General features: G+C 35.4%; 1 long non-coding RNA gene, 7 other non-coding genes and 19 pseudogenes across 8 annotated transcripts; all 27 read left to right on the top strand.

The window, feature by feature from the left end:
- The first annotated feature begins 20,724 nt into the window (after positions 1-20,724).
- LOC111823395 lies at positions 20,725-20,796 on the top strand. Its single transcript, XR_002826401.1, has one exon. It is a non-coding gene; the product is annotated as a small nucleolar RNA SNORD113/SNORD114 family (small nucleolar RNA).
- Positions 20,797-22,698: 1,902 nt separating this feature from the next.
- LOC111823391 lies at positions 22,699-22,777 on the top strand (annotated as a pseudogene).
- Positions 22,778-23,964: 1,187 nt separating this feature from the next.
- LOC111823399 lies at positions 23,965-24,034 on the top strand. Its single transcript, XR_002826405.1, has one exon. It is a non-coding gene; the product is annotated as a small nucleolar RNA SNORD113/SNORD114 family (small nucleolar RNA).
- A 3,649-nt stretch (positions 24,035-27,683) lies between these two features.
- Positions 27,684-32,768, top strand: LOC111823375. Its single transcript, XR_002826395.1, has 4 exons — positions 27,684-27,736; positions 28,865-28,919; positions 31,906-31,990; positions 32,694-32,768. It is a non-coding gene; the product is annotated as an uncharacterized LOC111823375 (long non-coding RNA).
- On the top strand, positions 28,562-28,635 carry LOC111823384 (annotated as a pseudogene).
- Positions 31,376-31,439, top strand: LOC111823388 (annotated as a pseudogene).
- Positions 32,326-32,399, top strand: LOC111823387 (annotated as a pseudogene).
- Positions 32,769-33,087: 319 nt separating the features above from the next.
- LOC111823376 lies at positions 33,088-33,156 on the top strand. The gene has a single exon (XR_002826397.1). It is a non-coding gene; the product is annotated as a small nucleolar RNA SNORD113/SNORD114 family (small nucleolar RNA).
- Positions 33,157-33,759: 603 nt separating this feature from the next.
- On the top strand, positions 33,760-33,834 carry LOC111823402 (annotated as a pseudogene).
- A 2,048-nt stretch (positions 33,835-35,882) lies between these two features.
- On the top strand, positions 35,883-35,957 carry LOC111823398 (annotated as a pseudogene).
- A 786-nt stretch (positions 35,958-36,743) lies between these two features.
- Positions 36,744-36,820, top strand: LOC111823377 (annotated as a pseudogene).
- Positions 36,821-43,700: 6,880 nt separating this feature from the next.
- LOC111823380 lies at positions 43,701-43,776 on the top strand (annotated as a pseudogene).
- An 848-nt stretch (positions 43,777-44,624) lies between these two features.
- On the top strand, positions 44,625-44,694 carry LOC111823396. The gene has a single exon (XR_002826402.1). It is a non-coding gene; the product is annotated as a small nucleolar RNA SNORD113/SNORD114 family (small nucleolar RNA).
- Positions 44,695-45,958: 1,264 nt separating this feature from the next.
- LOC111823397 lies at positions 45,959-46,030 on the top strand. Its single transcript, XR_002826404.1, has one exon. It is a non-coding gene; the product is annotated as a small nucleolar RNA SNORD113/SNORD114 family (small nucleolar RNA).
- A 1,160-nt stretch (positions 46,031-47,190) lies between these two features.
- On the top strand, positions 47,191-47,263 carry LOC111823394 (annotated as a pseudogene).
- A 1,203-nt stretch (positions 47,264-48,466) lies between these two features.
- On the top strand, positions 48,467-48,538 carry LOC111823392. The gene has a single exon (XR_002826400.1). It is a non-coding gene; the product is annotated as a small nucleolar RNA SNORD113/SNORD114 family (small nucleolar RNA).
- An 850-nt stretch (positions 48,539-49,388) lies between these two features.
- Positions 49,389-49,461, top strand: LOC111823378 (annotated as a pseudogene).
- A 1,870-nt stretch (positions 49,462-51,331) lies between these two features.
- Positions 51,332-51,404, top strand: LOC111823390 (annotated as a pseudogene).
- Positions 51,405-52,557: 1,153 nt separating this feature from the next.
- LOC111823385 lies at positions 52,558-52,634 on the top strand (annotated as a pseudogene).
- Positions 52,635-53,504: 870 nt separating this feature from the next.
- On the top strand, positions 53,505-53,577 carry LOC111823386 (annotated as a pseudogene).
- A 2,884-nt stretch (positions 53,578-56,461) lies between these two features.
- On the top strand, positions 56,462-56,547 carry LOC111823401 (annotated as a pseudogene).
- A 939-nt stretch (positions 56,548-57,486) lies between these two features.
- LOC111823383 lies at positions 57,487-57,557 on the top strand. The gene has a single exon (XR_002826398.1). It is a non-coding gene; the product is annotated as a small nucleolar RNA SNORD113/SNORD114 family (small nucleolar RNA).
- A 791-nt stretch (positions 57,558-58,348) lies between these two features.
- On the top strand, positions 58,349-58,423 carry LOC111823393 (annotated as a pseudogene).
- Positions 58,424-60,781: 2,358 nt separating this feature from the next.
- Positions 60,782-60,854, top strand: LOC111823382 (annotated as a pseudogene).
- A 1,214-nt stretch (positions 60,855-62,068) lies between these two features.
- On the top strand, positions 62,069-62,142 carry LOC111823381 (annotated as a pseudogene).
- A 1,572-nt stretch (positions 62,143-63,714) lies between these two features.
- Positions 63,715-63,788, top strand: LOC111823379 (annotated as a pseudogene).
- An 806-nt stretch (positions 63,789-64,594) lies between these two features.
- Positions 64,595-64,667, top strand: LOC111823389 (annotated as a pseudogene).
- The last annotated feature ends 7,422 nt before the right edge of the window (positions 64,668-72,089 follow it).

Here is a 72,089-nt window from a genome sequence, read left to right as displayed (position 1 = left end):
GGAAACCTTTACTACATGGACATATTTAGCAATGTCATCGTCACTAATAAAGGCGGACTTAGAAATGGACGCCATTTTGAAGTTTTGATAGCGCTCCCGGCACTTTTGGCAAAAGACAGGAGGAGCACCATCGCACTCCCCGGCACTCTAGGGGATAAACCTGTTATTATAAATATAAGTGTTACTTTTTCTTGGGTTGAGTGGTGGATTCATGTGTGTTTATTGATTTATTAAAAATAGATGCGTACATAAATCAGAGAGTTAGGCATGGACTAACGAAGGGAATGTATGATTACACAATTCTCCAAATTTGAGGGCCATTAAAACAAAAATATCTACTCTATTTCATTTATGTTAATATCATTATACCATTCATTTATACACTCTGGTTTCTATAAACACTTCCCTATTGATGCAGTTTAGGCTGTTAAATCAGTGAGAGAGGTACACATACAGACATAATGTATTGGTAGTTTTCTTTTTTACCTTTTTCAATTACACTTGACAGGTATTGGTAGTTTTCTCTTTGTTGGATAAAAATTATAGGTATTCTTTTATGATATTTTTAAAGGAATAAATAAAAAAGGGGCTAAGTGCAGACCAATGAGGACAGTGTTTCATAAACTAAGGAATTCAATTCTACACAAGTGAGAGAGATTAAAAGTGAGCCAGGGTGTTTTTTTCTTTCTATTTTTGTGTTAATCCTCCCTTGAGGATACTCCCCCTCCCCCCTCTTTTTTTAGAGAGAGTGTGGAATGGAGGGGGTGGGACAGAGAGAAAGAAACATTAATGTGAGAGGGACACATTGATTGGTTGCCTCCCATGTGTGCCCTGTGCCCTGACTGGGGCCAGGAATCGGGCCTGCAACTGAGGTACATGCCCTTGTCCGCATTGGAACCCGCGACCCTTCAGTCCACGGTCTGATGCTCTAACCAGTGTGAAAAGCAGGCCAGGGCCAGGTTGTTAATTTTTTAAGTAGTTGGTTTCTATTTCACAAAATGAACACGCAATAGTTTATTTAATCATGCAGTATTTATGAGAATTTTGACTCTTATTTGGGTGAATAAAGTATGTATAGAAAATGTAAGTAATAGTCAATGTTCTTAAATCTTCAGCTGGAAAGTTGTTCCAAGAGTTCATAAATAAGTAAATGCATGAATGAACAAATTTATGAATAAAACAAGAGAGGGCAAACATGGGTCAATGATGATAATATCTCATTATCCTAGCATTAAGATGATTCTAATTCTGTACATCCACGGTCTGTTTAAAAACTGTGCTGGTTAAGGAGTAATTAATTTTCTTGTTTTTGCATGGTGATATGCTAGATGTTGATTTTAATACTAAAAATAAATAATTACACAAGTAGTTATTTACAAGGAAGGCCAAAATACAAGAAAGGCCAAAACATAGACTGGTGATGCGAATGACCCAAGAATTAATAGATTAGAGTTAATTTAGTTCTATTGTTTTTTATTGTGCTCTTGACTTCCAAATAAACAATCTAGCCTGCTTCATCCCTTTTATGTGCCTAGTTTGTTCAGACATTTCTCCCTGGATAAAGATCTAGGCTATGAACTCCCTGAGCAAGGAGCACAATGGGAGATGAAAGGTAATGTTCTACTTGTGGGTGAGAAATTGGATTTTTGGTTGCTCATTAAAACTTCTTTAGAAATGATTAAATAAAATAGAAAAGAAGCATGGACCAATTATCAAACATGATGATTAATTCCATTTGGCTTCATTAGAAAAAGTGCTAGACTATTACCAAAGGGTAAAGCGTAACTATTAACACTGTCCAATAGAACTTTCTGCAAGGATGGACTAATGATGGGTGTATATAATAAAGCAAGGATTATTTTCACTATGTTTTTGAAGCACTGAAGTCTGTTAAAGTGTAGACATTAATGTATAAAAAGGGACGATATTTACATAAATAAGAAAATTGAAGTGGACCAAAGTTGAGTTTGTGTCAGATGATAAGAATTATTAATCCAGTTTATTCATTAAGTTCATTAAACAACAACAACAAAGATCCAGTTGGTATCTCTGTTAGCAATGAACAGGTTGAGAGGTGTTAGTTTTAGTCCAGAGTTTTTGACCAGTTTCTTTGGAATGAATAAGTTACAATCAATGCCTTAAAAGCAGATAGATCATGGACCCGTGATTTACATGACTTATAAAGCAGCTATGAGGATAAATTCAGAGTTCATTGCTGGTGTCCATAATGGTGTTTATAAATAATTACTCATGACTAATTATTTATAAAGGCTATAAAGTCTTGGCTCCAACCTTATTTGTTTAAGGTTTGCAGGCTAAGTTCATGTTAAGTTTGAGCTAATGATGGATTTACTCTTGCTAATTCCCTTCTAAAAACTATAGGATTTTAATTAATCCATATCTAATAAAATTAAATACTAAATAAGCAAATAGCTAAATACATATAAAGAGGGTCATGAATGGGCCCTGGTGAATTGTGTCCAAGTTAGATGAATTCAACTTTGAACAAGTGAGGTCCATTAAAACACGATGAAAGTGGTGCTTCATTCTTCTTACAGTTGCGCAATACTTCATTTTGTTGTTCACCACTATTAATTTGTACATCCCACCAGTGATAAACATTTAGGTTCCTAACCCATTGAGATAGAACACAAAAAAGATAGAAAATTGTTAATGACATAAAATGAGATATTCTTGGATTTTTGTTGTTGCATATTTAAAATGTTAACAAATGAAAGAAAACCAAAGAATGGGCCAAGCATGGCCATGAGAAGTGTGGGGAGTTTGTTCATGTGTTTTAAAGGAAGTATCTTAAGTAATTGGAGAGGTATATATCTACATAGATACATATTTACAGGGTGGGGCAAAAGTAGGTTTATAGTTGTTAGCATGGAAAATAATACAGTAATTAATAAATACTAATACACAAATAAACTCTGTGTTTCATAGACTCACAACTGTAAATCTACTTTTGCCTCACCCTGTATATATCTCAAACCTTGGTTCATATCATAGTCTCATTCATGGCCAAGGATGTTTTTATAAAAACACATAAAATAACAAAACACCAACCATTGACCAAGGATGGGACTATAGTATGAACCAAGGCTCCATGATTAATCATTTTGGGGGCCACAAAAATGTATTGAGGCATCCCTCGTGGCAAAGATGGAGGTTGTTGACTTGTTGAGGGTGGAGAACACAGGAAGATGGAGAAAGTTACATGGTTTCATTTGTGAGGGAAGCGGGTGACTCCTGCTTGTTCATGCTGCCATCCGCACAATGTAGACACATTAAAGAGACAGCAGAAACCTGTTGTCACTATGACACTGAAATGAAGCAGAGCTGTTGGTCCATCCACATAGGCAGCCTAGAAGGGCACTGAAAAAAGGCACTCAGCTGTGTGGGACAAGTGGGAATAGACTTGTCTTTACCATCGTCATTCATCTTGTTCTTGGCAGTTGTGATTCCTGGATATTGGCTGTATTTCAAAGTATGCATGTGAACATGATCCAGAAAGGAAGACATGAAAGAAGAAATCAACAGTGCCAAGTCTGAATCAATGACGAGTGTCCTGAGGTGTTTGAATTAAGGATTTTGATTAAACTCTATAGGTCCGAGGTCATTACAAGATAATATCTAGTTATTTCTTTCGTGGTACAAAAAGGGAGGATTCAGGACCCTTTTCTTGGGTTATTTTTTGTTATACATGAAATAATAAGTAAGGAAAGAAATGAAAGAATGAATGAAGACCAGGAAAGTCGCACATTGTTTAATTATGAGAATATGTTTTGAAACATTTCTGAAGCACTGAGATCTAGGCAAAGAAATGGATCAATGTTTTACCCCTTTCGGAGGAGCAAATAGACAGGTTTGTTGTTATGGTTGCTGGTGTTTATTTTATTAAGAAAAGGACAGACATGTTTGCATAAACAATTATCTATTTTAAAAAAATAGAACAATCACAGACCAATGATGAGAATATGTCCTATGATAAGAATAATGATTAATTTAAGATAGTTTACTGTGAGCATACGATCACATGCTAATATTATTCAGAGTTTTTGTATAATGAGTTATAATTATATTACCTAATTATATATTGTTATAAGTGAATGAATACATTCATATTTCACTTAAGAGATGAAAAGCACATAGCAGTGAGGAGTCTTATGATGAAATAAGGATAATGATTACCCTGTTTTATACAACTGACATCCATATTTTTTAAATACCCAGGGTTTTTTATTTTGCATAATGTGTATGTAGACAGCTGCACATAATAGCACGTATTGTAGTTCTGGTTTGCTGCCTATTTTGCCATTTTGCCTTTTCTTTATGTAGTGAACAGTTGGTGAAATTATTCTGTGAGTAATTAGATGTATGAATGAATTAATGAATTAATGAATACAGTAAGTAGAGTTAGGCATAGGCCATTGTTAAGAGTATGCTATGAAAGAAGGATTTACATTCATGCAGTCAAGAAAGATCCATTAAAAAGGACAATTTAGCCTTTACCTGTGTAAAGAATTTGGACATATTTATAATAGTCATAGTTCTGACTTGTGGGTTAGATGGTGAATTTAGTGATATTCAGTATATTGTTTAAGATTACAATTAAATTATTTAGTAAATAAAAATAGCGATATTCTTGGGCTAATGACATGAACTTTTATGTCTAATTTATGTCTGAGTTTTATGTCTAATTTATAACTCTACAAAAATATTCTTAAAAATACTTAAATTTATGTTTTTTTCACTATTTAAAAGCCTGCTTAAACACAAAGGTTATTAGCCAAAATCTTCATTATTTGTTATGATTAAATTAGCTCTGGAATGTTCTGCATTCCCTTATAACAACATAGCACTATCAATGGTGTGCTAACCTTTATCCATTCATAGGTTCACTTCCCCAGGCCCTGGATGAGAGTCCTGAATACCCTGTCCACATGCCCATGGCCCAGCCACATAAGAAGGATAAATAGTGCCCAGCCAGTGTAACTCAGTGGTTGACTGTCGACCTATAAACCAGTTAGTCAGGGTTCGATTCCTGGTCATGTCTCATGCCCAGGTTGGGGGCTTGATCCCCAGTGGTGGGCGTGTGGGTGGTAACTGATCAATAATTCTCTCTCATCATTGATGTTTCTACCATACTTTCCCTCTCCCTTTCTCTCTGAAATCAATAAAAATATATTTAAGCCCTAGCCAGTTTGGCTCAGTGGATAGAGTGCGGCCTGCGGACTGAAGGGTCCCAAGTTCTATTTCAGTCAAGGGCACATGCCCAGGTTATGGGCTCGATCCTCAGTGGGGTATGTGCAGGAGGCAGTGGGTCAATCATTTTCTCTCATCATTGATGTTTCTATCTCTCTCTCCCTCTTCCTTCCTCCCTGAAATCAATACAAATATATTTCTATATATATACACACACACACACACACACACACACACACACACACATATATATATATATATATATATATATATATATATATTTGTTATTTTTTTAAAAGGAAGGATAAATACTGTGGAGAGTAACATTTAAAGTTTATATACTTGTTTAGGGGGAACTTGTTCATGGGTGTCCACTGAAATATTTCAAAGAATGCTGTACATCTTTAATAAACTGAGGGTGGCCATATAATGATGGAGATAGATTAAGAACCATAGATATAAAGATTAATTCTATTCTGCACATGTGATGATTCCTTTAAAAAGATGAAAGATGTTTCATACATTTCTAGGGATCTTTGCTGTTCTCGTTCCTATTTACATACAGTTGATTTCATCATTTTAACTTGAAAAAGATCTCAGTGAGAGGGAGCACTTAGGTGCTACACTAAGACCATTGCGAAAAGGGACCTAATGTCCAAGCTCTATGGACATGAGCCTATGGATAGATCTTAGAAATGTCCAAGACTCTTGTTTTTGACGCTTTGTGATTTATATGCAATGATTATGTTTTTACTGGATCAGTGAGTGAATCAGTAAACAAAGGGCTGAAGCGCCGAAGAGAAGGGATGCAAAGCTTGGCCCAGTGATGCCTCCTGGAGTGGGGGTTGAGTCTGAATCCAAAATTCTGAAATCTGTGGACTGTTGCAAAAAGAGATCAGGTGAACTCTTTGGGAAGTGAACTCATGAATGATCAAGAAATATGTAAAGGAATAAAAATAGGGAGGGCCACCCAGGGACTAATAATATGAAATTATGTAATTTTTATTATTGCATATTTGAAACACTGGGCTTCTTAGATAAATAGATCAAAACCCCAAACCCTCCATAACGACAATATGGATAGATATACCTAAGAATTTGTGTTGCTGTTTTGGGTGTTTGAAGTGTTGTTTTAATTAGAAAAGGACAGAAAGTTTACATAAATTAACAATTGCTTAAATAATTGTCTTATTGAGAGAGGGCTAAACATAAACCAATATTGTGAAGGTGTTATATGACCAGAGTTATGATTAATCTAACTCTATTCGCCCTGAGTTTTTTAAAAATTTGTTTCAAAAATTAAAGAGGATATGGTCAGTTATGTGGCTGGGCCATGGGCATGTGGACAGGGTATTCAGGGCTCTCATCCAGGGCCTGGGGAAGTGAACTCATGAATGGATAAAGGTTAGCACACCATTGATATTGATATGTTATTATAAAGGAATGAAGTAGTGCATTTATTTATAGATGACTTATTATAAGGAAGGCTGAGTAAGGGCCAATGAGGAACATGTATTATGAACCAAAGATGATGAATACCCAAATGTTTTCCAGATAAAGAAATAGAACTCAAGGTTCCCCCCCTCCCCCCGCTTTGGCTAAAGTACGCATAGAAAGTTGCATGGAGAAATTCTTTAAAAAATGGGCAGATCATTAATTTACTTCATGCATAATTATATCCATGAATAAATAATCACTAGACATATAAATCAGAAAAATGTGTGCATCATCGGTGAGACTATGCTGAAAAAAATTTGCATTTATCCAATTTTGCACAGGTGGGGTCCACTCAAAGCAGTCACTGAGCTGTGAAATTATGAATTCGTAGTATGTAGGCAGATTCTTGTGAAATATAAAGGTTCTTATCCTCAGGTTCATTGAATTATTAAAAAATAAAAATTAGATAAGTCAATAAAATAAGGTGTATAATTCTTGCGCAATGATGAGTGTAGGAAATGCACCAAGTTTATAATTAATCTAATACTGCAAGACTAACTTCCATTAAAAAGTATCTAACTATAGGCTATTTCTTTCTTTTGAAAGTTTGCATTGTTCCCATTTGAACACACCATCGATGATCTCATCATTCTCTAAGGCTCAGGTTCCTGGCTTTTAGGAACTGGGTGAGGAGAGAAGAAACTGATGTAAGTACCAACAGCTTACGTTCTTGGCTTGGGAATTTGGTTTCTGGATGTCACTTGAATTTCTCAATGTAATAAATGAATGTATTAATAAATAAAACCAAAAACACCAGCATAGACCCGAATTGGGATTTCTGGTCCGTCTGATTCAGTACTGCTAAAATTCAGTAAGAAAGACGAAAGTTGTTTCATTCATCTTCAGGGCTGCCTCGCATTGTGTTTTATTTTTGCATTGCGATTCATTTAAGTGCTTCTCCATTGATAAAGATTTAGGCTCATTCCCTGTGGAAGAACACACAGGAAGATGGAGAAAATTGTTAGTGTTCTAGTTTGAAGTACGTTTATGATGCAAAATGGTTATTCATTGCATCGCCTTGATATGAAAAAGAGCCTAGCATGGGTCAGTGGAACTGATATGAAGCAAAGATGTTGATTAGTTTATATGTGCAGAAAGCATACACACACACACACACACACACACACACACACACACACACACACGGCAAAGAATTCCCTCACCTACTAACGCTGTGGGATATGGGCATTTGGCAGTTGTTAGTGATCCTTAAGGATGTTGTTTTTGGGCTTTTTGATTCATGAGTTTTGATTGCATTATTGTTAGTGAATCGATGAATAAAGGAATATATCATGTCAAAATAAAGGAAGAAAAAGATGGCCAGTATACACCAATGATGAGTATTCTGAGATGTATGAATCCAGGCTTTTGATTAGGCTCCATAACTTTGGGATCTGTTAGAAAAGAGAAATGTAGTTATTTTCTCTGAGGGAAAGGGATCACTGCAAAAGTTAGGAGTAGAAGACCTGGCTCGTGAGCTTTAGTTCTCAGTGTCTGTGAGATGTATCATAACTGAAGCAATGCAAGAATAAAAAGGTGTCAATGCAAATGGCCAAGAAAGAACGATTATCATCATTACTTTATTGTTTCTTGAAGCACCAAGTTTCATAATCTAAATAGACCAAGTCTCTCTTAGTGATTCCCATAAAGGGCATATCCTATTCCATGAGAGTCCATGTTAGTTTGGATTGGTGGTGGGTTGCTGGTTGTTGGTTTTATTTTAAAAGGAACAAGTCACTTACATGAAAAATAATTGTTCAAATAAGTGCCTGATCGAAAGAAGACCAACATGGACTACTGTCAAGAGTATGATAGTAGGTATGATCAGTTCAATTCTGTTTACTGGCTATACTTAAAAAAAAACAACAAAAAAGGATCTAGCAGATTGTATATATCTGGACAGTGAGCATACAGGCAGATATTAGAATTAGTCAAAGTTATTGTCTCGTATCTTGGCCTGCATTTGTTTTGAGTGTATTGTTAAAAGTGAATGAATGAATCAGTTCATATTTTGGTCAATTATTGAAAGCAATCAATTATCCAGTAGATGATTGGATAAAGAAGTAGTACATATATACGATGGAATACTACTCAGCCATAAAAAAGATGAAATACTTCCAATTGTCACAACATGATGGATCTTGAGAATAACATGCTAAGCAAAATAAGTCAGAAAAAATTAAGGACCATATTGCTTTCACTCATATGTGGGATATGAAACTGAAAGCAACAGATGAACAAATAAGAAAAACACGCAAAAACTCATTGACACAGATAACAGTATGGTGGTTACCAGAGAATGGGGTGAGGGCATTATAAGGTAAAGGGAGTCAAGTATATGGCGACCGAAGAAGATTTCACTTTGGGTCTTGAGCACATAATGCAACATACAGATGATGTATTACAGAATTGTACCTTTGAAGCCTATATAATCTTATTAACCAATATTACTTCAATAAATTTAAAAAAAAAGAAAAAAGGAAAGGAGGCGGAGTATGGGTCAGTGAGGAGTAGGTGTCATGAAATAAAGATAATTATTAAATCATTTTAGATGAAGAAAAATAGATTAGAATTCCCTCCCTTTGGACAAAGTGCTTCAGCTCTTGTATGAAATGGTATTTCAGTTCTGGATTACTGGTAGGTTTTACTCCTTTTTGTTAAAAAAAAAAAGGAATAAACTCATGAATAAAATAGATCCAGAAATATAGAAGCATAGAACAAATTGAGGAATTTAAGAGGGAAGCAGGGTGGGGAGGGTGGGTGGGTGAGAAGAGATCAACCAAAGAACTTGTACGCATATATTGACCAACAATAGGGTGGTGAAGGCTTGGGGCAGGGGGCAGTGGAGGCCTAGAAGGGGTCCATGGGGAAAAACGAGGTGGGGGAAGAATAAATGATCAAATTATTCTTTGAGTAATTATATGAGAGAAAAACAAGTGAGTAAATGTATTGATTAGGGTAAATCTTGCACTAATTTCTTCATTGCATACTCTAAGCAACTTGTGAATATAGTCCTTAAAAAGATTAATAAGGCTGTGAACTATGTGGTCTGGGAATAAGTATATAGATAGATAGTAGCGCTAGTTATGTTTATTACTCTTGTGTTGGGCAGTACATTTAACAGTGTTTATGACAGAAATTAAAAATTAAATAGTAAATTTATACATACATAAAAAGTAGAGTCATTTTTCAAAACATTAAAATTAATTTTATTGTTGACAGTATTACATCATATGGTATTAGTCTTTCTGTGACCGACTTACTTCACTTAGCATAATACCCTCTAGGTCCATCCATGTTGTCACAAATGGTAAGATTCTTTTTTTCTGGCCAAGTAATATTCCACTGTATGTATATACCACCTCTTCTTTATTCACTCATCTATTAATGGGCACTTGGGCTGCTGCTATATCTTGGCTCTTGTAAATAATGCCACATTGAGTAAAGGGGTGCATATATCTTATCCAAGTAGTGTTTTGTATTTTTTTCAGCCATATGCCCAGAAGTAGAAAGGCTGGTCATAAGGTAGTTCTATTTTTAACTTTTTTAGGAACCTCCACATTGTTTTTCATAGTGGATTTGCATTCCCACCAACAGTGCATGAGGGTTCCTTCTTCTCCATATCCTCACCAACACTTATTATTTGTTGATTTATTGTTGATAGCTATTCTGACAGGTGTGAGGTGACCTCATGGTGGTTTTAATTTCCATTTCTCTAATTATTCGTGACGTTGAGTACCTTTTCGTATGTTTGTTGGCCATCTGTATGTCCTCTTTGAAGAAGTGTCTATTGAAGTTCTCTGGCCATTTTTCATTGGATTATTTGTTAGTTTTTTGGTATTGAGTTGTATGAGTTCTTTATAAATTTTGGATATTAACCACTTATTAGATATATCATTACTGAATATTTTCTCCCATGTAGGTTGTCATTTCATTTTTATTGCTGGTTTCCTTTGCTGGGCAAAACCTTTTTAGTTTGAGATAGTCCCATGTTTATTTTTTATTTTTTCTGTTTCCTTCTGTGAGGAGATATATCAGACAAAAATATTACTAAGAGAAATGTCAGACAGTTTAATGCCTATGTTTTCTTCTAGTAGTTTTAATGGTTTTTGAGTTTTACTTTTAGGCCTTTAATTAATTTTGAGTTTATTATTATTTTTGTATATGTTGTAAGAAGGTGGTCTAGTTTCATTTTTTTCATCCAATTTACCAACACCATTTATTGAATAGGCTATCTTTGCCCCATGGTATGTTCTTGCCCCCTTTGACATATATTGAATTGACCATATAGGCATGGGTTTATTTCTCTGCTTTCTGTTCTGTTCCATTGATCTATGTGTCTATTTTTATGCCAGTACCATGCTGTTTTGATTACTATAGCCTTGTAGTATATCTTGAAATCGGGTAGATTGATACCTCCAACTTTGTTTTCCTTTCTCAAGGTTGCCTTGGCTTGCAGTTAGGATTGTTGATGGGTTGATCATGTGCTTTCTCTGGAAAAGTAAATTGATGTTAAAATTATTCATGAGCATAACAATAAGAGAATAAATAAAACAATGAATGAATACAAAAAATGGGATCTAATATGGACTATTGGCACAATTATCCTATGAAAAAAAGTATTTAAATGTATCCAGTCCTGCACAAATGACGTCCATTATTAGGAAAATGTTCTATATTCTTACTATGTGGTTAGAGACGCCAGAGAAGGATGCTGGTAGTAGTCATGTTATGTTCTTGTGTTGGGCATTAGATAAAGTCTATAAATTAGATGTCAGGCCATTCTGGGGCCATTGATTAAAATGTAGCCTGAGTTAAGGTTTATGACTAATCTCGTACAGGCTTACTAATATACTTTGGGAAATTTAAGTGTAGACTTTTATATTCTTTTTAAAATCTGCTTTCATGCCACACATTAGATACATCATACCTGACTTAATTATTCTTCATTGGTAAAAGTCTTGGCTATCATTTCTGTGGATAAAAAGCCTTGAAACCGATTTACGTAACAAAGTTCAGACTTCATGTTCTTGATTTGGGGTGGGGGTGTAGTTTATGGGTTTTCATATTTCAGAAAAAGAAATGAGTATCTATTTAAAGAAAATAAAAGCACCAGTTATTAACCGAGTGTAGTTATGTATTATGAACAAAAAAAAAGTTAGATTATTTCAATTCAACAGAAGTGAGCCTGTCAAGGAAAATAAGATCCAGGTTCATTTCTATCACTTTCAGAGTTGGTTACTATTAGTGACCTGGCTATTGAGTTTTTCCGGCAGGGGGAACCTTTTTTTCTGCCAAGGACCATTTGGATATTTATAACATCATTCGCGGTCCATACAATACTATCAAACTTAAACATTAGCCTGCTATATTTGGTCAAACATTTAATGAACTCATCCCTAGTGCATTGGCAGGACCAGACCAAATGATTTCTCGGGCCTTATATGGTTCCCCACCCCTGCTTTAAGGGGAGAGTGTAAGAAGATGGTTGATAGTGTCAGGGGTCTTGTTCTGGGGTAAGATGCTGGGTTCATGGTCAGTGTTGTACCATATTTAAAATATGGACAAATTAAACAGAAAGGATTAAATATGGATCAGCAATGAGTTCAGGATTTCTAAGCAGCAAGGGATTTAATTATGCATCGTGTGACAAAGAGATTCATCGGTCGATGTTAGCAATTTCGAAGTACTTACTGTGATTTGGGGGATTTTATGTGCCAATTTTGTTATTGTTAGTGAATCAATGAATGAATCAATAAGTAAACGTGGAAATGAATGAAGGAAAAGAGTGCCAAGCCTAACTAAACCAATGATGAGTGCCCTGGGGTGTCTGGATTAAGGATGTTGATTAAGCCCGATAGCTGTGAGATCCATTAGAAAAAGAAAATTACCCTATTATCTCGGTGGGAAATGAGCTTACAGCAGAAGTTAGCAAGTGTCAGATCCTATTTTTGCTCTATTAAAGTTCTGGAGCATAGATTATACTTTAATAAGTAAATTAATACGTGAATGAAAGCATAAAATATGTGCATTATGGAGGGCCTTGATTGGAACAATTATGAGAGTATGTAATGAAATAAGTAACAGGACTAATACAATTTGGAAGTGTTGCGTTCCAGCAAAGTACATAGATCAAGGCTCTGACACGTTGGGGTAAGGAACATTAGAAGACAGCTGTATCGAGAGTCCATGTTGCTGTTGATGGGTAGCAGCCGACCTTTTGGATGCTGCCTCCTTTTAAAAAAGACTTTACTTTTTAGGACAGTTTTATGTTCACGATCAAATTGAGTAGAACGTTCAGAGAATTGCCATAATCCCTCTGACTCCATACATGGACAGCCTCCCCCATTATCAGCATCCTCCACCAGAACGGGACACTTTGTGACAATTGATGAACCTACTTGGACACGTCATTATCATAGTTTACATTAGGGTTCACTCTTGTTTGTAAATCCAATGGACCGAGACAAATGTATAATGACATGTGTCCATCACTACAGTATCATACAGAATATTTCACTGCCCTAAACATCCCCTGGGCTCTGCCTGTGCATTCCCCCCTTCCCTCTAACCCTGGCAGCCTCGAATCCTTTCAGTGCCACCAGTTTTGCTTTTCCAGAATGTCATCTGGTTGGAATCCTAAGGATGTAGCCCTTTCAGACTGGTGTCTCTCCCTGGGTAATAGGCATTTCGGTTTCCTCCATGGAAGGAGGCAGTTCTTTCCATGGCTTGATTGCCCACTTCTTTTAGCGGCTGAATAACCTTCCATGGGCTGGAAGGAACACAGTTTATACCCATCCACCTACTGAAGGATATCTTGGTTGCTTTCAGGTTTTGGTAACTATGAATAAAGCTGCTATAAACATTGATGTGCAAGGTTTTGTGTGGACATAAGTTTTCACCTTCTTTTGGGTAAATACCAAGGAGTACAATTGTTAGATTGTCTGGTAAGAATATGTCTAGTTTTGTAAGAAACTGCCACACACCTAATTGTTGTACCTCATTGTTGTTTTAACTTGATGACATCAGAAGTGGAGCATCTTTTCATATGCTCACCTGCCATTTGTGTATCTTCATTGGCACTGTGTCTGTTAAGGTCTTTGGCTCACTTTTTAATTGGGTTGTTTGTTTTTTATTGTTGATTTTATATGATACGAATAACAATCCTTTAATGGATGTATCTTTTGCAAATATTTTTCCCAGTCTGTAGCTTGTATTTTTGTTCTCTTGATAGTTTTTTTTTCTTTTGCACATAAGAAACTCTTAATTTTAATTAAGTCCAGTTTATCCATGATTTCTTTCTTGTATTGTGTCTTTGGTGTTGTGTTTAAAAAGTCATCACGAGACTCAAGGCCATCTAGATTTTCTTCTGTTATCTTACAGGACTTATTTTTTTATATTTTACACTTTGGTCTATGATCTATTTTATAAAAAAATTTTATGAATTGATATTTTTATTGAATTTATTAAGGTGACATTGGTTAATAAAATTATATAGGTTTCCAGTGTACAGTTCTATAACACATCATCTGTATATTGTATTGTGTGTTCACCACCCAATGTCAAGTCTGCTTCTGTCACCATTTATCCCCCATTTACCCTCTTCTACCTCCCCGCCTTCCCTCTGGTAGTCACCATACTGTGTCTGTGAGTTTTTTGTTGTTGTTTTTTGTTTGTTTTTTTACATTGCTTAATCACTTCACCTTTTTTAGCCCCCCCAAACAAGTTGATTTTAATAGTCCTTAAACAAGCCTTTGAAGTTACAGTTTCTTTAAATATATTAATCCAAATACTTATGATCTTTTGGAGAGAATGTTTGTGAAGAGTATAAGATCGGTGTTTGGATTCCTTTTTTTGCACTTCGATATCCAGCTGTTCTAGCACCATTTGTTGGAAAGGTTGTCTGTCCTGCTTCATTGTATCACCTTTGCTCTTTTGTCAAAGATCAGTTGGCTCTCTCTATTTAGTGGGCTCTCTATTCTGTTCCTTTGATCAGTTTGTCTGTTCTTTTGCCAATACCACACTGTCTTGGTTACTGTAGCTTATGTCTTGAAGTCAGGTACTGCCAGTCCTTTAACTTTGTTCTTCAATATTGTATTGGCTATTCTGGATCTATTGCCTATTTATATAAACTTTAAGATAAGATCAGTTTGTCTATATCCACAAGATAACTTGTGGGGATTTTGATTAGTATTGCATTGAATCTACAGATCAAGTTGGAAAGAATGACATCTTGACAATATTGAGTCTTCCTATCCACGAACATGGAATATTTTCCCACTTGTTTAGTTCTTTTTTGATTCTTTTCATCAGAGTTTTCTAGTTTTTTTCATATAAATCTAATATATTTTGTTAGATTTATACCTAAGTATTTCATTTTTCAGGTGATAATGTAAATAGTATTGTATTTTTTTAAAAAAATCCTCACCCGAGGTTATTTTTGCCATTGATTTTTTTTGAAGAGAGTGAGTGGACAGGAGTTGGGGGGAGAGACAGAGAAAGAATGAGAGAGAGAGAGAGAGAGAGAGAGAGAGAGAGAGAGAGAGAGAGAGAAACATTGATGTGAGAGAGACACATCAATTGGTTGCCTCCCATATGTGCCCTGATGGGGCCGGGTATCCAGCCTGTAAGCAGGGTATGTGCTCTTGACCAGGAATCAGACCTGAGACTCTTCTGTCCAAGTTCTGATGCTTTAAACACTGAGCCAAACTGGCCAGGGCAATAGTATTGTGTTTTAAATTTCAAGTTCTACTAAAGCAATTGACTATATATATTTTCTACATAAATGACCATGTCATCTGTTAACAGAGACAATTTTATTTATTTCTTCAATAATAATACACCACTTATCTTTTTCTTGCCTTATTGCATTAGCTATAACTTCCAGTACAGTGTTGAAAAGGAATGGTGAAATGGAATATACTTACATTGTTCCTGATCTTAGTGGAAAACCATCATCGTTAAATATGTTATTATCTATAGGTTGTTTCTTCATCAAGTTGGAGAAATTCCTCTCCATTCATAGTTATTGAGAGTTTTTAATCATGAATGGGTGTTCTATTTTTTCAAATGCTTTTGCTGCATCTGTTGATAGGTTCTTCCTTAGCCTGTTGATGTGATGGGTTACATTAATTGACTTTTGAATATGGAACCAACATTGTATACTTAAGATAAATTTCAGTTGGTCATTGAGGATTTTTGCATTTTGTTTTCATGAGAGATGTTGACCTTTAGTTTTCTTTTCTTGTAATGTTTTTGTCTGGTTTTGGTATTAGAGTAATGTTGGCCTCACAGAATGAGTTAGGAAGTATTCCGTCTGCTTCTATCTTCTGAAAGAGATTGTAGAGAACTGGTCTAACTTTTTCCATAAATATTTGGTGGAATTCACCAGTGAACCCACCTGGGCTTGATGTTTTCTGTTTTGGAAGGTTATTAAATATTGATTCAATTTCTTTAATAGATATAGGCCTATTCATATTGTCTACGCTTTCTTGTATGAATTTTGGCAAATTGTGTCTTTTGAAGAATAGGTTCCTTTCATCTAAGTTATCACAATTGGGGGTCATAGAATTGTTCATGGTATTCTTTGCCTATCCTATTAATGTGCATAGGAAAGGTAATAATTTATCTTCTTTCATTTGTGATATTAGTAATTTGTGTCTTCTTTTTTTTCTTAGTCTGACTAGCAGCTAAATGATTTTATTGATCTTTTCAAAGAACCAGATTTTGGTTCATTCATTTCCTCTTTTTATTTTTTGTTTTAAATTTGATTGATTTATGCTTTACTTTTTTTGAGATTTTGTTTTTATTAAAATGTTGTTTACATTTAGTGTTAATTTGTATTAATCTCAGGTATACAGCATAGTGGTTATATAATCATATACTTTACAAAGTGTTCCCCCTGATATTTCCAATACCCAATTTGCACTGTTACATAGGTATTACAATGTTATTGACTTTATTTCTATGCTGTACTTTACATCCCCATTACTATTTTGTAAATACTCACCTGTATTTCTTGGCCCTTTCACCTTTTGGCAACCATGAGTCTGTTCTTTGTATTTTCTCCAGTTTCTTTCTTCAGTGTTATATAAGTTTCCAAGCACAGGTCTTTTACCCCGTTGGTAAAATTTATTTTTATTTAATTTTTTATCCAATTATAAATGGGATTGTTTTCTTAGTTTCCCTTTCTGATAGTTCATTATCATTGTATAAAAATGCCACCAACTTCTGGGTATTTATTTTGTATCCTGATAATTTACTGAATTTGTCAGTTCTGGTAGTTTTTGGTAGACTCTTTAAGATTCTTTATATACAGTATCATGTCATCTGCCGATAATGACCGTTTTACTTCTTCTTTCCAATTTGGATGCTTTTTATCTTTTCTTCTTGTCTGATTGCTATAGCTAGGACTTATAGTACTATGCTGAATACTAATGGTGAAAGTGGACATGGCTGTCTTTTTTGTCTTCTTTTTAAAAAACTTTTTATTGATGAAAGTATTACATAAGTTCCCCTTAGGCCCCATTGACCCCTTCTAGCGGGCCCCTGCCTCCAGCCCCCCACCGCAGGCCTTCACCACACTATTGTATGTGCCCAGGGGTTATGCATATATGCATCCAAGTTCATTGGTTGATCTCTTCCACCCGCCTACCCACCCCAGCCTTCCCTTATTCCTAATCTTAAGGGAAATGCTTTTAGTTTTTCTCCATTGAGTATTGTTAGCTGTGGGTTTGTTATATATGGCCTTTAAGATGTTGAATATCTTCCCTTCATTCCCACATTGCTGAGAGTTCTTACCATAAATAGGTGGTTGATTTTCCCCAAAGCTTTTTCTGCATCTATTGATAGGATCATGCGATTTTTTTACCTCTCATTTTGTTAATGTGGTGTATTACATTAATAGATTTGTGCATATTGTACCACCCTTGCTTCTGAGGGATAAATCCCACTTGATCATGCTGGATGATCATTGTAGTGTATTGCTGGATTCCAATTGCTAATATTTTGTTGACATTTTTGCATTTATGTTTATCAGGGATACTGGCCTCTAGTTTCTTTTCTTTGTAGTATCTGATTTAGGAATTAGTATAATGCTGGCCTCGTAAAATGAGCTTGGGAGTCTTGCTTCCTGTTGAATTTCTTGGGATAGTTTGAGATGGATAGGTTTTAGTTGTTTTTTGGTAAAATTGACCTGTGAGGCCACCAGCCAGGAATGTTGTTTTTTGGGGGGTGTATTTTTTTAAATTTCTGCTACAATTTCGTCAGTTGTAATCAGTCCGTTCAGATTTTCTGTTTCTTCTTGATTCAGTTTTGGAGACTGTTTCTAGGAATTTATCTACTTCTTCCTGATGGTCTTGTCCAATTTGTTGGCATGTAGTTGTTCATAATTTTTCTCATAATCCTTTGTATATCTTTGGTGTCAATGTTACCTCTCCTGTTTCATTTCTGATTTATTTATTTGGGTCTTCTCTTTTATTGATGAGTCTGGTTAAAGGTTTATCAATCTTGTTTATCTTTTTAAATAAGCAACACTTGGTCTCCTTGATCTTTTGTATTGTTTTTTTAGACTCTATTTAGTTAATTTCTGCTCTGATCTCTATCATTTCCATTCTTGTACTCAATTTGGGCTTTGTTTTTTCTTTTTTCAAGTTCCTTTAAGTGTAAAGTTTGATTATTTATTTGAGATTTTCTTGATTCTTGAGGTAGTACTATAATGCTATGAATTTTCCTTTTAGGACTACTTTTGCTGGGTCCCACAGATTTTTGGTGGTTTTTTTCTCATTTTCATTTGTTTCAAGGGATTTTTTGATTTCTTCCTTGATTTCATTGTTATCCTATTCATTGTTTAGTAATATGTTAGTTAGCCTTCATGTGTTTGGGTTTTTCAGTTTTGTTTTGTTTTTCTTATATACCATTATGGTAAGAGAAGATTCTGCTTTAATTTGTATAACTTATTTTGGATAATTGGATTTAACTTGTTCTTTTATTAGTTTACTAAAGTATATTACTGACTTTTAATTTTTGTTTTTTTCTTTAAAAAAGTATATATATTCAATGTGTACAATATTGTGTTTTGATATACATACACATAGCGTATTACTGTAATCATGGTAATTAATGTATCTATCTCTCCATGTAGTTCCTTTTTTCATTTTTTCTTTTTGTTATAGCAATCTACTCTCTTAGCCAATTTCCAGTATACAATATGTTATTAACTATAATCATCTTGCTATACATTAGATCTCTAGAACCTATTCATTCTAAATAACAGCAACTTTGTACCCTGACAAGCATCTCCCTTTTTCCTCCATTTTCCACTTGTGATTGCTACTATTCTACTGTCTACTTTAATGTATTCAACTTTTTTAGATTCCCACATATAAGTGAGATCATGCAGCATTTTTCTTTCAGTATCTTGCTTATTTCACTTAGCAAAATATCCTCCAAGTTCATCAATGTTGTTACAAATGACAGTTTCATTTTTTAAGACTGAATAATATTCCACTGTGTATATACCACAATTTCTTTATCCATTCATCTGTCAAGTGACACTTAGTTCTTCTTTTCTAATATATGCATTCAATGCTATAAAATTTCCTCCAAGCACTGCTTGTGCTGCATCCATTTTTTTAAAGAAACAGGAAACATTTACATAAATGAATATTTGATTGAGTACATATCTAATAGAATGTCAGGCAGTTATGGAATGTGTCATTGATCAGATTGTGCTCACTAAATTTTATTAACAATCTCAAAATTGACTCAATTATTTCTGTGACTATCAAGTAGATAGACAGATATTAGTATCATTCAGGATTTATTTCCAGTGTCTTTGCATTTGCTGATATTGAAGTATTATTATAATGAATGAATGAATGAATAAAATCCTATCATAATTATTAAAAATATGAAAAAGCACAGATCAATGAATAGCATGATTTATGAAACAATGATAATGATTAACTTGGGTTTCCACTACTGATGTTTATTGAAAGAAAAATTCCCAGCCTGCTCTCAGTAGCTCATTGCATTCAACAGTATTTCTGTTCTTGATTATTGACTGGCATACCAATTTGACTTTTTTAAATATAATGCACGTATGGCTAAATCATCCCATAAGTGATTAAATAAATAAGTGAATGAATAAAAATATATACAATAGAATCAAGCATGAGTCATTGAAAATGTGAAATAGGGATTTAAATATACTCAATTCTGCGAAAGTAGCATCCATTAAAAGTAAAATACTGGACTAATTAAAGAGGACCAAAGTTTATTGCCATCCAGTTCCATGTGGTTAACATACATTAAAATATAGGTTAATTCCACTTTGTCCTCCACAGAATGACTGCCAGGTAGCTGACTTTTTCATTTTTCGAAGAAATAGAATCTTGGCAGTTAGCTCTGTGGATAAAAACCATAGTAAATAAGACTCGAAGTTCCCATCATTGGTTGGAATGTTTTGTTCACAAATCTTTAGTCAAAAGAATCAATAATTATAAATGAACGAAAAACTCCTAAGTGTGGACCAGTGATGGGAATATGTTCAGAATCAAAAATTACATCTAATCTAATTTGGGATAACTGAGGGAATTAAAAAAAGATAGGATCATTTCATTCATTTTTCAGAAAAATTTGATATTACATATTATTTTCCTCCACAAAGGACTTAGCCATTTGCATATTTGTATAGTCCTGGCTGTTATCCATGTGTGTGGCAGCCCATAGCCAATGAAAGATGCAGTGTTTAAGGGGGATTAAAGATGGTGGTTTCACCGCTCTTACTGAGCCATCTTTAAAACATGGGCTAATTAAATAAAAGCAAGCCACAGAAGGATGGATGGTCAATGTGGCTTTGGTATGAAGCATAGATGTAATTGATTCCACATGTTCTCTGAGGTCTACTGTAAAGGAGATCTACTCTAATGGGAAGATCATCTTCCTGGAATTTTATGAATGTATTGGTATTCATGGATCAATGAATAAGTAAGCATGAAGGAATAAAAACATGCTTGGACCAATGATGAGTACCATGGGGTATCTGAAGGAGTTTTGATTAAACCCATCTGCAATTCTTAGGTCCACTAGTAATGAACTCATGTCATCTTGTGTTTGGGCTTTTTTTGATTCTTGGAGATAGATTATAATTTTTATTATAAAATTCATCCAAAAGTAAATAAAATGAATGAAAAAAGAAGATAGGTCATTCACCTATTATCAAGAAATTTAATGAAACATGGATTATTATTAAAAGTTGGCTGAGGCTCAACTTCCAAAGAATTACAAGTAAAGGCTCTCCCTGCTCTGGAAAGGACCATATACACTGTCACTTGCACATTAACAGTCAGAGTTTTTGTTCTGTGTTGGTGGTGGATTGCTGACTGATTGTTTTATTAAGGAAATGGAAACACATTTACTCATATAAATAGTTGGTTAAATAACCACATAACTGAAAACCAAGCACAGAGACCAAAGATGAGAATGTTTTATATGACAATACTCATGATTAACCTTTTTACTGATTTTTATTAAAGAACAAAACAGAAGCAAGTCTGTTATTGACGGTAGAGTTCCGTGTTTTTATCTTGTAAGTAAGATCTCAGAGACTGAAGTCTTTGTATAGAGAGAAGTATAATTTTTTTATCTTAATCTATGTTTGAACCTTCAGCAAACCACAGACCAAGTAGGAACACATTTTGACATGAGGATACCAATTCATCTTTGCTCCCAGCAACACATATTCTAGGACGAAGTCTGGGCTCTGCTATTATTTGAAAGGTGCACCTAGAACTTTCCAAGTTAAAATAATTTGGTTCTGGATTGTTGTTTAACCATTTTGGGTCCTTAGAAAAATGAGGACATGGTATTGTTATTCCCTCAATAATAAAATAAACCAGTGAATAAATTGATAAATACATAGAGTAGAGGATTGATGAGATTGTACCTACCGATGAGATTGTACCATGAAAAAATTAAATATGCCTAATTCTACACAAATAAGTCCAATAGAAATATTATTTTGCCTCTCCCTATGTAGGTAGCAAATAAAGTCACAGGTCATTAATTGGTATAATTTTTATTTTGTATTGAACAACGAACTCAATGGTGTTCATATTATTTAGTAGTAAAATTTAAGTAAAGATAAGATTGCCATTGTTGAGAAGATGATAAGAATGTGCTGTGAGATAGAGTTTATGATTAGTCTAGTCACTAGCAGGGGTCCTCAAACTTTTTTTTTAAAATTTATTTTATTGATTTTTTACAGAGAGGAAGGGAGAGAGAGAGTTAGAAACATCGATGAGAGAGAAACATCGATTAGCTGCCTCCTGCACATCTCCTACTGGGGATGTGCCCGCAACCCAGGTACATGCCCTTGACTGGAATCAAACCCGGGACCTTTCAGTCCGCAGGCCGACGCTCTATCCAGTGAGCCAAACCGGTTTCGGCTCCTCAAACTTTTTAAACAGGGGGCCAGTTCACTGTCCCTCAGACCGTTGGTGGGCCGGACTATAGTTTAAAAAAAAACTATGAACAAATTCCCCTGCACACTACACATACCTTATTTTGAAGTAAAAAAACAAAACGGGAACAAATACAATATTTGTATTTGCATGTGGCCTGCGGGCCGTAGTTTGAGGCTAGAGTACCTTCCAAGATAGCAGATGTCAGTTTTGTCATTTGTGGGCTAAGGTAACAGACAGGTGTGTGGTTACTGATTACACCAACTAGTGAGAGGAGCAGGTGGACACTAGTCATAAGTCAGGCTCTGACCTGAAGGACGGTGCTGGCTAACTCTGTGGATAGTGATTGTCAATTTGTTCCAGGTGGACAAGGGCAAGGACAGATCTTGGTTGCATTTAAGGCTTTCCTTCTCAGTTTTGTGTCATTAGAGTTTATTGATTACATAATTACTATTATTCATGAATCCATGAATGTATGAATCAGTTAAAAAGGGCATGATTGAGAGAAGCAATAGAAAGCTGTGCCTGGATCAATGATGAATAGTGGTGCAGGTATCTGAGTCAACACACCCCTTTCATTAAGTCTCTGTGACTCTGAGGTCCATCATGGAAAAAGAACTAGTCAATATTCCCTGTAGAAATTAGCTAAGAGTAGGAGTTAGGAAAATTCAATAAACTTGGGTCTGGGCTTTTGTGATTCATGGGTATAGGTTGTATTCTTTCCAGTAGAATCAATACATGAAAACACACAGAAATATATCTATGAACGACGAAGAGGCTTATTCATGGAACAATTGGGACAGTGCAGTAAAAGAACTTAATATAATTCTGAAGGAAAATGAACAGGTTTAGTTTATAATCCTCTTTCACATGGAACATATTAGCATGTGTAGTTAGGCAGTTTTCGAGTTTTAGTCATTTGCTGGGTGTTTTTTTCTAATATTAAAGAAAGGGAAAGTGAGTCAATCAGTAGTATATTAAATAACCATCTAATGAATAAATGTTCATATAGTTGGAGATTTGTAAACATAGATCTTAATCTTGGGCTACATGGTGGATGTAGTAGTGTTTGTTATATTATTTAAAGCTAAGACTTTAATACTGGGTTGATAAAAAAAATAAAAAGAATCTAAATCTAGTCTAAACCTGCTGTTTCCTCTCCAGAGTGAACGGGGGACAGCTGAATTGTCTTGGTGAGCACGGTGCATAAAGTAATATAAGCGAGTCCCCTAGTTTACATTCTCTGCTTGGAGTGTTTGTTCCTGGGCGTTATCTGAAGAAATTTAAAGTAATCATTCTGTACTACATACATGAAATAAATAAAACACTCTAAGTGTGGGCCAATGATGGGAATGGATTATAATCCAAATGTTATGTTTAATGTAAATCAGTACAACTGAGGCAATTTTAAAAGATGTAGAAGTTATTGGATTCATTCTCAGCACAGTTTAATATAGCCAGGGTTGACGCACACATTCTCATGTGCATAGAGCTGGCGGGTAACTCTATGGGGGCAGAGACTTGCAGAAGGTGCTTTCATTATTTTTAATGGAAACATCTTTGACATATGGACACATGAAATGAGAGAGGGCCACACAGGAAGAACGCTGAGTATAAACGCAGGGATGTGGTCCCATCCCGTGTGCAGCTTGAGTGCCATTACACAGAGATGGAGTTTATTAGTTCTTTGCGACAAGAGCCTGAAATTCAAGGATCTTGTTTTGGAATTTTATAATTATATTATTACTTGTGAACCAGGAAAGTAATCATCATTTTTAAAAAATTCCCAGCATGGACCAGTGATAAATGTCATGGGGTTTCTGAAGCAAGAATTTTGATTAAAGCCTAAGACTGAGGTCCATTGCTCTGACACACCTCATTATCTCCTAATGAGCCTACAGAACCTTTTTCTTGGGCTTTGCGGTTTGGGGTGTGAATGCATTATTATAATAAAATGAACACACACATAAAGAAATATGTCAATGAATGAAAAGTAAGAGTAATACATGTACACTACTTTTATCCCATTGAATGAAACATGGACAATTATTAAAAGGCAATTTTGAAATTCTCAATTCCAATGAATTAGTAGTCAAGGCTCTTAGCACCTTAGTAAGGAGCATATGGTCATCTGTTAAGAGGCAATGTTTTGGTTCTGTGTTGAGGCAGATTGCCAATTGGTCATTTTATTAAGGAAAGGGAAGTACATTTACATAAATCCTTGATTGAATAAACTATGGAATTGAGGGAGAGAGCATGGAGCAATGATGAGACTGTTTTATACAAACACAGTAATGATTAATGCAACCTTTTAATGCAATTTTGTGTAAGCAAACCTTCGTTAAAGGAACCAGTGTGCTATTCTTTTGGCGAAGGACATATGTAAATATTATTGAGGTACTTATCCCGTGTGGGTGGTCTCACATACGTTGAAGTATAATTATAAATGAACAAACGTATACATTTATATTTCAATCAGCCAATAATACATCAATGGGAAGCATGCAATTGGGTGTAAACATCATGCTTCATCATGTTTTACACAACTGATATCCATAGGAAGACAAGGGTTCTAGGACTTTCCAAGGGTGCATTAAACATTGGCAAATAACAATGTTTCAGTTCTATTTTGATGGTTGTTTATATTTTTGGGAATTCTTTTAGGAAAATGAAGAGATGGTCTTCTTACCCCACAGTAATTAAGTAAAGCAAGTGACTGAATAAATATATTAAGTAGAGTTAAACTTGGACCATTGGTGAGATTGTGCCATGCATTGAATCTGCCATATATCCAGTTCTGCACAAAGTTCAACATAAAAGATGATCTTGGCTGTTATCTATGTGTGCAGCAAGTACAGACAGATATTCCTATAAAAATAGTTTGTTTCTTTTTAATGTTAGCAACACTGGTGCTCATTATATTACTTAAAATATAAAATTGCACATATTGCCCAGCCAGCGTGGCTCAGTGGTTGAGCATTGCCCTATGAACCAGGAGGTCACAGATCCGTTCTTGGTCAGAGCACGTGGTTGCATACTCGATCCTCAGTGTGGGGCATGCAGGAGGCAATCGATTAATGATTCTCTCTCTTCATTGATGTTTCTATCTCTCTCCTCCTTTCCTCTCTCCAAAATCAATAAAATATATTAAAAAAAATAAAATTGCACATATTAGTAAATATAAGGTAGTGGATGCTCTCTCTTAACAAATGTTAGAATAGGACTTAAGTCTTTGATTAATTGTTATTGATCCTTTAAGATAGCTCAAGGTATACTGATTCTTTTAAAAATTTGTTGTTTACTCCTCAGAATGAACGCTATCAGATTATATTATTATCTCGTGGTGACAGTCTTGCTTTTTCCCTCTTTGGAGTAAAGAGAGAAGAGATCAATGTAAGTAATAATCAGAGCTCATGTTCCCGCCATTCACTCAAATGAATTGCCCTGTCTTAGTAAAATACTAAGCACAGCACCTTGTACAGCCTCTAAACCAGTGGTTCTCAACCTTCCTAATGCCGCGACCCTTTAATACAGTTCCTCATGTTGTGGTGACCCCCAACCGTACAATTATTTTCGTTGCTACTTCATCACTGTAATTTTGCTACTGTTATGAATCGTCATGTAAATATCTGATATGCGGGATGTATTTCCATAGTTACAAATTGAACATAATTAAAGCATAGTGATTAATCATAAAAACAATATGTAATTATATATGTGTTTTCCGATGGTCTTAGGCGACCCCTGTGAAAGGGTTGTTCGACCCCCAAAGGGGTCGCGACCCACAGGTTGAGAACCGCTGGTCTAGACTATGCTGAGGTGCCACGCCTCCAACTCTGGGGGAACTGGTTTCAGAGACACATTCATATCCTCAAGGAACTCGGTTTTGTTTCCATAATTCATGGACATTGATTGTATTATTATTCATAAACTGATGAATAAGTCAAGAACAAGATATTAAATGAAAGCACGGAGTACCAAGTCTGGATCGATGATGAAGAAATGGTTGGGGCATTCTGAAAAAATATTCTGATTACCCAGCGGCTCCTGAGGTCCACTGCGTCAATGGGAAATGTGCTTACAGAGGAAACTGGGAAAACTCAATGATGTGTTCTTGATGTTTTGTTGTTCATGAATATGAATTATATGATTATAAGTACATCAACACATGAGTACAGTATAAAGAGGAGGGTTGCTCCTTACCTAATTAGGAGAGGAGCCAATGAACCAAGGGTCATTGGTAATACATTTTTGAAATTTTGAGTTCAAATAAAGTAGACTTGAGGCAACGGATAGATGTTGTTTTTCTGAGTTGGTGGTGAGTTTCTGTTGTAGGTTTTATTTTAAAAAGGGACAAAAACTTACATAATTGCATAATAATCAATAATACTTTATATAATAAGCTCAATAGCAATATACCAAAAAATTTTAAACACAGTATAAAATTATTTTAATGTATAATCATCTAATATAACCAATAATAACTATAGTATGCAAATGATTAGATAGTTATTGAAATGTGGAAAAGGTCTAAATATGGGCACTGAGAAATGTGACTGCTAATTCCCTTGTGTTCATTGATTTTTCATTTAAAAACTAAAATGTAAATGCATTTTGTATAGAAAAAGCCAATGGATAAGTTTAGCTCCAAGCAGTGTCCTCGCCCATTGTCCTTAGGTGCTATCATAAGCGAGTGAAATAATAATTTCATATCCAGTCCCTTAGAAAGGCATAAAGGGGGGCAGTGAGGCAATATGTGGTGGATGCAGAGGCGGGATTCATCCTGCTCTCACCTTATGTAAAGTCACTTAAATAACAAAGATCCAGGCCCCTCTAAATGCATCTTTCTATTAGCATTCCAATTCAAATTGATTTAATAAGAACATTCAATGTCTCATTGGCACTAGCCACATTTTAGCCCTGTGTGGCCAGTGTCTGCCATATTGGGCAGTGCCCATAAGCAACATCTCATCACTGTGGCAAGTTCCATCAGTGCAGACGGTGCTGAGACAGAAAGTTGCGTGTAATCTGTGGAGCTTTGGGTAGCCAATGTCTCTGTCCTTTTGTGATTCCCTTAGGAAAAGAGAGCAGATAGTTAAATTAACCTTAGAGTTATTAACTAACTGAATAAATAAGTTAATCAATAAATATGTGAAAGGAAGCACAGCATGTCCCAGTGGATAGATTTAACTTCACTTAGTGTTTCAAGAAACAGTCTCATTTGGTAAAATTTTTCCCCAATAAAAAGTGGTGTCCTTTTTGCTATTTGGTAGGGGTATATAGGCAGATATGAATATATTAATCATAGCTATAATTCTTATGTTTGATGGTAGATTAATAGATGAAAAGTACATGGCTATTGGGTTGATGAAAATGTGACACAAACTAAAGTTTATGAATAATTTAGTAGTGATCAACGAACTACTATTTAAAAATCTCAATTTACCCCTTTCATCTTTTTAAAAATCTGCATTTTCTCGTGAATGAACACTCCACCTGGGATTCAGACCTTGTCCATTGAGGAATATCTTAGCTGTTACCTCTGTCTGTGGGAAAAGGGCAATGTAAGTAACACAGTTTCTGTTCTCGGCTGATATGGTTTGGTCATGTGTGGTCACTGAGGTGGTTTAGTGGGACAAAGCTATATAAACAAATAAAGTCCAAGAAAACCAAGTATAGACCCCAAATGGGATGTGTTTGGTACCTAAAACTATTACCCTCTTTTCAGAGAGAAGAAGGGGGTTTGTAGTTTGTAGGGGGGAGATAGTTAACGGGGAACTTCTATGCATCTATGCATAGCCCATGGACACAGACAATAGTGTGGCCAAGGCTTGGGAGGGGCGGAGAGGAGGGGGTCATTGGGAGAAAAACAACAACAACAAAAACCCAAAGTGGGATCTGTAACACTTTCTACAATAAAGATAAATTTATAAAAAATTAACCCATTATAGTACACCCGAGATTCATTTCTTCAAACGACGGAAGGCATTTAATTAGTTTTGAGAATTGTTTGCTATTCCCTATTATTTCTGCACCACAGTTGATTTAAGTATTACATATTGGTAGGAATCCAGGCTAACTGTTGAGAGGAAGCTCTTAGAAGGTGGAACACATTGTCTTTGTCCTAGATGTGGGGTTCCCTTGTGGGTTTTGAGTGTCTATGACGTCATGCTTTAAATTGGCCAAGTTAAATGGACACGGCCCAAACCATGGGCCATTTTGAGCAGAGATATTGTATGAAGCAAGGTTCACACTGAGATCTAGTCTAAAACTTTGTGAGAAGTCAGTCTAGAGACAGACCGTAGTTGTATCAAGGACCTTGTTCTTGGAAGTTTGTGATTCATGGGCAACTGAAAGTATAAATGAATTAAGAAAAAGAGGGCCAAGCCTGGACCAATGATGAATTTGGAGGGTGTCTGAATCAAAAACATTGATTAAAGCCATCGGTAACTCTCAGGTCCATTATCACAGAGTATCCTCTGCTCTTCCTTATGGAAATGAGCTTATAGCAGAAATTGAGGCTGTTCAGGCCCCTTGATCACTTTATGGATATAGACTGAATTTTTCAATGATAAAAATGAGACTTGAATCGACTCTATGACTAACCTAGTGCCACAAAAGTAATGTCATTTAAATCAGTGTAGATATGGACTGCTCATGGCCTTGAACTTGGCATATATTTGGCTCCACAGATTGAAGACCACGGTTGGTGTCATCAGTCTGCTGATGAAGATCTTGGCTGTTAGGGTAAGAAACCTAAAGACTGAGGTTAATATGGTCAAATAACTTGTTAACGTTCCTAATATGAATGTGTTATGACACAAAGATTAAGGGTTAAACCAATTCAGTACAATTGCAATTAAAAACAAGATGGAAGACATTTTCTCTGATTAATAATCTGTCTTATTTTTGCTCTGCATTTGATTTAAACATTTATCCAGCAATAAATTCTTGGGCTGCACGGTCCAATTTGGTTGCCCCTAGCCATATGTGACCATTTAAATTTAAAAGAAAGGTGAATGTTAAATTCAGTTCCTCAGTTGCACTCGCCACATTTGAAGTCCTTAGTTACCTGTGGCTAATGGCGACCGTATCGGAGAGCCCAGTCATAGCACATTCATGTTATCATGCACAGTTCTCCTTGGTGGCTCCTCACTGAGGGAGGCGTGCATCCGGAGATGGAAGGTAGTTGGGATAGGATAGGTGTGAAGAAAGGATGTTCATTGTTCCCTCACTGATGGCCACTGCAGAAAGAGATCTAGTCTATTGAGAAAAAAATTGAGTTCATGGCAAAAGAGCCTAGAAAGACATCTTGGTCATAGTCAAGGATGTTCTTGGCTTTTATAAAAAATAATGAATATTGACTTTATTACTATTAGTGGATCAATAAACAAAAGTATAAATGTAGAAAAATATTGTTTACCCTGGTCAATGATGAGTGTGCCTGGATCATTCTGAAATCAAGCATTTTGATTAAACCCTGTACTCTGGGGTCCATCACCAGAACATTCCTCTTTGTGATCTGAATGGCACATGAGATTACGCTAGGAGTTATGGATATGAAGGAGTTTGTTGTTGGGTTTCTGAGTATTGTATTTTCACTAAATCAATGAATGAATCATTGAAGAAACATATAAATGAATAAAGAGAAAATGGATTATTCCTGATTCAAATATGAGAATATGGAGTGTAATATATATAATATAAAATCATTGTTAATACATTTCTGAAGCACTGTTGCAGTAAAATAAATAAATTTATTAGAGCTGACCCTTTTGGGTAAAGAGCATTTAGATAAATGGATATAAGAGCCGATGTTATTTTTCTCGGCTGAGTTATTGGTTTTTTGTTTTATAGAAAAGGACAAAACATCAACTTAAACTAATCATTGATTAAATCACTGCATAATTGAGAGGACTTAGACACAGACTATGTTGAATGTGTCACATGACCAGTTAGGATTAATTCAATGATCTTCACTATTTTTTTAATTTAAAAAGAATAGAAAAGATTATTTGGTCTTTTCTTTTTGTGCCCAATGAATATATGGACAGGCATTAATATTATCCTGTTTCTCTATTAATGATATTATTATGTGTAAAAGAATAAGTTAACATTATTCTTTTGTCTGATGTTGGTTTCAAAGGTGTTCATTATATAAGTTAAATTTAATATTTGAAGCAATTGATCAATAAGCTATTCAGATTTTTAATATATAACAAACACTAAGGTTTATTCTTAATCAAATATTGTTGACTTAGATCAATTTAAAAAATCTGACTCTATGCTGATCTATCGGCCTATCTAATCTAATCTATTTTTATATTTGCTTTGCATTTACAGAATGAATGCACACATGATTCAATTAAAGGAATGTAGAAATATTAGCTAACTCAAAGGAATCACTTCTGACTTGGTGGTTTGTCATGGGTCTTAACTCTTAAAAAAATATATATATTTATTGATTTTAGAGAGGAAGGGAGAGAGAGAGAGAGAGAGAGAGAGAGAGAGAGAGAGAGAGAGAGAAGCATCAGTGATAAGAGAGAATCATTGATTGGCTGCCTCCTGCACACCCCCTACTGGGGATTGAGCTTGCAACCCAGGCATGTGCCCTTGACTGGAATCAAACCCAGGACCCTTGACTCTCTATCCAGTGATCAAACCAGCTAGGGCATAGGGTCTTAACTCTTATTGAAAGGAAATAAATAGTTACATATACAAATAAAATGAATGAAGGTTATGTGTGGGCCAATTTAGCACATCTGAGGTCAACTAAGGAGAAAAAAATAAGACCATTTATTCATTTTAAGAGTTAATTATTCAATTAATTAATGTAAAATGTATTATTCAATTTTAATTCTGAGTCACAGTTCATTTTAACCTCCCTTTACAGAGACACAATTTAGTCAGCTTCAATTGCAAACGGGGTTAAAGTTTAAATTCATTTATATAGCAAGCATTGGAGTCAATTAATGAAAGATATATATATATATTTCTCTACAGAATTACTTCCTACTGACAATATAGGATTTATATAAGTATATCTATACTGTTAGTGGGAAGTAATTCTGTAGAGAAATACTGGAAAATTCAAGGATCTAGTTTCAAGTTTTATGGCCTGTAGGCATTTATTTTATTATTATTAGTGGATGAATTAATTAGTAAAAACATGTAGACCCAATTGAAGATAATGAGGGCCAATCCGGACCAATGGTGATGACTGGTGGAGTATGAGTCATGGATGATGAATACTATGTGCCTGTTTATTTCACACAGTATATAATCTAATCTGTACCTTCTGTTGAAATATTCCTATGGACAGATGTTAAGAATATTCAAGGATTTTGTTCTTAGTTTTGTGTTCATGATATTTAATTTTATTAATATAAATGGAAAGAATATAAATTTATGAATAAATAGGGTGTAGCATTGTCCAATTATGTAAATATATGGTGAGTCCAGAAATACTATTACTATATATTAAAAACACTGAAGTTCATTAAGAAATAAATGTCTTAAAGGCATTACCTCTCTATCTAAGGAATGATACCTACACTACAAATAACAGTCCATGCTCTTATTTGTTCTGTGCCTTCTTCAACATTGTTTTCTCAAGAAAAAATATCATAATTTAATATAGACTTAAATGTCTAATAAAATGATAGGAGGAATTCAGGATAAATGAAGAGAATATTTCCATATTTTAATCATTTGTTCTGCTTTGTACTCTCAGAATGATCGTTCCCTGCAGATGTAATCATCTTTCATGGTCAGAAGCTCTCTAGTGACCTCCATGTGTTAGCAGCATGGAGACTCATGTGAGTATAGTCAAAGACTTTGTCTTGATTTGGTAGTTCTTAAAGGATATTTCCTGTATTGTTAACAGAATTCAAGAAGGCCAACCATGGCCCAATGATAAATATGACATTCTCATGATGTCATAATAACATGCCAGATGAACATTGTGCTGATTAATCAATATTTGCAAAATATTGATTAATAAAAGATGTAATCAAGCTGATAAATGATCACATGGCTATAAAACTTAAAAATCTTGTTAAGTTTTTGCGATTTATCTATTTATTTATTAGTGAAGTGATAAGTTAACTAATAAAGAAAATTAGAAATCAATGGAGAAGAAGAGGGCCAATTTTGGACCAATGATGACGACTGGTGGGGTATGAGTCATGGATGATGAATACTGTATGTCGGGACTCTGAGGTCCAACACAATAAGAAATCTAGTCTATTTCCTCTGTTGGAAATGGCCATAGTGACAGATGTTAGAACATGCAAAGATTATGTTCTTCACTTTTTGTGTTCATGGATAATGATTCTATGAGCATAGATTAGTGAAAGAACTAAAAAACACATACAAGTAAATTCATAGAAATGTGTGAAGCATTGTAAGTTATGAAAATGAGTAAATATTTAAGTTGCGGAGTAAGTTAAATGCAGAAAGCAAAGTTAGTGTAGAGAAAGTCTTAACTTTCCATCTCCCTCTGTGCTTTTCACTTCTCAGAACGGAAGCACTGGGCCTGAACTGCAGATTCTCCCGTGGTCTCAAGATGTCTGGTGTCTGTCTGTTTGGTGCCTAGAAACAAATGTGAGTTTTGTGAACATATACTCTGTATTTGAAAAGTGTGAATTATAACCAAAGAAAGCCAACCATGGTCCACTATTAAATATGGAATTGATATGTCACATTATAGTGATTGATCCCTATGTGAAACTTTGAGGATGATTAATGAAAGACATATTGATGTCATAAATGATCCTATAGACAGATATAGGACTAGTACAGGCTCATGCTCTTAAGTTTCGTTGTGCTTCATATTTTTTTATTTTATTACAATCAGATAAATTGATGAATTAATGAATAAACATAAATGAGACTGGATAAAAAAGGCTAACCCTGGACCAATGATGACTACTGGTGGCGTATGAGTCATTGATGGTGAATACCCTTTAACTCTGAGGTCCAACATACCTTTAACTGAGGAAGTTATAGATGATATAAATAATGAGCAATATTGGGGTTAGTGGAAAGTTTAATAAAATTACCAAAGAATTATATATAACTTAATCACCAAATAATTTAATGTAAATGCAAAGACCAATAGAGAAAATATCTCAATCGTGTTATCTATTCTGCTTTCTACTTTTTAGATGGACACACCCAAGCTGAATAAAGCATTATGCCTTGGTCAGTGATCTTTCTATTGGCCTGTAGGAGCATGAAGACCAACGTGAGTCATTTTCAATGTCTTCATCTTACTCTGGGTGGTTTGTTTGGGGTATTCTCTGTGTATATATTTTAAAATATTCAATATAAGAAAAAATATCAACTATATTCTGATAATTACGTTGGAAATATATGAAATATTATGTTGACTAATCTATCTTTTAAATTATGAAGATGATTAATAAAATTCAATTAGCCAATGATTCTTAAAAAATGATAAAGATTTTTAGGCTCTTGTTCTTGATCTTTTGTGATTCATTGATATGTATTTAATTATTATTAGTCGATTGATGAATTAATGTATAAACATATAGATGAGAATGAAGAAAAGGGGGCCCAAAACTGGACCAATGATGATGACTAATGGCATATGACGCAAGTACTATGATTGCTATGTGTCTGGAAGTCTGAGGTCTAAAACAAAGGAAAATCTAATGTATTTCCTCTCTGGCAATTGTTCCTATTGGTCTTGTAATTTTGGATTAATATATTTCTAGTATATTACTATTAATATCAATGAATCAATGATAAAAACCAATAAACAAATATATCACTAAGGAAACAAGGCTTCACTAAGTTGGTCTTATCAACTATGAATATATATGGTGAGGCAAGAAATATTAATATAAACTGAAAAATCTGATAAGAAATGAATGGACAAAGGGCATTATTTATCTAAGGAGTCATATCATTAATTTATATTTATGTTTATATATGTGTATAAGCCTTTATGACTGAGTAAATGAAATAAGGGGGAAAAGGGTCAATTTAGAGGAGGTCTCAATTTTTTCACCTTCTGCTCTATTCTGTATTCCTTAGAATGGACGCATTTGAGCAGATTGAAGCACCATCCGTGGTCACGTGCTCTATGGTTGCCTGTTTGTGTAGTGAGTAGAGACCAATGTGAGTAATACATTGAAACAGTTCATGTCTTTGAGATTTTTTTCTCTCAAATATTCATGTGTCATCAAGAATGTGAAATATAGTCCAAGATGCCAACTATCGTGAATTATAAATATGGGATTGGTCTGAAGATTATCTTTATTAATCATACATGAAACATTGATGATAATTAAAGAGATATATCAATATGGCAAATGGTCCTATATGTGGAACATTTATTACTCTTATTCTTGTTTTTTATGAATCATATAGTTTTAAAATTTAATATTAGTGAATCAATGAATTAATAAATGAACTTATGCAGATAAGAATGATGAAAAAGATGAATATTTATTGAAAATACTGAAGTTCATTAAGTTGTCATCTTAGACTGCATTATTTGTTTAAATATATTTATTGAATTATTAAAAAATATTAAACATAATAAAAAATTAACTATGGACAAATGATAAAAAAAACATTATATTATTAATCAATAATGTACAGCATTGAGGTTGATTAATGAAAAGGAATTAGCCTCTGTGGGAAATGATTCTATAGACAAATGTGAGAGATATTCAACAATTTTGTCCTTGGATATTGTGAGTCATGTGTTCATTTAATTATTATTAATGAATTAATGATTTATTTGATACAAATGTAGAAATGAATGGATTTTTATTATTTTATAAATGGATCAATTTCAGAATCAAGGTACAAATTTTAAAAATCAGAGATGAATAACATGCACTCTTTAAAAAAATTTTTTTAATTGATTTCAGAGAGGAAGGGAGAGAAAGATAGAAACATCAATGATGAGAGAGAAAAATTAATTGGCTGCCTCCTGCACACCCCGCACTGGGGACCACGCCCACAACCAGAGCATGCGCCCCTTTCGGGAATCAAACCTCGGCCTCCTGATTCAGAGGTCGACGCTCAACCACATCATACACTTGTAATCTGTGGTGAAGGAATAAAAAATATTCCAGTTTATTGAAAATACTGTATTCCGTTACCAAAAATAAATGGTTCCAATACCTTCCATCTTCGATCTTATTCTGGTCACTAAAAGTATAATATTAAGTATTAGCCCCCATTACTGTCTTCTACATGATTGACTAAATGTAAGGCGCGGTCATGTTTCCATCTTGTTATCGTCTCTTTTGCTTTTCACTTCTCAGAACAAAGCCGCCTGAAGGGGATTCAGCATCTGCTGTGTTCAGAAGCTCCATGGAGGGGCATGAAGGCCAGTGTGAGTAATAATCCAAGGTCTTGTCTTGGCCAGGGAAGTTTGTTTAGGATATCACTGTAGTAATTTAAAAAGTGGAAAAAAGACCAACCATGGTCCAATGATTAAACTGGAAATGTCCGAAACATTATGTTGACTACCTAACCTTTGGAATAATGGGGATGATTAATGAAAAGAGGTATAATCAATAAGCCATTGGTCCTAAAGGCGTGTGACAACAATCTTTAGGCTCTTGTCCTTGCATTTTTGTGATTCACACAGATGTGTTTAATTATTAGGAGTAGATTGAACAATTAACAACTGTAGGTGAGAATGAGGAAGAAGAGGCCCAAAACTGGACCAATGATGATCACTGATGGCATATGAAGGAGGTACTATGATTGCTATGTGTCTGGAAGTCTGAGGTCCACAACCAAACAAAATCTAGTCTGTTTCCTCTCTCATTAGGAATATGCAAGGAAATTGTTGTTGTCCTGTTGGATTCATGGATTTCTAGTATATTACCATTAATATCAATGAATCAGTGATAGAACCAATAAACAGATATATCACTAAATAAAACAAGGATGAAGACTTATCAAGTATATATATGGTGATGAAGAAATACAATTAACATAAAATGAACAACTGATGTTAAGAAAGAAATGGACCAAGTGCATTATCTCTTTTCTAAGGATTATATGAACACTGACACTGAGAATTAATATACAGTTTTATTAGCCTGTGTCAGTCTTGATTTAAGGGTGTTAATTTTTAATATGTATATTTATATTTTATATGTATATGTTCTGAAGAATAAATACCTAAATAACTGATAAAATGAAATGAGAAAGAAATCAACTAATGGAGGAAAGGTTTCAATTTTTAATTATCTGCTCTGTCTTGTACTCCTCAGAATCAACATGCTCAAGCTGATTTAAGTGTTTTCCATGGTAACAAGATCTATGGTTTCCTCTGTGTAAAGCATTGAGATGAAATGTGAGTAAAGGTTACAGTTCTTGTGTTTGTTTAAGAATTTTTTAAAAGGGTATTCATTGTATTGCTAAAAGTGTGAAATTTAAGCCCCACACCAACCATAGGAAATGATAAATATGAGATATTATGAAGCATTATATTTACTAATACAAATTTGAAATATTGATGATAACTAATGAGAGAGATAGAACAATGAGCATGAAGACAAACAGGCCACAGCATGGACCAATGATGATTGTTGCTGGAGTAAGAGTCACGGAGATGATGAATACAATGTGTCTGAAACTCTGAGGTCCAGTAAAGAGAGAGACATAGTCTAGTGCCTTTGTTTGAAGGGATCCTATAGACAGATATTAGGGAATTAAAAAGGACCATTTCCTTGGTTCATTTTCATGAATTTTGATTCTATTTTAATAAATGGTTCAAAAAGAACCAATGAAGAAGAATAAATAAGATGATGAGGATGAGACAATAAACATTTCTAATGCTTATTGAAAATACTGTCATTCATTAAGAAATGTAAATGGTTCAGTTGTCTTCCCTCTTTGATTAAGAATGATACAGACAGTAAATAATAGTCAAAGTTTTTAATTCATGGTCTGTGTCAAGTTCGATATTGTTTGGTTTGTTCATGAGTCCATATTATATTCTTGAGTGATTGGCTAAATGGAAGGTGACTGTGTGGCTCAGTAGATCGTCTCTCAATTTCGTTCCAATCTTCTCTGCTTGTATTCCTCAGCATGGACACCCTGTAGCTGACCGAGCCCTTGGCCATCATCAGGAGCTCCATTGGTCGGCCCTCTGTAGCGGTGCATGTAAGTCACAGCCAAATTCTTCTCTTGGTTCAGATAAAGTATTCAGTGTAATGCTAAAAAATAGTATTAAATATGTTCAAAGAAGACTAGTCATACTCACATAATAAGTATGGAATTGACATGAAACTTGATGTCAATGAATGGGTATTTGTATCAATGAAGCTGATTAATCTCATAGGCATATTCATTGAGGCAGATGCTTCTAGAGATAAATATTAGAGATATTAAGAATCTTGTCCTTGAGTATTTATTATTCACAGATTTTTTTTATGATTAATGAATGGACAAATTGATTAGTAAACAGGTATAGATGAGAATGAAGAAAAGAATTCCAGCCTGTCACCGTGATGGCGACTGGTGACCTATGACTCAAACACATACAGTAAAAAAGAATGTGTTTGGAACTCTGAGGTCTAACACAAAGAAACCTAGTCCCTTCTTTCTATTAGAAGTGATTGTATAGACAGATGTCAGGAATTTACAGAGCTCTTGTTCTTGGTTTTGTGTTTGTAAATTTTACAAAATATTATTATAAAAGAATAAATGACAAAATACATATGGATGAAGAGGGTGAAGTATTGTTCATTGTTAAAATGTATAGAAGAAAAATAATACTGATGTCTATTGCAATCAATATTAAATGGATCAAGTGTATTACATCTTTGATTAAGAATGAGATATATAATGATAAGTAATAGTTACTGCTCTGAGTCAGTTACAATTCTGATGTTTAATTTATTAAGAGAAGAACAAAGATATCTGATCATTAATCAACGAATAATGAAACGTAGGAGTCAGGGAGCAATGGAGATTAGGTCTCATCTTCCTGTGCCGTTTTGTGCTCTGTACTCCTGAGAGTGGGTGCTCTGGAGCTGACTCCAGCATCTTCGCTTGTTACGAGCTCTCTGGTTGCCTCTATTTGTAAGTTCTTGTCTCAGTTCCAACATTTTTTTTAATGGCTATTCACTGTATCATTAAAAAGTGTGAAATATAATCAAAGCAAGCCAACTCTAGCCCAGTGACAAATGTGAGATTTCTTTTATTCATTGATATAACATTGATTATGTCGATGAATATATATACAAAGAATATTCATTCTTCAATGAGAGATTTATGTAAGAATGATTTGATACAAAGATTAGGGATATTAAGGCTTTTCTTGAGTTTTTATGAATAATAGGATCTTAAAATTATATTGATAAATGAATAAATTACTCTGTAGAAATTATAGAAAATATTAGAGAAAAAGAGGGACAGTGACATCGTGGATCAACGATGACTCCTGGTGGTGTGTGAGTTACATACGCCGAACACGTATCTGGCTTCCAACACAAACGCATACTAGTCCATTGCCCTGTATGAAGGGATCCCCTACAATTCAGGAATCTATGAGCATCTTGTTTTTTATTTACATTCATGTATTGTCATTCTATTTATAACTGGATCAAGGAAATAATCAATAAAAACATATAGGTAAAGATGAAGATCATGAGAATTGCCCAAATATAAAGATATGTAGTTCGATAGGAAATACTATGCATCTATATAGAAAAAACTCCTGCACATTAGGAAATAATGGTCGACAGGTGTTACCTCTTTGGCTAAAGATTCTATAGTTAGCATTTCATAGTAATAGACAATGTTCCTATTCTGTGTCCGTGGCAAGGTCACCGTTATTTGGTCACTTGGGAGAATTTAGACATTTTTCCATATTGCTAATTATCCTAAATGACTAATAAAAAGTTAAATGCAAGGATCAGTAGATAAGACATTTCAATCTTTTTTAACCACCTACTGTGCTCTGTACTCCAGAACGGACCCGCCCTAACTGATTTCAAGATTCTTCTGTGGTGATGGTCTCGACCATGGATCTCTGTGTCAGTGAGTAATATTCACGTTCTTGTCTCATTTTGCGTGGTTTAAGGGTATTCACTCTATTACTAAGAAGTGTGAAATATAATCAGTGCATGCCAATCAAAATGCAATTACTATGAAGCACTAAGTTTATTAATTTATATACAAATCATTGAGGTTATTTAACAAAAGAGATGAGTTGCTGAGGGAAATAATTCTATAGACAGATGGAAGAGATTAGTCCATGCCAATCATGGATTAATAATAAAGAGGTTACACTGAAGAGAGTACATTGACTAATCCATATATTCAACACTGAGATTCATTAGCAGAACAGACCTAGACTATTTGCTCTTTAGAAAATGATTTTGTATCATATGTTTAGGGATATTAAAGCTACTTTAAAAATTAACTTGTTATATATTTATTATTAATGAATTAATGATTTCTCTCTTCACAAAATGACACTAAATGAAGAACAAGAGGTTGAATACTGAGTCAATACTGTGCCCTGGCGGCAGGTGAGTCAAGGGCAAATACTGCTTACCTAGAACTCCGAGGTCCAGTGCAAAACAGATTTGATTTCTTATTAAAAGTTCATGCAATAATAACTACACAAATGTATGAACAAATGAAGGATAATGGGTCAAATGTGGAAGGAAGATGGCATAAGTAATAAACAAACATCATCCCCAATCCACTTCAAAGAACTGAAGTCCGTTAACAATATGGAGGGGCTTTTGTACCTAAGCATAAGGGACATGTATTTGCCAATGTTCATGTTCTGGGCTGTAACTATGCAGCAGGTGTTTTTTAAAAACTTAATTTAATAGTCAAACGATTATATAATTTAATCAATTAACTACATTAAAGATGGCCGAGCATGAACCGGTGACAAAAATATGTTCAATGACAGTTAAGACCAATCCATTTGGCTTCCCTGTGCCCCATGGGTGATCATTCCACAATGTAAATCAGATCATCACGCTGTGCACCTTAAAGATTTCCAGCTTTGTCCATTTTTCCTCATTGAATTTGGAAAAAGTCTATTATTCCCCAATCCTCATGCCAGTGAGCACCTGCGGTTACAGTCAGTTAGTTATCGTTTTGAGTTTGTACACAGACATACTGACTTTCTTATCAGTAATTAACAAACAGGTTAATAATTTAATAAGATAAAAGGGACAGAGCTCCTGACCAGTGATGAGTATATGTTGAAACCTCATCCTTCATCAGTTCTACTCATGTTATGTCCTCCTTATGAAAAAAAATTGCTCTTATCAGTTGGATTGAAGGGAGTTAAATAGACAGAGATATACAATACCATTTCTGTTCTGGCTTTCTGGGAAGTTAAAGAGTTTTGATTTTGTTTAAAAATTAATAGTCTCCAAATACCTAAATGACTAAGAAAATGAAATGAGAAAAGTATGTATTTATGGCAAGAATGTCTTAATATTGTATTATCTGTATTGCTTATACTCAGAGTGAATGCACCTAGCTGATGTAGTACTTCTGCCATGGCCAAGAACTCTGTGGGAAGCATGGAGACCAGTGTGAGTAATAGCGAACTCTCTCATGTTGGTTTGGGTGACTTGTTCAAGAACATTAACTGTATTGTTCATAAAATGTGTTAAGTATAATGAAAGAAGTTAACCATGGCCCACTATGGGGTTCATGTGGAACATATGTTCCTTAATAGATTTGTGCAACACTAAGATTGATTAATGATAGTTTTGAGGGAAATTATTCTGTAGACAGATGTTAGGGAGACTTAAGAGCATTGTTCTTGAATTATTGTGATCATGTAAATTTATTTTGTTATTATTAGTCAAATGAAAGTTAGTAAATCAAGAAACATGGATGAGGGAAAGGGCAAATCTTGGACTAATGATGGACACCCGGTAGGGTGTGTCGTGGGCAACAAATAGGATGTGTCTGCAATTGTCAGGGCCAATGCAGAAGAGATCTAGTCTATGTCTCTGTTGGGACTGATCCTTTGGAAGGTTAAGATTAAGAATACACAAAGATCTTGTTTTTGGACTTCTGTGCCTCATTAATTTTTACTGTATTATGAAAAAATCAATAAGTAATCTATACAATTACATAAATGAATAAAGACAAAGACTGTGAAGCATTGTCTAATTGTAAAAATATGACTTGAGACAAGAAATGCCATTAATATAATGGCCCTTAGGAAACCAGTGGATTAAGGGTGTTACCTCTTTCGCTAACAGGAACAGTAGGTGTTACTGCTTCAGATCAGTGGTGAATTCTATGTTGTTCTTTCTTTTAGAAGAGACAGTTAATTATTAAAATCAACTAGTAAATATTTAAATGACTAAGAATAGGACAGGTGGGAAGCAATGATCAATGCAGAGAATGTCTTCCCCTGTTTTTCATCTGCTCTGTTTTGTATTCCTCAGGGTAGATGCTCGCTGCTGGTAAGGTTCTGCTCTGATCCCCGTGATCAAAACCATCATGGTTGCCTCTGTGTGGGGACCACTGTGAGCTATAGTCACATTCCTTGATGAGGTTGGTGGTTTGCCCAAAGGTATTTATTGTATAAAAACCTGTGAAATATAATCACAGAAGTCCAACCCTAGCCTACTTATGAAGCTGGTGTTGATAGAAAGCATGATTTGATGAATTGATACATGAATCATTGAGGCCAAATACAGAAAGAGATCTAATCTCTGTAGGAAATAATTCTATAGGCAGAGGTGAGGGAGTTTCAAGAAACTTGGGTTTTTACCATTGATTAATTTACTTTGTGATTATTAGTGAATTATTGAATTAATCTCAATAATAAAAGGGCAAAATCGGGACTAATGTTGATGAGTGGTGCTTATGAGCACGTACAATGAATATTATGTGTCTGGAACCCTGAGGTGGTGAGCACAAAAGGAATCTAGTCCACTCCAGTTGTTTGAAGGGAACCTGTAGACACATGTCAGGAATATATAAGATCATTTTCTTGGGCTTGTGGCCATGTATTTTTAACAATATAAAGCGCAGAATAAATGAACAAATAAACAAATGGAAAAAGATGAAGAGGATGAAGCATTATTTATTATTAAAATATCTAATAAATAAAAATGATATTAATATAAGTTGGAATGAATAGTAAATACACCAGGTGCATTACATTTCGATGAAGTATGATATATACTATAGATAGTGTTAAGTAATAGTTAAAATTTTGACAATTAATTTGTTAAGAGAAGGATATTTATATATTACTATTTGAAATAATTACCCAAATAACTGTGTATGTGAATGGTGGAAACCATGGATCAATAGAGAAAAATGTCTCAATCTTTTTATCACCTTCTGCTTGGTACTTTTCAGAACCGATGGAGCTGATTTCAGCTTCTGCTGTGATCAAGATTGTCATGTTGCCGCTGTGTCAAGAAAGAGACTAAGGTGAGTAATGAATAGTCCAAGATGCTATCTTGGTTCAGGTCACTAGATTAAGAGTATGCACAGTGTCATTAAAATTATTAAATCAATTAAAAACTTAATTATTGTCCAAACAATCAACATGATCTGGAACATGTTGGTTAATCCATAATGTAACATTGAGGTTGATTAATAGAAGAGATGTAATCTATATGGGAAGTGATTGGTTAGGCTGATGGTGGGGACATTCAAGGACCTTGCTCTTCGGTTCTTTTTTTGTGTGAATAATGTACTTACTTTGTTATCAATGAGTAATTAAAGGTTTAGTGATACCAATATAGACTTGAATGATCAAAAAAAGAGAAACCCAAACATGGACCAGTTTAGGTGAGTCATGGATGATGAAAAGAAGTGTCTGAAACTCTGAGATACAGCACAATACATTATTAGTCTCATTCCTCTTTGGAAATGATGCTATAGACAGATGTCAGAAATACACAAAGGTCATGTTCTTATTTTGAATTTGTAGATTTAGATTTATTATTATTAATGAATCATTGATAAACTCATCAAATAAAAATAATACTTAGATAAAGGAGAAAGTGAGGCATTGTCCCATTATGATCATGTTGTGATATAAGACATACTACATAAAAATAAAAAAAAACATCGATGCCCATTTAGATATAAATTGATCAAAGGTTTTACTTCTTTGGCCAAGGATTATGTAGATGAGGATAATTAAGTCGATTTTATTCTTCTGGATCAGTTTCAAGTTTGAGGTTGGTCCCTTTGTCAATAGGTAAAAATACATAATGAAGAATTAACAAATACCTACCCAACTTAGTAAATGAAAGGTGGGAAGGAAGTTCCCATGTAGATGAATTATTTTTTTTGTTGACTGCGCTGCTCTGTGCTCCTCAGGATGGACCCACTCAAGATGACGTCAGCGTCTTCCCTGGCCTCCCGCCCGCTGTTCGCCTCTGTACGTCAGGAGCATGCACACCATTGTGAGTGACCGTCAAAGTTCTTGTGTTGGTTTGGGTGGGAGTGTGAATTAATGAATTAATAAACAAGTTGGGAATGAACAAAGGGAATGTGTGCTAGTCCTGGACCCGTGATGAGAACCAGTGGCATTTGAGGAGAGGATGATAAATTTCAATGTGTCTGAAACTCTGAGGTCCAGCGCAGAGCAACCAGTGCCTTCTCTTCGTTTGAAAGGATCCCATAGACAGAACTTAGGAATATGCAAGGATGGTTTTGGTCTTAGGGTTTATTTTATTCTATTATTATAATTGGATAAATGTAATAATCAATAAAAAGATATAAATAAGCATGAATGAAGTATTGTCCAATTATGAAAATACATTGTGAGGCAAAGAGTACTATTAATAAATTTGGACTGTTAAGCGCTAGTCAATGTTCATTTCCTAAGTGAGGGACAAGTTCTAGGTTGTTTATTTCCTTAGTATAAATTGAAATAAATGTACTCTAGATTAATGAGTGACAAAGTCACTCAATTTTTTATCATTGGTTCTGTTCTATACTCCTCAGAAAGGACACATTTGGGCTGATTGCAGCATCTTCCATGGTCATAGCTCTGTGGTTGCATTGGTGTGTGAGGAGCATGGAGAGTCACGTGAGTAATGGTCAGTGTTCTTGTATTGGATTGGGTGTTTTAAAAAAATTCCTTTTTATTATTAAAAGTATTAAATATAATCAAAGAAGCCCAATCATGTCAATATCACATGTTATTTATATGAAACCATATGATGATTAATTTACATATGAAACACTGAGTTCAGTTAATGAAAGGGTTTGGTTTCAGTGGAAATGATTCAATAGATGGATGGTGGAGGGGGGCAATGGGGACAACATGGGGGACATCTGTAGTTCTCTCAACAATAAAAAAAATTAAGAATGGATGTTAGAGATATTCCAGGATATTATTTGTGATTTTTCTTCATTTATGTTTATTTTTATATTAGTGAATTTAACCTATAAAAAACATAGATGACAGTAGGTAAAAAGAGCCAATCCAATGATGATGAGTCCTGGCATTTAAGTCATATGCAACGAATACCACTGGAACTCTGAGGTCCAATAAAAAATGAATCCATTTCATGTGGCTGAAATACCAGGATATACAGGGTCCTATTTTATTTTTCACTCATTTGTATTCTATAAATATAATTGAATCAGTGACTATACCAATAAATATATTACAAATAAATGATGGGGTAAAACATTTTCCAATTATACAATAATATGTGGTCTGATAAGAAATACTATTCATATATATTGTGAACACTGAAGATCAATGAAAATAAACAGTATAAGGACGCTGTTTATTTTTGCTAAATTTGATATAGATAGTAATGAGCAACAAACAGTGTTCATAGTCTGTCAGTGTCCATATTGGTATTGTTTAGTCACTTAAGAGAAAGTAAAATAGACACAATCACAAATTACCGATTATGTACATGGCTGACTAAATAATGGTGGAATTGGGACCAATGGAGGTAATGTCTCGATTGCTTCTTTGGTTCTGCTGTGCATTGTATTCCATAGAATGGATGCACTGCATCTGATGTCAACATCTTCCCTGGGAAAGAGCTCTGGGACTGCATCTGTATCAGGAGCATGGAGGCCACTGTGAGTAATAGCCAATGTTCTTTTTGCTTTAACTGTGTTTTATTTTTTAAGATTTTCCCTTTATTATTAAAAAGTGTTACTATCTATATAATAAAATCCTAAGTGACCCTTACAGCGGAAGGACCAGAACGACGGGTCGCTGCGATGCGCACTGACCACCATGGGGCAGACACTCAGCCCAGGAGCTGCTCCCTGGTGGTCAGTAGGCTCCCACAGCCGGGCTCAAGGCTGGCGAGTGCAGTGGCCATGGCAGGAGCCTCTCCCACCTCCAGGGCTGCATGAAGGAGCAGCTAGACAAGTGGTAAGGAGTAGTGAGCAGGGGGGTGGTAAGGAATGAGGGGGTCCCGGACTGTGAGAGGGATGTCTATCAGCTCCCCACAAGAGGTCCATGACATCCCCCAGGGGGTTCCGGAATGCAAGAGGATACAGGCCAGGCTGAGGTACCCCCTTCACCCCTCGCCCCCGTGCACAAATTTCAGGCACTGTGCCTCTATTAATCAAAGAAGATTAGAGATGTCACTGTTAAATATATTACCATGAAACATTGTGTTGATTAATCCATATATGAAACACTGAGCTCAGTTAATGATAAGAGTCTGGTCTTAGTGGAAGTGATTGTAAAAATGGATGTTAGAGCTGCCTAAAAATCTCACTCTTGTTTTTGTTTTTTTTTGAGATTTATGTAGATGACAATACAGAATGAAGGCCACCCCTGGACCAACAATGATCACTGGTGCATTGTGGGGCATATGAGCTCAATAGGTATCTGGAAGTCTGACATCCAACACAAATGGAGTCCGGCACGTTGTCCTTTTATGACAGGAACCTGTGGACAGATGTCAGGAATATAAAAGGATCTCGTTCTTGGTCTTTGAGTTCATGAATTTTAAAAATATTATTATTAAAGATCTAATGGCAGCATAAATAGACAAATGTATAAATGAATAAAGATGAGGAGCATGAAGCTTTGTTCATGAATAAAATATGTAATAATGAAAAAATGAATATCAATATAAATGGGAAAGGTTAAAAAAGGGCCAAGGGTATTATGTCTTTGACGGAGGATGGCATCCACACTGACAGGTAACAATTATTGCCCTCAGTCAGGTATTAGTTTGAAGTTCATTTTATTAAGAGAAAAATAAATAAATATCACCATTAATTAATAAACCCTCAAATGACTGTAAATGAATAGTGAAAAATATGGTACAATGGAGAAAATGACTTGATCTTCTTTTTGGGTAAACATGCAGTTGAATTTTAAAAATATATTCTGATTATTTATGACATATCTGGCTAATGTATTGTTTTCCATTTTTGTAATGACCAATATATTTGTATGTACTATTTATGTATTTCTAAGTTGACTTTTGTGCTTCTTTATTGTTTTTTTCTGTTTGTTACACTCCCTTCTTGGTTTATATTTGATTAGTTATGTTTGTCTCCTAATTTAACTATTTTCTATACTAATCTGATATACATTCATTCTAATTATATTTCTATAGGTAGTATCTTTACATTTTAATGAGTATATTTACATTAAATTATAAAAATAATATCTTTTATTCTTTTGTCTGCTTGTACTTTTCAGAATGAATGCACCAAACTGATTTCAGCATCTGCTCTGATTGAGATGATGGTAGAAAAGAGACCAAGGTGAAAAGTAGGTGAAGATTTTACCTTGTTTGGATGATTTTTTAAAAAAAGTATTCATAGTATTATTATAAGTACAAATATGTTATAAAATATGTTGATTCATTGATAATGTGCAACATTAAAGTCAATTAATGTAGAAGATATAACCTGTGTATGTATTACAGAGCTAGGTTTAATCAAGGATCTTTTTCTTGTGATTTTATGAATCATGTATTTATTTTATTAGCAATGAATTAGTGCTTTAATAATCACATATAGAGAAACCAATGAAGGAAAAGAGACCAAAAAATGGATCAATGATGATGACTGGTCACATAGGTCATATATGGTGAGTGCGAGGTGTCTGTAACTCTTGTGTTCACAAGAAACAGAATCTGGTTTATCTTCTCTTGTAAATGACCTTATGGGTTGATGTTAGGAATATACAAAAACTATATTCTCATTTTGAGTTCATAGATTTAGATTTATTATTATTAATGAATCAATAGTCAAACCATTAAGAATGTAATGAACAACTAAAGAGAAAAGAGTGAGACACTGTCCAGCTAGGAACATATGTCATGAGGCAATAAGATTAAAATCATACTCATGAAGCCATAAGTGGAAGTAGCATATGCCTTTTTGTCTAAGAACCATATAGACAGTTATGAGTAAGAACAAATATTATTTTGCTCTTGATCAGTCTCAATTTTAAAATTATCTTTTGTTCAGAGAAAATATTCCACAATATGAAAAATTAATCAATGTCTAAATGAATAAATAAAATGTAGAAAACAAGGATCAGTGGAGGTAAAGTTTGAAATTTTTTTATCTTCTGCTCTGCTCTGTCCTCCATAGAGTGGACACCCTCGAGCTGATTTAAGGAGTCTTCCATGGTCACACCAGCTGGGCAAGGGTCAGTATATTTATATATTGCCTAATGATGATCACAATGAAATTTAGTTTAACATCGGTTACCATATATAGTTATAAAATATGTTTTTTGGTGAAGAAAACTTTTAAGATTTATTATCTTCCCAACTTTCCTTTGTTAAGATAAATATTATACATTAAAAATATAAATACCTTAATACTGAGTCAATGAAACTCAGAAAGCAAGACTTGGCCTCGGTTTTCCTTTGCCGTCTTCCCTTCTCTGTCCTCTTCAGAACGCAGACACTCTAGATGACGTATGCACCTTTCTCAGTCACAGACCCGTTGGTTCCCACTTCATAGTAGGAGCTTGAGGATTAATGTGAGTTAGGGTTGAAATTATTTTCTTGGTTTAGTGTGGTTGTTGTTGCTTTAAGTTTACTCCCCGTATTATTAAGAAGTGTGAAGTATCAGTAAAGAAGGCAACTGTATCTGTTAAATATGGACTATAAGAAAAATTATATCCAGTAATGCATCATGGGAACAGGTGATAATAAAGAGATGTATTGCTGTGAGAGTAAATGTATATTAAGTTTAAAGATATGAGGGCTCATCTTGTTTTTTGTGAATCATAGGCTTTCAGAATTATTGTTATTGGACTAATGTTTAATCAATATACAAATAGAATATAATGAGGAAATGAGAGAGAATAGTGGATTGATAATGGCTACTGGTGGCCTAGGAGTTACATGGGGCAAATACATGTCTGGAACTCTGAGTTCTCATGTAAAATTACTCTTGTCCATTCTCATCTCCCAGGAATCTTATAGACAGTTGACAGGAAGATCCTAAGATCTTGTTTCTGGTCTTAGTGTTCATGTATTCTCATCTATTAGTATAGTTGAATAAATTATAGAATCTATAAATAAACATAAATAAAAACAGATCAATGAAGTATTGTCCGATTATAAAAATTATGTGAGGAGGCAAGAAATAGTATTAATATATTTTGCAAATTAGAAACATGACACATTACTGTTACCTGTAGAGTTAAAGGATAAATCATAGAAAATGCTCAGAGTCTGGGTTAGTGGTCCAATTAAAATTTGTTTTCTTAGGAGAAAAAGTATACACCAAATCAATGTTTGCCCAAATGACTGACCATGTGAGAGGTGAAAAGCAAATTTCAATGGACAGAATGTCTCAACCATTTATATCATCTGCTCTGCTTCATACTCCTCAGGACAATCCCCGTCGACCTGCTGTAAGGTTCTTCCTTGACCATGAGCCATAGAATTGCACCTCTGCTTTAGGAGCCTGGAGACCAATGTGAGTTATAATGAAAGTTCTTATTTTGGTTTGGGTGGTCTGTATTAATAAAAGTATGACATACACAAGATGGTCAATTGCATCCTCGTGGCCAATATGGGATTAATAGGCAGCATTATATTGAATAATTCACATATGAAAAATGTTAATAAATATGACAGATGTGATGATGGTTTCAGGCACCATTAGGGCTATCAAGACCCTTTTGAGTTCTTGTGAATAACAGAGCTTTAATTTTTTATTTAGGGAATTAATGAATTAATCAATAAACTATATAGAAAGGAATAAAGAGAAAGCGTCCTCTTTTGGATCAATGATGCTAACTGCCAGAGTATGAGTCACGGATGATGAATAATATGTCTCCAACTCTGAGATCCAACACAGAAGGAATGGGTTCTTTCTCTGTCTGCATTTTCATTCTTAATTATAATTGGACCAATGATTTATCAATATATATATATATGGTAGTTGCATTGTCCAGTTTAAAACATGTGGGTAGGTAATAAATTCTATTAACATAATTGAAAACAGTGAAAGTCCAAAGAGAAACAAATGGTCCATGACTCTGTAACCTCTTTGGCTTGGGATGCTATAGGTCAGTGATGGCGAACCTTTTGAGCTCGGCGTGTCAGCATTTTGAAAAACCCTAACTTAACTCTGGTGCCGTGTCACATATAGAAATGTTTTGATCTTTGCAACCATAGTAAAACAAAGACTTATATTTTTGATATTTATTTTATATATTTGAATGCCATTTAACAAAGAAAAATCAACCAAAAGAATGAGTTCGTGTGTCACCTCTGACACGCGTGTCATAGGTTCGCCATCACTGCTATAGCGGGTAAAATACATTGTTTATGTTCTGTGTCAGTGGGAAGTTCATAATAGTGTTCCTGAAGGCCAATAACATAAATATACTCCAAATCATGAATGCCTGAATGACTGGTTACATGAAGATGTGCGGTAAGGATCTATGAAAGGAAGTCTGAGCCTTTTTGTCTCCTCTGTTTGGACTCTTCAGAACAGATGCTCCGGCTGATCTCAGCTCTTCCCCGGTGAAGTTTGCTTTGTTGCCTCCACCTTCGGAGAGAGATCAAGGTGAGTAGTAATCCGAGATTTTGTCTTGGTTGGGTTAATTTGTTTAAGGGTATTATTCGTGGTATTATTAAAATTTAATAATAGCAGCATTATTTACAATTGCTCAGATCTAGAGGCAGCTGAAGTGCCCATCGGTAGAGGGGTAGATAAAAGAGTTGTGGGATATTTACACAATGGAATACTATACAGCTGTAAAAAAGAAGGAGCTCTTACCCTTTGAAACAGCATGGAGGGACCTGGAGATTATTATGCTAAGTGAAATAAACCAGTGATAGAAAGATAAGTATCACATGATCTCATTTATCTGTGAAATCTAATGAAAAAAATAAATTGATGAGCAAAATAGGTCCAGAGACATGGAAGCATGAAACAGACTGACAAATCACACAGGGAAGGGGGTGGGTGGGAAGAGATTAACCTAGAACCCATGCATAACCCATGGTCAAAGACAATAGTATGGTGGATCTATGAAATAATTAATAAGCAAACATAAATAAATAAAGATGGAAATGGCAAAATATTGTCCAATTATAAAGCATGTGTTTAGTCAAGTGTATATTTAAAACATTGATGTTGGTAAGGGATTATATGGTATTAGGTCATTATTCTTTGACTAAGGATCATATAGGTATTGATAAGTGGTAGTTAATATTCATGTCTGTCAGTGGTCAGATCAATATTGTTCATTGACTCATGGGAAATTAAAAAATATATTGTTTTAATGTAGATTACATGAATGAGTGACTCAATGAAAGGTGAAATGCAATGACCAATGACACAATATCTCAACCTTTTTTTTTTATTATCTGTTCTGTCTTGAACTTAGCTTGGTCACATCTAAGATGATTTCAGCATTTCATGGTCAGAAACTCCATGGTTCCATCTCAGTGTTAACAGCATGGGGACCAATGTGAGTAATAGTCAAAGTACTTTTCTTGGTTTTGTGTTTTTGTTTTAAAAGGTTTTCAGTGCATTATTAAAAATGTCATATAAAATAAAAAATTATAACCATGGCCTATCAAGCATTATATTAAATTAATTAATGAAAGATTTATAGTCAGTAGGAAGTTTTGTTTTACTTTTTGTGACCTTTGTTTTTAGTTAACAAATTAATCAGTAAAAGCGTTAATGAATACAATAAGGAAGTAACCTGTACCAATGATGGTAATTGGTCAAGTACAAGTCTTGGATGATGAGTATTATAGGTCTGAAACTGAGGTCCAACATGGAACATAAATCTATTCTTCTAGTTGGAATTGCTTCCATAAAGAGATGTCAAGAATATACAGTGATCATATTCTTGTGAGAATTTCCTAGATGTAGATTTATTATTAATGCTACTGGTATATGGGTGGATCCATTCAACAAATATAAAAGTATTTAAAAAATAAGAAAAAAATAAAAAATAAAAAGGTGAGGCATGATCTAACTTTTAGTGTGTGGTGATGCCTCTTAAGAGATAAATGGATAGAGGTCTCACCTCTTTGACTAAGTCATAAATACTCTTATAAGGAAGAATCCTTATTCTTCTTGGTCTTGAAGATTGAGTTTTTCCTTTTGTAAGATATATGTATACATAATATATGTATATATATGAAAAGAAAAATAAATCAATAGTGAATTTATGAAATACGGAAAGAAAGCATCAGTGATGATTGGCTCTTTCTCTCTCTTTTTATTTTATTTTATCACCTTCTACTCTGTACTCCTGAGAATGGAAACACTCAAGCTGAGTAGAGCATCTTCCGTGGTCATGAGCTGTGTGGTTGTCTCTATATAAGAAGACGAAATTTAATGTAACAGTAAAAATTCTTTTCTTAGTTTCTGTGTTTTTTAAAAAGATAATTCACTGTTTTATTAGAAAGTCTGAAATATAATTAAAGAAGGCAAATGCATCTTAGTGATAAATATGGGAAATATGAAACATTATATTGATTATTCCAGTGGAAATCTGAGGATAATTAATGAAAGTGACACATTGATGTTAGAATAACCAATGTATAAAATAGGGATATAAAGGCTCTTCTTGGGTTTTTGTTTATTAATGTTTAGAAATTAATATTCTTTTCTTAGTTTCTGTGTTTTTTAAAAAGATAATTCACTGTTTTATTAGAAAGTCTGAAATATAATTAAAGAAGGCAAATGCATCTTAGTGATAAATATGGGAAATATGAAACATTATATTGATTATTCCAGTGGAAAACTGAGGATAATTAATGAAAGTGACACATTGATGTTAGAATAACCAATGTATAAAATAGGGATATAAAGGCTCTTCTTGGGTTTTTGTTTATTAATGTTTAGAAATTAATAGTAGTAAATTATTGATTTAATCAATGAACCTATAGAAATGACTGAAGTAAAGGAGAGACAAGATTGGATCGATGATGAGCATGTGTGGCTATATGTGATATATACGATGAATACTAGTATGTGTCGATCTCTAAGGTCCAACACAAAAGAACTGTAGTCCATCCCTATTGTTTAAAGGGGTCCTATAGATAGATGTCAGGAATAAACAAGGATCTTGCTTTTGGTGTTAGTCTTCATTCATTTTTATTCTATTATTTTAATTAAATAAATGGGAGGATCTATAAATTTATAAATAAAGATGAATGTAATGAAGCATTGATCAATTATAAAAATATGTGTTTATGTAAGAAATACTATTGCTATATTATGAAAATCCTGAAGTTCCTTTAGAAATAAATGCTTCATGACTACTACCTGTATAAAGATGACAAACATTATAAGTCATAGACATTGTTCAGATGCTGGATCAATTTGCAAGATCAACATTGTTCTTTTCTTAAGGGAAAAATAGATCCCAAATTAATCATTGCCCAAACTGCTGAATAAACAAAATGTGAAAAGCAAGGATCAATGGAGAGACTGTCTCAATTAGTTATATCATCTGCTTTGCTCTCTGCTTCTCAGGACAGGCACACTGGACTAAGTTAAGGATTCTTCCTTGATCCAGAGCCCCGGAGCTGACCAATGTGAGTTATAATGAAAGTTCTTGTCTTGGTTTTGCTGCTTTGTCTAAGTAGATTCACTGTATTAATAAAAAGTGTGAAATCCAATCAAAGAAGGTGAACTGTATTCTAACAATCATGGGATTAATAGGAAGCATTATCTTGATTAAAAGCACATAAGAAAACAAGATAATGACAGATATTAATGTAGGGATGATTCTTCATATATATTAGGGATCTTAAGATCTTGTTAAGCTTTTGATTGTCATAGAGATTTAAAATTTTAATTAGTGAATTAATGAATTAATCAATAAACAATATAGAAATGAATGAAGACAAAGTGGTCTTCTGGATCAATGATGATACCTGCTGGCGTATGAGTCACGGATAACGAATAATATGTGTCTGAAAATGATTTCTCTATATGCATTTTCATTCTTTATTATAATTGGATCAATGACTTATCAATGAAAAAATATTTAAAAATAAAGCTGAATGGTAGTTGTGTTGTCCAACTTAAAACATATATGGAGACGCAATAAATTCTATTAATATAATTTGAAATAGTGAAGTCCAAAGAGAAATAAATGGTACATGACTATAACCTCTTTGGCTAAGGGTGATGTAGACAGGGTAAATTATAGACTATGTTTATGTTCTTTGTCAGTGGGAAGTTCAAGGTAGTTTGTTTTCACAAGAGACAATGAGGTAAATGTTCTTCATAACAAATATCTAAATGCTTCCATACAAGATCAATGGAAGGAAGTCTGTTTTTGTTATCTGCTCTGTTCTCGACTCCTCGGAATGACGCACTCCCGCTCATTGTAGCATTCCTCCGTGGAGGCCATGTGAGTGATAATTAAAGTTATTGTCTTAGTGGGAATGGCTTCGTTAAGGGTGTTCACTGTCTTGTTCAGAAGTATTAATTATGATCAAAGAAGGTGAAATAGGCCATGTTAAATATCGAATTGATAGGAAACATTTAATTGACTAATGCATAAATGTAATACTAAGGTGAGCTAATAAAAGCTAACGTGGAAATGATTCTACAGATAGATGATAGGGATGTCAAAGGATCTTATTCTTGTTTTTAAGATTAATGTTTATTTTTTATTTTTTATAATGAACACATGTTTATTAGAATGAAAAGAAAGAAGGACAGCCATGGATCCATGATGGCTGGTGGACAATGAACACTATGTGTCCACATGAAAGGTACTAGTCCACTCCCCATGTGTCAGTGGATCCTCTAGACTAGCGTGTGGAAGCTTTTTCCTGCCAAGGGCCATGTGGATATTTATAACATCATTTGGTGAAAATAATTCACTTAATATATATTTATGTTGCTAGGAAAAAAGCTCCTAGATTTATTGAATTTCGAGGCCCATCTGCGGTTGCCTCGGCAGGGCCAGACCAAATGACTTCGCAGGTCTTACCTGGCCCACAAGCCGGTAGTCCCCACCCCTGCTCTAGACAGATGTGAAGCATATACATTTGTGTTGGTCTTCGGGGTCATGATTTTAATAATATTAACAAAGTATCAATGGCAGAATAAATAACAAGTATATAAATGAATAAAGATGAAGAGGGTGAAGCATTATTCTCTGATAAATATCAAGGTAAATGAATATTAATATGCATTAGAATGAATAATAATTGGACCAAGTGTGTTGCAACTCTAAGGTTCATAAAAACAATGAAATGCAAGAGTCAGTTTATAAAGTTAAAAATAAAAATAAGTATTATCATAAATTAATAAATGCCTGAATGACTGTTTAAATAATTGGTGAAAACTATGAATCAATGAAGAGAAAGTCCCAATGTTTTTATCAACTCTCTGCTTGGTACTTTTCAAAGGAGGTGATCAAGTTAATTTTGTCTACTGCGCCATGATCAAGATTGCTATGTTGCCTTAATCTAGGAAAGATACTAAAGTGAGTAAAAGTCTAAGGTCTTGTTTTGGTTTGGGTCATTGTTTAAGGATATTTACAGTATTACCAATAGTAATATTATCAGAAAGGAACCTATTGCCCAATAATAAATCTAATAATAAACATTATCTTGATTAATTAATAACATGTAACATTGAGATTGATTAATGAATGACATAAACCTAAGTTGATAATGATTCTTCAGGTAGAAATTAAGGATATTTAAGTATCTTGTTAAGTTTTTGTGAATAATGTATTTTTATTATCAGTGAATTAATGAATTAATCAACACAAAAATAGAAATGAATGAAGAAAAAGTGGACTTCTGATGGACCATGATAGTGATAACAATTTGAAAATATGTGTCTGAAACTCAGGTCCAACACAATGCCTAGTGTATTCTCTCTGTTATATTCGATACTGTAGACAGATGTTAAGAATATACAAAGATCATGTTCTTATTTTGGCTTCATAGATTTATACTTATTATTATTAATGGATCTATAGAACCAGTAAAGAAATGTGAATAATAGCTAAAGAAAAAAGGGTGAAGCATTGTGCGACTTTGAACATATGTGGTAAGTAAAGAAATAATATTTTAAAAATTAAAACATTGTGTTCATTAAGAAATACTGAAAGTAAATCAACAAACAAGAAAAACAAAAACTCATAGACAGGGGGAGGGGTTGGGAGGGTAGTAAATGGTAAAGGGGGTCAAATACATGGTGACAGAAGATGATTTTACTTTGGGAGGTGGGCATACAGTACAATATACAGATGATGTATCGTAGAATTGACACTTGAAACTTACATAAACTTATTAACCAATGTCACCCCAATAAATTTAAGAAAAAAGAAAAAATTGAGTGAATCTGTTGTTTTGGGTTAGTCTCAAGTTTGAGATGGTTCCTTTTGTTAAGGGAAAGTAATATATACACAGAAATTTTAAATAACTATGTAATACTTTAATTTTCTTCTGTTCGACTGTGCTTAGAATCTCTCCGAATGGACCATTCGAGCTAATTAAGTCTCATTCCATGGGGGCAGCTCCATGCTACCATCTCCATGTGAGCAGCACAGAGAGCAACGTGAGTAATAAATAGTCAAAGTTCCTGTCTGGGTTTTAATGATTTTTTTGAGGGTATTTAGTATATTTCTAAAAAGTGCCATAGGGAATCAAAGTAATCCAACTGTCATCCATTGATAAATATTGAATTAACAGGAAACAGCATATTGATTAATGCTACAATGAAATTTGGGATTATTAATGAAGGAGGTATATTGATATGAGAATAATTCTAGATACATAATAGGGATATCATTGTCTTCTTGGTTTTGTGAATCATCAAGTTTTAAAATATAATTAGTGCTTAATTAGATCAATGATGACTACTGGTGGCATCTGAGTCATATATGATGAATATGTGTCTGGAACTCTGATAGATAGATGTCAGGATCAATGCAAATCAATACACAGGTCATGTTTTTGTACTGATTTCATTGACATACCAGTAGATATTTTATTAATAGACTGATAGAAATATTAAACAAATAGTTAACTATTTAAAGAATTAGGATGAAGAAATACATCACCATGAATGTATGTGGTCAGGCAAAGGATATTATCAAAATTGAAAGGGCATATTAATTAAGAAAACAATGTAGCTGTGAATTTCATCTTTGGTTAAGAATCATATAGACATTGATTAGTATGAATCTATTATATTGTTCTGGGTCAGTGTCAAGATTGAGTTTTTCTTCATGTTAGGATAAATATACAGGGTGTCCCAAAAAATGTGTACACACACTTTGAAGAATTTATAAAGGCAGTGTTTCTTAAAATGCACTTCATTTTCAAAATTGAGCTATCAGCTGTTAAAGTATGTATACGTTTTTTGGGACACCCAGTATATACATTAAGATAAAAGAAGAAATATCTAAACCCTGAGTCTATGAAACGTGGTCAGCAGGGATCAATGTCCATTAGGTCTTACATTAAATATCTAGGGATATTTAGGACTGCTTCAGTGTCTTCCCTGCCTGCCTCTACATAATAGGAGGATGGAGATTAAAGTGATCATAGTCAAAGTGTCATTTTCTTTGTTAAGTGTTTTTTATAAGGTAATTCACTGCAGTATTAAAAATTATAAAATATAAATAAAGATGGAATGTATTTCAGTGATAAATATGAGATATATGAGCCATTATATTGATTAATCCATGTATGAAAAGCAGGATAATTAATCAAAGAGGGACACTGATATGAAAATAATATATGTACAGGTTAGGGGTGTAATAACTCTTCTTGGGTTTGGGTGAGTCATAGTGTTTAGATTGTAGTATTAGTGAATTAATGATTTAATCAATAAACAATTAAAAAGGAAGAAAATGGGTTCCAATAGGATCAGTGGTGACGACTGGTGGCGAACGAGTCACAGAGATGACTACATGGCTGCAACTCTGAGGTCTGTCATAAAAGAAACCCAGTTTGGTCTAAGTGTTCATACATTTACATTCTATTATAATTGGATAAATGAGAGAATCTGTAAACAAATTATAAGTGAAGATGAATGTAGTGACATTTTATAACATCTTATTGTAAAAATACGTGATTACGCCAGAAATTACTATTGATACATTATGAAAACCCTGAAGTTTAATTAGAAGTAAATGGTACATGACTGCTACCTGTACGGCTAAGGATGACTTGAATAGAATGATTCACAGACAGTGTTCAGATTCTGGGTCAGTGGCAAGATCAACGTTGTTTGTTTTCTTAAGAGAGAAAAGAATTTATACCAAATTAGTGACTGCCTAAGCGCCTTGAGAACTCAAAGGTGAAGAGCAACAATCAATGGGGAGATTTTCATATGGGGAGATTTTCTCACTTTTTTTTATCATCTGTTCAGCCTTTTATCCCTTAGAATGGACAAATTCGACCTGCTTTAGGGGTTCTTACTTCACCATGAGCCATAGGATTGCATCTCTGTTTTTGGAGCATGGAGACCAATGTGAGTAATAATGAAAGTTCTTGTCCTTTCTGGTATTTGTTGCGAATAATTGCAACATTAATAGTTTTTTGATTAATTCATATGTGCAGAACAATAATCAACAATGATATCTTGTTGTGAGAATGATTCCAGTTAAATTCTAAGAATGTCTAGTTACATTCTAAGGCCTTGTTGGTTTTTAAGTTATAATTAGTGAATTCATGAATTAATCAATAAACAACATAGAAATGAATGAAGACAACATGGTCTTCTGGATCAATGATGATACCTGCCGGCGTGATGAGTCACCATGACACATAATGCATGTCTGAGACGCTGAGGTCCACCTCAGAAGCAGTGCGGTCTTTCTCTTCCTGCAAAGCATGCCTCATTTTATTATCCTCTGCTTTGCTCTTTATGCCTCAGAATGGACGCACGCGACCTGACTTAGGCATCTTCCTTGGTCCTGAATGTTCTGGGTGCATCTATGTTGTAGGAGCATGGAGACCCACGTAAGTAATATCAATATTTTAGATTGAATGGCTTGTTTTATGGTATTCACTGTATTATTCCACATATTAAATGTAATTAAAGAATATGTGCACCCCTGTGTGCATAGCAGTGTTATTTACAATAGCTGAGATCTGGAACAGCCCAGTGCCCACCAGTAGATGAGTGGATACATAACCCATGGTACATTTACACAATGGAATGCTATGCAGCTGTAGAAAGGAAGCTTCTATTACCCTTCGAGATGGCATGGGGTGACCTGGAGATTATTATGCTAAGCAAAATAAGTGAATCAGAGAAAGACAGTATCACAGGAAATCACTTATATGTGAAATCTAATGAGCAAAATAAACTGACCAGTAAAATAGAACTAGTGACATGGAAAGATGGAACAGACTGACGAATCTCAGAGGGGAGGGTGCATTCAAAGAAATAATAAATAAATTAATACAGGGTGTCCCCCCAAAATGTATACACACTTTAATAGCTGATAGCTCAATTTTGAAAATTGTGCATATTTTTAAAAACAATGCCTTTATAATTATTCAAAGTACGTGTATACATTTTTTGGGGGGAATACCCTATAAATATAAATATGAAGATGGTGAAACTTTGTCCAATTTTAAAAATATGTGTTTAGATAAAAAGCTATTAATAAATGTATTGGAAACAAATATCTATTAGTATATAGATACAAAGTGTTATTCTTTGCCTAAGTATGATATAGTTATTGATAAGTAATAGTCAATATTCATATTATCTGTCCATTGCAATATTGATATTGTTCATTTACTTATACATTATCTCAATTCATTACTTACTGACTAAATGGCTGACTAATAAAAAGGTGACAATCTAGAATTAATGAATTAATATCTCAATATTATAAATTATTGTTTTCTCTTGTACTCCTTAAAATGTGGGTGATTTAAGCATGCTGCCATGATCATAAGCTTTGAGGCTGAATCTATGCATTAAAATCATGGACAGCAATGTGAGTACCATAGTTCTTTTCTTGGTTTTATTGTGTTTTAAAAAAAGGTTTTCACCACATTATTAAAAAGTCTGAAATAAGATCTCTGATTGCCAAACATGCTAAAAAAGAATAATGTTGCTAATATAAAGTATTATGTTAACCTTTGTAGGAAATTTATTAACCTTTGAGGTCACTAATGAAACATATATATTATTTATGGAAAGTAATTTAAAGACACATGTTAGAGATATATAAGACTCTTGTTTCAAGTTTTTGTGACTCCTTAAGGTATTTATTTTATTATTCGTAGTAAATTGATGATTTATTCAATAAAAATGTGTAGACGTGAATGAAGACAATGAGGCTCAACCCTAGATAAATGACGATTAGTGTGCGTAGGAGTCCTTTTCCCCCATCTGAGGTGATCCTATAGGGAGAGGCTAGGTATAGAAAGGATCATGCTCTTGGTCTTTGTATGCATCAATATTTAAAAATTTCATTAGAAATGGCAACATAAACAAACAAATATATAGTCAGTACATATGAATAGGGTGAAACCCTCATCATTGTTAAAAACATATAGTGGGATGGAAAATAATACCACCCAGTGTATATGTCCTTGAGTAAGTATGAAAAACAGTGATAAATAGTAGTTGGAGTCAGTTTCAACTTTGACATTTGATTTATTGAGAGAAAAATAAATAAATATGACCATACATTAATAAATGCTTAAATAACTATGCAAATAAATAGTGGAAGCTCTGAATCCACAGAGAGAAAGTCTCAACATTTTTATCATGTTTCTTTGGCCACTTGTCTCCCAAGTGGACCCTGGAGCTGATTTCGGCTTCTGCTGTCTGTCATGTTCCCTCTGTGTCTGAGAGGCAGTCAAGGTACCTAGCGGTCATGTTGTTATCCGGAGTGGGCCATTTGTTTAAGGATATTTACAGTATCATGTAAAGGCATTCAATTCATAAAAAGTTAGCCATGTCTCATTGTTAAGTATGACATGAAACTTTATGTTGATTAATTGATAATGTGGAAGATTGGGGTCTATTAATGAATGAAGTATAGTCTATGTGGGAAATGATCCTGTAAAATGATCTCCTTCTTCCTTCTTAAGTTTTTATAATCCATGAATTGTTGTTATAATTATGAATGAATTAATCATTTTATCAATACAAATGTAGTAACAGATGATGAAAAATAGACCAAGTCATGGATCAATAATGATTCTTGGTGGTGTAGGAGTCATGACAATGAAAATACATGTCTGAGACTCTGAGATCTAGAACATAGTCTGTTTCTTCTGTTGAAATGGTTTCTATAGAGAGATGTCAGGAATATAGAGATCATATTAGTGTATTGATTTCACAGAGATAGATGTGTATTTATTAATGGAATAGTGATAAAACTATTAAATATAAATAAACATAAAGAATGAGGTGAAGTATTGTTCAATTATGAAGGTTTTGTAGTGAGGTAAAAGGTAATAATGCCATTGAAAACATTGATTCCCATGAAGAAATGAATGGCTCAATCGGTCACCTCAGTGACTAAGGATTATGTAGATACTGATAAGGAAGTCTTTTTTATTCTTCTGGGTCAGTCTTAAGATTGAGTTTTTACTTTTCTTAAGATATAAAGAATGTGTATGAATAAAAATTAATACATACCTAAATACTGAGTTAATGAAATGTGTGGAAAGCAAGTATCAATGACAGTTAGTTTAATTTTATTTTTTATCTGCTCTGCTCTGTCCTCCTCAGACACTCTTGAACTGATTTATGCATTATCCATGGTCACCAGCTTTCTAGTTGCCTCTAGTAGGAGGACAGAGATTAATGTGGGTAATAGTTCAAGTTTTTTTCTTGGTTTCAATGTGTTTTTTTAAATTATTCATTAGAAAATGCAAAAGATAGTTAAGAGGGCAACTCTAACTCAGTGATAAATATGGGAAGTTTATTTTATAAAGATAAAAATAAATTTTACCATAAATGAATAAATACCAAAATAACTATGGAAATTATAGATCAATGGAGACAATGTCTCAATCTTTTTATCATCTGTTCTGCTTGATACGCTGTAGAAACAAAGCACCCAGCTGACTTAAGCTTTCTTCCATGATCAAAATAAGATGTCACTTCTGTTTTCAGAGAGACAAGGTGAGTAGTCATCAAAGTTCTTGTCTTGGTTTTGGTCATTGTTTAAGGTAATAACCTTAATCAAATTCCCACTATTATTAAAAGATATTAGATATAGCAAAATGTTATCTATGGCCCATTGAGTAATATAATATGACACATTATGCTGATTAATTGATAATGTTCAACATTAAAGTTGCTTAATGCAAAAGATATACTGTATTGGGAAAGATTTCTATAAATAGATTTTAGGGTTATTCAGGGATTTTGTTCTTGCATTTTTGTGAATCATGTATATTTTATTATTGTCAATGAATTAATGATTTAATTGATACAAATTTAGGAAGAAAGGTGGCCTCACATGGACCACCGATGACGACTGGCTCATATGAGTTATGAATAATGAATAAGATGAATCTGGAATTCTGAGGTTTAACACAAAATATAATTAGTGTATTCCCTCTGTTAAGAATCCTATCCACAGAAATATATGAAGATCATATTCTCATTCTGGATTCCTAGATTTAGATTTATTATTATTAACAGATCAATGATTGAATGATTAAACAAATAAAAATAAAGAAAGAAAAGGAAAAGGGTTAATTATTGTCCAACTAAGAATGTATGTGATGAGGCAAAAAATATTAATAATAATTGATGCCCATTAAGACATCAATGAATTGAAAGTTTTACTTCTTTGTTTAAATAACACTGATAAATAGACACTGATGAATAAAAGTCAGTACTGGGTCAGTTCCAAGTTTGAGGCTGTCCTTATTTAAAAATTAAATTTATTGGGGTGACATTGGTCAATAAGATTATATAGGTTTCAAGTATACAATTCTATGATACATCATCTGTATATTGCATTCTGTGCCGCCCACCCACAGTCAAAACTTCGGTCACCATATATTTGACCCCCTTTACCTTTTACTACCTCCATATCCTCTTCCCTTTGGTAACCACCATAGTGTTGTCTGTTGTCCTCTTGCTAAGAGAAAAAATATATACATTATGAAAATATAATAATTACCTACATGACTGAATAAATGAAATGCAGAAAGCAGGACCTTAAAGGATATCGTCTCAATTTAAAAAAAAAATCATTTGCTCTGTTTTGTTTGAGGGGGTTTTATTGACAGATGTGAGGAATACACAAAGATGCTTTATTAAATTGTTGATCTTTGTGTATTTTTATTCCATTATTATAATTGGGTAAATAAAAGAATCTATCGATAAATATATAAATAAATAAAGATGAATGGAGCAAAGCTTTGTGAAAGTATGTGATTGGGCAGGAAATGCTCCGACATATTGAATACTCTGATATTATTGAGGAAGTAACTGGTTAAAGGGCATTTTCTCTTTGGCTGAGGATACTACAGACAGTGTGAAATAATAGTCTATGCTCTGTGTCAGCGGCGAGAATGATACTGTTTATTTACTTCCAAGAAGATAAAATGTTAACCCAAATCACTACCTCCCTGAATGGCTGACTGAATGGAAGGTGGGGTGCACAGACCAGTGCAGACAATGTCTCACTCTTTTAAAAATCATTTTCTCTGCTCTGTACCCCGCAGTCTGGACGCAGTCGAGCTGATTTAAGCATCGCGAGCTCCATAGTTATATCTGTGCATTATGAGCATGGAGACCAAGGTGAGTAATAGTCACCGTTCTTGTCTTGGTGTCATTATTTTATGTTTTTTTTTAAAAAAATATTCACTGTATTATTTTAAAATTGGGAAATGTAATTATTGAAGGACAGCCCTGGCCCAGTCATAAATATGGGGTTCGTAGGAAGCATTGCTTTGGTTAATCCCTAAATGCAACATGGAAGTCGAGTAATGAAAGAGATTTATCGCCATGAGTAATACTTCTATAATAGAAGTTTTATGTATGTATCTTACTCTCAAGTCTGTGACTTTAGGTATATATTTTATTATTATTGGTGACCTGATTAATTAACAAAATTCATGTAGACATGAATTTAAAAACTGAGGACCATGTCTGGATCAGAGGTGACCACTGGTGGCATAGGAGTCATGGTGACGGCTGCTATGTGTCTGGAACTCTGAGGTCCAACACAATACAAATCTCGTCTAGTGTCATGTTGGAAAAAATCCTATAGATAGATGTTAGAGATATTTAAGATTCTTGTTCTTCTAATTTTATGGTTCATGGATTATGATTATGTTATTATAAAAGAGTCAATATCAAATAATTAATGATGGAGAGAGTGAGGCATAATCCAGTTATCAAAACATGTGGTAAGAAAGAAATGAATATAATTTGGAATGGATAATAAGGGGACCAAGTGTGTTACCCCTTTGGCTAAGGATTACAGAGATATTGATAAGTAATAATCAGTGCCTTGTTTTGGATCAATTGCAAATTCAACATGTGTTTTAAGAGAAAATACCCAAATAGTACCATAAATGAAGAAATGTTAAATTACTGAGTAAATGAAAGGGCACTCCTGTGCTGATTTTAACATTCTGCCATGGCCTCCAACTCAGTGGTCATCTTAGGAGCATGCACTTCCAGCATGAATAATAGTTGTAGTTCTTGTCTTGGTTGGGAGGGTTGGATTGGTTATGCATTATTAATAAGTAGACCTTATAATCAAAGAAGACTAAACATGGCCCATAATGAACATGGGATTAATAGGAATGGTTATATTGAGGCAGCCATATTTGAAACACTGATATGTTTCATAAAACATCCATTCAAGAAACATAATCTAGTGTCTATGGGAAATGATTTTATAAACATTAAGGGTGTCAGGGCTCTTATTCTGAGTTTCTGATTCATGTATATATCTTAGTAAGTTGTAAATTAATGAATAGATGAATAGACAAAGAATAAATGAAGACAATGATTCATGTGCTTGGACCATTGGTAACGCCTGGCGGTGCATGTCAAGGATGATGAATAACCTGTGTCTGGATGTCTGAGATCTGACACAAAAAGAAATCTAGTCTATTGCTCCTTTAGATGTGATCCCATAGACAGTTGATAGGAATATTCAGTTATCCCATTCTTGTGCTTTTGTAGTTCATGGATAATTATTACAGTGAACTGCTACATGAAGGGTTTAACAAATAGAATTGAATAAAATCCCCGCCACACCAGTTCAACTGTAGCATATGTAATGAACAAGTGCCAGGACCAATCTATCATTGAGGATCTGGGATTCATGTTTCTTTAAATTTCAGAATCCAGCACATATAGACAGATATATGAATTCTGGGATGTCTTTGGTCTACTGGTTGTTTATTTTATTACTGCATATAAAGTATTTATAAAATTAAAGGTTAAGCACTATTTAAATTAAAGACGGCCAGTGATAAGTTTTGTTATATAACTAGAGCTGTTGTGCCCACTAAATTCCACAGTGAAGTGACATACCAGTAGTTGGTAATGAGCAGCAATTGCACATGCGTTACTATTACTCAGTGCTATTGTACTGAGTTGTTTGCAAAGATCTTGCTTTGTGGTGAATAAATAAGTTCATAGCTACTAGTAGCTCAGAGGGACAAAGGAATAATGTTTATGATTTAACCAGTTCCACGCAGATGATAAACCTTTTAATTAAGTAAAATATTTGGGCTCCTCTTAGTTCTGTGGGTGAGGGACAGAGTTCTCAAGTTGGGTGGCTTATTGAAGGGTGTTTGTTATATTATTAAATGGATAACTAAATACTTTAATACAATGGCAGTCTATTCATGAGCAAGAGATAAGACTGTGACATAAATCATTGTTTATGATTAATTTCTTTCATGTTTGCCATATTAAAACCCCAGTCTAGGCCTTTTCATTTATCAGCATTATTTTGACATCCCATAGGATGGAAGCACCACAGCTAATTAAATTATTCTGCAGTCATGAAACTCTTCGCCTTATCCCTCTGGGGAAGGAGCATACCATGCTATGTAAGTAACAAAGTTCTTGGTTTGAGTGGTTAGTTCATAGGTTTCCATTACCTCATTAAAAAAGCACAGAAGTGGGCCTTCAGCTTAAGTACCAGGCACTTTATAGAAGAGATGATGCCTGAGCCAGTAACAAACTCACAAGGCTCTAAACTCCATGAAGTCAGGAACCACACTCATATGCCCATTGTGCCTTGCATGTATATCGCATTTAATAAACCAGTGGTTCTCAACCTTCCTAATGCCGCGACCCTTTAATACAGTTCCTCATGTTGTGGTGACCCCCAACCATAAAATTATTTTCGTTGCTACTTCATAACTGTAATTTTGCTACTGTTATGAATCGTAATGTAAATATCTGATATGCAGGATGTATTTTCATTGTTACAAATTGAACATAATTAAAGCATAGTGATTATTCACAAAAACAATATGTAATTATATATCTGTTTTCCGATGGTCTTAGGCAACCCCTGTGAAAGGGTCATTCGACCCCCAAAGGGGTCATGACCCACAGGTTGAGAACCGCTGTAATAAACATTAATAGAATGAATAACTGAAAAAACAATGATTGAAATAAAGAATGAATGAAGCAGTGAGTTAGTGAAAGAATGAGTCTTTGTGTCAACAAAGGATGAAAAAATGAATGAAAATACGAAGGAGCCTACCAATGGGTGAATGAATTGGCAGTGAATTGAATAACTAAATTAATAAGTGCATACATGCGTGATGAATTAGTGAATGGACCTGTAAGTAAAATTTTCAAAAAGGGAATGAGTGATTGAATAAAGTAGGTCAATGACTCGTAAGTGAAAGATGAGTGTACAAATGGATGAGTGAATAAGTAAGTGAATCTCTGAATGAGTTAATGAACTGATGGATAAGTGAAAATTAATTAGTAATGAGGGAATAAATGAACCAGTGAGTCAATCAGTGAATGAGTCAATCAGTGAATGAGTCAATGAATAACCAAATGACTTGATTAATAACTCAGAAAATGAGTGAACGAATAAATGAATAAATCAATGAAAGAGGAAAAAGTTGAATAATTTAACTAATGAGTAAGTCAATGAATGAAACGAACTAATGAGGGAATGAATCAGCAAATGGACAGAGGAATGACCATATTAGAGTGAAAGAATAAAAGAATGAATTAGTGAGTGAGTCAATGAGTGTGTAATCCAAGAATAAATTAACTGCTCTGTGAATGGATGATTGAATATGCAAATTAATCAATAAATGAGAGGATGAGTCTGTGATCCATGTGTGAGGCAACTAGTGAATGACCTCACCGTGGGCCTCCTTCCCTGTCCACTCCAGAGTTAGCCCCACCCCAACCTCACAGCACACTGTAGTTACCTCACCCAGATCACCAGTCTTACTCCATCATGAACATTTGTTTAATGTCATCACTGAGCTGATGTGCCCTGAGAGCCAGAAACTGGGTCAAATTTTTCTCCGTGTCCCCGGTGCCTTCCCAGCCCTGAGCATAGCAGGTGCCAGTAAATTATTACCGAATGAATGAATGAATAATTAAAAATACATGTGCTTTTGTGGAACCAGGATAACCCTTCTCAGGCGGCCTGAGAGCCGTTCTGTGGGGAAGCGCGTTGCGTATCAGATGGCCGGTATCTCCCATCCAAGTTCAGATTCTCCCTGGAGTCCAGCGCCAGACAGTGAGGCAGGATACTGGCAGTTCTGACTGCCCTGGATAGTGGCCCGTCCTTGGGCAACATTGGCTTGGCACGGTGGAATGGGAGCCCTGGGTCTTCCCGAAAGCTGCCCGTGTGCCTGCCAAGACAAGAGATTGAAAATAACCCAGTGTTGTTTTTATGCCAGTGAGTGGGCTCGCTCCCTGCCTCCTGGTTCCAGCTGTGGGACTTTGGGTTACATGCGGAGCATCCTGGGACCCAGCCTCAGCGTCATCCATTAGATGGGGACACTGACGCCCTCCAGCTGAATGGTTGTGAGAATTAAGTTGGCCTAACAAGAGCTCATGATAAGGCCCTTACATGGCGTAGGCTCCTCCGTCAGGTCAGTGGGGACACCCTTGGAGGAGAGAGATGAGCAGATTTGGGGGTTTCTGCAGCTGCCTGGCTTGGGAGGAGCCAGCTGCTGGGTTTCTCTCCAGCACCAGCTTGTCAAGGAAGCTGTTAGTGTCCAGCTTTGATCTGCCATGTCCACCTTCAAGTGTTGCACTTAGACATGCCACCACCTCACAAACTTAGGGGAGGATGGCTATGCATTGCATCGGCCCTTTCTTCTCTCACCATCTCCCATATTCACTCTGAGCCTCTTCCAGTGGCAGCCCCAGGAGCCCTCCCACTGCTAACATTGCTGTAGTGTCCACAGCGCACCTCTGACTCCAGTCCCGCCCCTTTAGCATCTCTCCAGTGGGCCAGGGTCACTGTGGGCTCACGTCAGTCTTCCGGTTGGTCTCCCTGTCCCTGCTCTAGTCTCTTCTCACTCTAGTCATTGTCATCTTTCTAGAAGGCATGAGGATGAGTCCCGTGCTCTTTAGAGCCCTCTTGTGAGTTCTGGAAACTCCAGGCTGAAGTCCAAGCCCCTTGGTTTCCCACTCAAGGATCTTCATGGTCTGGCCTCTAGCCACACCTCCCACCACACGCTCCCTGGCCTTTTGTACCAGCCAGCAGCCGCCTCCCCAAGTCTCTGTGTGTCTGTGTCTCTGGGCCTTTGCACAAGCTCATCCTCTAGCTGGAGGGATGAATGACCCCACTCTTAGAACGGATACACGGTTGTGAACTTGACCTCCATTCAGAAACTTCTGTTGCACGGTCATGACCTATTTAGGTATCTACCTTCCCAATCAGACTTTGAGCTCCCCGAGTGTGGATACTCAGTCTTGGGGGCCTCAGAGCCCCTACTGTCCAGTGTGGAACCTCTGCTAATGGATCCCCAACTCGGGGACAGTAGCCATAATGTAGGTATTAGTCTTCCTTCTCAATGTCGGGGACACAGCCCCAGTCCCATTTAGCGCTCTGACGGCTGATGGATCCGTCAGAATGCTGGTTGGATGACGGAGTGAATGGACGAAAGAATGACTGTGAGGTTGTCATCCTGGCACAGAACAGGGTCCCTGGTGCTGAGGAGAAGCATCCCCTCCCTACCGAGGCCTGTCCTCCCGATCCTGCCCACTCCACTGTGCCTCCGCCTGCGGCTCATTAAGAAATATGTAACCTTAATCCTTGAAATTGCCTGGGATGGAGCGTGTTTGCAGTCCATGGCACAGGCATGGGGATTTTATTCCTTCCTTAAATAAATCTCACTCCCCCAGGAAGTTTGGACAGGATGTGGGCAGTTGGACTAGGGCTTGAAACTGAACATTTTGCAAAAGGCCCGTTTCAAAATTTGAAACCCCGTGGCCACTGGCCAGAGCCAAGCCTGGTTTGCGAGGTCGCTGGGCCTCCTCTCAGAGAAGGGAAGGGAAGGAAGATTAAAAACAAGCGTCCGCTGTCACTGAGCGGGCGGACGGTTTGCAGGAAGAATTCCACGGTTCGGTTGCTTCTCTGATGAAGCTGGAGTGAGCTCGGTCACGGTCACCCTCATTAGCTCTTCTCTCAAGCTTTCGGCTCAGGCCTAGACCTTCCCAGAGCCAGAGGAGCCTGAGTTGGTCCTGCAGACGATGGGACAAGTGTCTGAGCACTAAATGGGACTGGGGCTTTGTCCCAGGCACGAGGAGGAAGAATAGTAACTACATTATGGCTATTGTTACCAAGTCGGAGATGGGTGACATCAAGCCCTCATTGAGGAAACAAGGAAACAAGCCTTGGGAAGGCAGTGCCATGTTCCTGGTCCCCTCAGGGCCACAGTCTGGCTCAGGCAGCCCTGACTCCATGCCCAGTGCCCTCCCCAGGCTCCTCCGGCCACAGAGCTCAGAGCCTCGCTTCTGGCTTGGCCACCAGGGCCCTGGGTGCAGGCCCCCCTCGGCCTGCCTGAGCTTGCCTCTTTCCACTTGCTCCCAATCTCCTGCTTTCATGACCTTGGGGAGAGCTTCCTGTGGGTGCTGGGCTGTCTGTCTGTCCTTCAGACCAGCTATTTCTTCAACGAGCAGAGCTCCCAGGCATGGCTGGGACTGTATCAATGGGAACAGCGTGTGGTGAAGCTCAACTCTCAAATCCAGATCAGGGGTGTGGCAGGGCTGACAGGGAGCTGCAGGACCACCCAGCCCAGGGTGGGCAAGTTCCAGTCAGTGTTTCCACAGCTCTGGTTGGAGCTGTGGTGGGTTTATGAATGGGCATTTAATCCTTAAAATGTTGAATAAAGACCAAAATACAAAAGAACCTTCATGGAACAACAATGTCTGGTGTCAGGAAACAATGATGGCTGGCACCCCCAGGTACACATAGAATTTGATCAAAGTTTGGACAGGGTGATCAAAGTTTGATCAAATTCTATGTGTACCTGGGGTTGCAGGCAATAAGAGTAACAATAGCAGGAACTCAGTGAGTTGAAATCTGAGAGCCTTGATCTGCTCAGCCAACTGCATAGCCACCCCGACCCCTGTTCTATGCCCTTTACTATCTCCCAGAGTCCTGGGCTAGACCCGACACCTGCTCCCTGCTCCTTGCTTCATCCTGAGTGTCTGCTAATTCCCCAGTCCACGCCTCCTATCGGCTCTGTCACTCTGGGAGGGTCTCCCTGACACCCCAGCCCCACTGGAGCTGCTCAAGGTCTTCTCCGTACAGAACACCTGTGTTCAATACTGTCTTTATCCCTTTCCCCTGGAATTTTGAGTATCCTGTCCCCGGTGCTGAGTCCCCCACCCAGGAGTGGTTACATGCTCCCGGTGCCCTGTGGGTCAGACAGTTGGGTTTTGTGACACGGCCTTCTTGTCTCGAAGGTGGTCTGCAAAGATCCTGGAGGTGTGGCTGCCTGAGCACAAGCCCCGCTGAGAGGACGCCTCTGACAGTGGAGCCCTCGCTTCCGGGGTGAGTTCTGCGTCTCCTGCTGACACTCTAGGAAGCATACATGCCTGTGGGAAAGGGCCAGACAGTCTAGGTCAGTGCCTCCAACGTGGGGCACAGGCCCGCAGGGGGGCAATTTGATTTTTAAGGGGGGCAATTCGAGAATGAGTTATTAACAGTGAATTTTTTGCATTCCTTATGGTTCTAGGGGCCTCATATACAGTATATAAGTATATATTGTGACATTGATGCATTTCAGTTCTCTATTAAATGTTTCAAAACTTTATTTGCTATTTCTTCATATCACTTCATTATTATTATTTTTAAACAATTTCTTAGCGATTTCTTCCTCAGTACTTCAGCTGTCCTTTTGTTCTTTTATTTTTCTCTTTCATGGATGCCATGTTCTTTGGAAGCTTGTTTCGACCAAGTTAGTGGCCTTTTAGGGTTCCTCCACCTGAATAGAGTTCACTTTTTGAATAATAAGAATTATATGTCACGGAGGGTGGGGGAGGATCAGGATTCTAGAGAAGCTAGGTGGGGCGTGGCCAAATAAAGGTTGGGAACCACTGGTCCAGGTCATGTGAAGACCGTAGGTGATCACATGGGTGGGATGGAGCCCATGTGAGGGCCTCAATGGCCCCAGCTGGTGCACACCCACCTGGGGCAGGGCAGGGGAGGCTGGGCCAGTCCTGGCAGATGCCTCTGTAAGTGTGCTGCAGGGCCAGTAGCGAAGCTGCTCAAAGTTATCCAAGGTCCTTCTAGGGAGAGGGTGAGCCAAGAGGTGAGGTCAGCAGGGGCTCGACCCTCGACCCCAGACAGCTGTCTGTCTGGTCTCAGGTCTCATCCAGGCGGTGGGGCCGAGTTCACTTCCCAGCTGACCAAAGAGTCCTTTTTGGCCACTTGAATTGGGGCTCGGGGTTACCGTCACACTCCTGCCCGAAGCGAGTGTCCCCAAAAGGATGCAGGTCACTGCATTCTGTGAACTGTCACGGAGATGCAGTCAGTGGCAGCCATGCGAGATTTCCCATAAAGGACTCTCAGCCAAGAACTGAAACATCTTGAACGTAATTCTAAAAAATAACATTTTTTCTCATTACAAAGGAAATAAAAAAATGCATCTGTCTTATAAAAGCTTGTAAAACGCTAAAAAGAATAAGCTGGTCCCACCATTCAAAGATGACCACTGCCCACATTGTGGGACCCGCCTCCCGTCCTGTGTTTGCTCCATCCATTTCGTGTGTGTGTGTGTGTGTGTGTGTGTGTGTTAGGTATGTATATTTTTAATTGGGGATCATCACTGTCATCTTAACTTCTTCACTCAACTCTGAATGTCTTCCCATGCCATTAAGTAAGTTCCTGTTTGTTTTTTTGTTTTGTCTTTATGGTTACATAGTGTCTCAGCAAATGACGATATCATAATTGGTTTAATTGGTTCACTCGCATCAGATATGTAGATAATTGGTTTAATTGGTTCACTCGCATCAGATATTTAGATAAGTCTCAAAGTTGGCTAGAGCACGTTGGGG

The sequence above is a fragment of the Myotis lucifugus genome, unplaced genomic scaffold (genome assembly GCF_000147115.1).
Source record: "Myotis lucifugus unplaced genomic scaffold, Myoluc2.0 scaffold_479, whole genome shotgun sequence".
Classification (NCBI taxonomy): domain Eukaryota; kingdom Metazoa; phylum Chordata; class Mammalia; order Chiroptera; family Vespertilionidae; genus Myotis; species Myotis lucifugus.
The sequence above is the reverse complement of the archived record's forward strand: the minus strand, read 5'-3'. Positions and strand labels throughout refer to the sequence as shown.